The 72,089-nt window shown below is 46.1% G+C and overlaps 1 protein-coding gene and 1 long non-coding RNA gene across 8 annotated transcripts; one reads left to right on the forward strand and one right to left on the reverse strand.

The window, feature by feature from the left end:
• Positions 1-3,198: 3,198 nt before the first annotated feature.
• LOC144121801 (uncharacterized) lies at positions 3,199-48,605 on the reverse strand. 7 transcript variants are annotated; one of them, XR_013312708.1, is made up of 6 exons: positions 42,137-42,252; positions 33,428-33,558; positions 19,497-19,564; positions 17,926-18,579; positions 12,074-12,215; positions 3,199-6,106 (listed from the first exon to the last, which is right to left on the reverse strand). It is a non-coding gene; the product is annotated as an uncharacterized LOC144121801 (long non-coding RNA). The 7 variants fall into 7 exon arrangements; XR_013312707.1 differs by having other exon boundaries at positions 19,497-19,606; XR_013312706.1 differs by lacking the exons at positions 17,926-18,579; positions 42,137-42,252 and adding an exon at positions 48,236-48,605 and having other exon boundaries at positions 33,428-33,537.
• Positions 48,606-49,270: 665 nt separating this feature from the next.
• On the forward strand, positions 49,271-55,184 carry TAF1B (TATA box-binding protein-associated factor RNA polymerase I subunit B). The gene is made up of 2 exons (XM_077655199.1): positions 49,271-53,359; positions 54,337-55,184. Exon 1 carries the CDS (start codon positions 49,703-49,705, stop codon positions 51,722-51,724), a length of 2,022 nt encoding a protein of 673 aa, XP_077511325.1. The 5' UTR covers positions 49,271-49,702; the 3' UTR covers positions 51,725-53,359; positions 54,337-55,184.
• Positions 55,185-72,089: the final 16,905 nt, after the last annotated feature.

The raw sequence follows: 72,089 nt of genomic DNA on the forward strand, positions 1-72,089 counted from the left end.
GGAGAGGAAAGGGCAGCGGTGGATAGTGTTGAGGAGTTTTGGGGACTGCCGCTCAACTCTGTGGTAAGAGTCGCTGGTTGAGTCGGGGTTGTCTTGCTCAATGTCCACTGTCATCATGAGAAGCGTGAGTGGTTGGCTTGTAGCTGCTGGGCTGTTTGGTGCCCAGGTGACCTTGTGTACAGGTTTGGCATTGATGTCTCCAGACTGGCTTGGTTTTGCATCATGATATGTTGGAGCTGAGGCTTGACTGCGATTGCGGACTTGCTAGGGTCCTGCAGTTTGCTTCTGGTCTTTCTCCGGCTGCAACTTTGTTGTCTCGTGTAAGCAGGCTGAAGAAATTACTGGTTTGAAGGCTGGGCCAGGCATCAGGTGGACTGGGGGCAAAGTTGTTTAGCTCGGGGTAGAGATAGCTGATTAGTTGCCATTTATTTGCTTTGTGCCATACCGACTTGTCTCTGTCAGCTTTTATGACTGGGCATTTTCCGTTTGTTGAGGGATGCTCTCCATCACAGTATATATGCAATGGGGGGAACCATCATGTTTCGCGGCATTCCGGTCATTATCTAGAGCAGCGCAAAAAGGAGTTTCAGGTGTAGCAAACTTCCAAGCTCCAGAGGCAATGGATGCATTGTCTACAGTTGCGTTAATGGGATAGATTCGGACAACGCACACACACAGTCTTGTTTCCTATAGAAGCTTAGGGCCTTCGATGGTGACGAGAGCTGCTTCACTTTGAGTCTTCTGATGTTGAGGATTTCGACTGAACATGTCAACCTCATTAATGTATTTTGATGGCATTATGCACAATGCAAGAATTGGGTGCTACATGCTCGAGAAAGTCAGTGCAATCAGATTATAAATTATCTGCCTCCCCAGTTCCCAACGTGTGTTGGTCTCTAATTTTGACATGTCTGCCACATTGGAGAATATTTTCCGCTACTTGCATTTGGTCAAGAGTGTATAGTCATGGAGCTTCATGACCACTGTGTTTGCATTGTCCAGTCAAGGGCTTGATGGAAGGTAAATCCAAGTTAAAGTGCTTTTGCTTGTATCTATGTTGTTTCATGGTTTGGATTAATGGGGTTTTAACGTCCCAAAGCGACTTAGGTATGAGAGACGCCGTAGTGAAGAGCTCCGGAAATTTCGACCACCTGGGGTTCTTTAACGTGCACTGACATCGCACAGTACACGGGCCTCTACAGTTTCGCCTCCATCGAAATTCAACTGCCGCGGCCGGGATCGAACCCGCGTCTTTCGGGCCAGTAGCCGAGCGCCATAACCACTCAGCCACCGCGGCGGCTCCTATGTTGTTTCAGGTGTTATTTCAGGTGTTTGGTTTGTTTTCGGAGGTCATGCGGACCATCAGCGATCAAGCAACTCCAGAGGTACCAGACACAAGCAGCCGCAGCAGTGCAACGTTGGCTATCTAGATGCTTTTTCGGGAACCCCGCTTGAGGCAGCCGGTCGAGGTTTGTTGCAAGTGAGCCAGAGGTGAAAAATTCTCAAATGTGTTGTGGCACTCCACAGAAATCAAGCCTGCTTTATCTCGCACATGTGGCTGTCATCGCATAAAAGTGCACGTTTGATTAAAAGAAATTTGTCTGCAACAGCGCTATAATAAAGAGAATATTTCTGGCCCATGAAGCGATACCGTATTTATTCGAATCTAGGCCAATAGTTTTGTTTTTTTTTTCAAATAATCATTCCAAACTCTAGGGTCGGCTTAGATTCGAGGATTTTAAAAAACGCGTGCTGTTCATTGAAACTGCTAAATATGGTGCATAGCTAGCGCCATCTAGAAAAGTCAGTATCGCAGCCACTACTAGCCATGCCAGTAGCCAACCGTACACAAGCGAGGTCGCAGTTTTGACCTGTGTTGTGTCGGCCGTATTCGGTCATTCCAGCTCCTAAAGGTGGCGCAGCCGCAGTGCAACATGGCGGACAAGGTGGTGGTGGCGCCGATGCCATAGCATGCGTCTCTATAGAAGCAAAGCGGCTTCTTGATGTTGTGGCACCTCTCGTGTGGTTTTTAGAGTCTAGATAAGCAGCAGTAAAGTCCTCTTGGTTATTAATTAGATCCTATGCTTAAGTATGGCTGCATTACAGGCTCGAAAAAAGATTTATCGATATGAGCATGGAATTGCCAGTTCGTAAGTGTCGCAAAAACTCTGCTGAAACTTGTGAACTCAGCATAGTAAAGTGTGACATACACTTTGAACTGTGTCATGCTCATGCTCGACTTAAGCAACCGCTGATGCCCACGAACACTTAACTGCTTGGGCTTGATACAAAAACAAATCCAACAACAACTGTGTGATGTGCCTCGCTGAAAACAGCAACGAGAGCACATCCAAAGACACATGGTACACTGATTCGTCGATCGCAAAGACCACACTGTCAGCGAGTCACACTTGTTGAGGAAAACACTCAAGAAGAGTGCGTTTCTGCTTCCCCTTGATGCGTTAATAGGCCTATATGCCAAATTGCTCAACTTGCTCAAAGCTTGGAACGTGACAGCGTTAGAGACCCTGTTCAGCAGAGAAGCTGGCATTATAGATGGCGTGTCAAGGAAATCCGGACTGGTCGAGGGGGCCCCGACATCCACATGGAGCTACGGAATTAAAAAGTGATTAAATTTTAATTATAAAGTTGCAAAACAGCCATTCTTGCATATTTTTGGTAAGTATTTACAATTTAATTGTGTTAAGCACCCAAAAAGTGTTATACAGTAGAACCCCGCTGTTACGTTCCTCACTGCTGCGTTTTCCCGGCTGCTACGTCGTTTTCATCCAGTCCCGGCATAGCTTCCATAGGATCCAATGCATAAGGAACCCCGTTGTAACGTAGTAGCTTTGAAAACGTTCCCGCATGATACGTTGCAACTTAGCACCCCGAACACGCCTGGGCTGAAGTAGGCAACGCGCTGCAACTGCCATTTTGACTTTTGGCGAGTTTTGGCCGGGCTTGGCTATGGAACTGGCTGCAAGAAGCCGCACGCCAGTTCGAGAGGCCACCACTAGGTGGCCGTTCGTGAAAAATGCTCTCACTTTTACGGTCGCTGCATGGTTGTTGGACGGGCCGACTCCTCTTCTATCATGCTATCGTCATTGTGCATTAAGCCTCGTGAGCGTCGAACTTGTACATAGATGGCATCGCACAAGCGGAAGGTGCTTTCCTTGAGGAAAAGCTGGACGCATTAAACACAGTCGACAGGCAGCCAGCGTGGAAGAGAGTCGACATTGCCAAGGACCTTAGTCTCCCACCCTCGACGCTTAACAGCATCGTCTCGAAGCGTGCCGAGATAGAGGGGAATGCAGCGCTCTTCAGCCCGAAAGCAAAGCAGGCTCATGGCAGGAACGGCAAGCCACCATTCTGGACTTTTTTTATGTCCTAAGCGCACTCTGTGGAAATAAATTGTCTATAGTTGAAACTGCACTTTTTTCATTCATTTTCGGAGCTTTCCTCACTGTTGCGTTTTCCCGGCTGTTACGTTTTTTTTCCCCAGTCCGGTGAAAAACGCATGAACAGGGTTCCACTGTACAAAGGTGACATTGTACAGTTATCATTACTTCATGAGAATTTTTGTTGCTTCTGCATATACTGCAAGGACTGCATGATGCAGCACTACGCATATATAGTTTGGTACTACGCTCAAGCAAAATTAATGCTTTTGATGGAGACTATTTTTACACTGCTTGAGTGAGCAATGTAGTTTAGCAGTGGAGGGCAACCCTGTGACCACAGCTTTTAATAGACATAATGCAGGGAAGTGGAATGAAACGGGTTATGAAGCAGCATAGAAGCTGCCTTTCAGATCAATGCTCTCTATACGTTTGTCTATCACGTCGCTGCATTTAACACATGACCACAGAAGGTGCTTTAGAAGTGAAAACTTTGGCCTTAGTTTCATTTCATTTCTAGTCCAAACCTTTTCCTTATTTTCCAGGAGTGGTGCCTTATGTTTTATAAATCACAGCTTTTTCCTCATGTTGAAGCCTTTCTCCGGGGATGTAAACCGCGCTTAAGCAGTAACAATGTGATGCACCCAGAAATGTCACTGCAGACGCAAGCTTCATCTAATTTTATTCACGGGTAGTGAATATATGTAGAGAAAACAGAATGCATTCAAAACACAACTGATTATATCAGTTGTGAATATCCAGATAACAAAAAGCGCACTTCCCTCCTGGGAGAAAATTCATGTGGGCAACAGAAAAGCATACCAGCGTAACAGACCAGAAATATATTGTTGCCAGAAGCTGCATCAAACTATATGCACTGCAGAAATCCGACCACTGAGAAGGTTGGCTTCCAAAGAAAAAACAAAATGGCCTAGATGATGGAATGGAAACCAGCAAAAAATGAGAGCAAAGGTGATGTTGAGGAAATAAAACCTGCTATAACAACAAAAGCAAATGAAAAAAATATGAAGAACTACAGGCATAAGAGAATGCAGGGAAGGATTTGTTAAACTGCATTTCATTCCCAAACATTTACCCTAGTTTGCCAGTTTCCATTCAAGCAAGTGTTCCTGTTCATGTTCCTTGACACGGGCCTCCCGGTAGTCTGGCATCTGGGGTGCCTATGGTTTGACCCTGCCCCTGGCAACAATACATTTCATTTCTCTGATTACGTTGTTTTTTGTTGCCCATACAGCAAATTTTTTCTTGAGAAGGCAGTGTGCTTGTGATTATCCGAGCATATGCGACTTATATAAGTAGCTGTGATTTTGGCATTCTTTGTTCTTCCATCATACATTTCCTGTGGTACTGCTTCCCGCTGATAAACATTTGGAACCCTGCACTCATGGCCCTGTTTCCATGTGTTGTCGTTTACCCCTGCCTATTATGCAGTTTACCCCTTCAAGTAACCCGTAACCACATTCTACAAAGCCTTCATGTTTGGAAAGTTTATTACACTTCTTTGTGCAGGCCAACCACAGGGTGCATCTATGTCCCAACTTTACAAAGAAGACTATCCAGGCCATTGCTGCCGTAATTTGGGTGCAGCATGTGGCAAAATAAATACCACTGAATGTTTGTTTCACTGATTGTTCTATGAATCCTTTGTGCTCATTCTGCAACGGGACATGTGGCCTGAACAAAATATAGTTCAGCTCATCTCACCTGAAGCAGTCAATATAGATAATAACCTACTTCCGAGGCTTCAAACGGAGCACACAGCTCCAGGCAGCAAGGCACGTGGTTTGCTGCCCGTTTCAGTCTTGAGTGCGGTGAAGGTGACAGGTGTTCAGCCATGCTTTTATTTTCGTTGGTTTGGTTTTATGGGGTCTAATGTCCCAAAATCACACAGGCCATGAGGGACGCTGTACTGGAGCGCTCTGAATAATTCTGACCACCCGAGGTTCTTTAATGTGCACTGACATTACACAGTGCACGGGCCTGTAACATTTCGTCTCCATCGAAATGTGACCGCCGCGACCAGCACTGAGCCCACTTTTTTCAGGACAGCAGCTGAGCATTGTAATCACCGACTGCAGCGGCTTCTGTTTTCTTTGTTTCATTTACAATTGGTGGAAAGACCAAAGAATGTGGCATCATGTTTTGAAACAGCATTCTGTGTTTCTTTCACTCTTTTTTTGGGGGGGAGAGATTTACTGAGGCCTCTGTCAGGCATTCCAGCCTTTTGCCACAGCTGTCGCTATTAATGGAGAGATGAAAAAATTGGAATGGCATGGCGCACAGCTCAATGGACCAACTATGTTTAGATTTTGCTGTTACTGGCCAGTTACTGCCAACCAGGTGCTGCTACACCACAGCCCTGTGTTGCGCCCACTCTAAAAAAAAAACACCACTGTGAAGAAATCTCTGTAGCACCCACAAGTGACACGGACAATGAGTTCTTCAAAACTGACAGAGCACAACTACACGACACAACAAACAATTAAATTCACCACTGAACGAAGAGCAATGTCAGAGATTTTACGATTTTTAAGAGGTGCCCAAGACTGAAATAGCTTCTAATGTAGAACACTGGGTTGTCTTCATCTGCATCAGCACAGCGCCCATTCGGCATACATGGCCAAGGGCACGAGTTCTTCAAAGTGGAGAGAACTTCTGACGCCCACTTCGAAACTGAGTTGTTCCTGCAGTGCAATAAATTAAGAAATCTGAAATGCTTACAAGAGCTGTGACCAACGTACACCCGCCATCAAAAGTAAACGGAAGGCGATTGTGTCGAAAAAAATTAACTTCTCTGAATCTAAAGCATATCAATCGAGATTTATTGGCACAGCGTGTAATTCACAAAATCAGAATTTGGCTGAATACATTTATTTATTCATGCATAAAATGAGGCCAGTTAAATGAAAATTTTTGGCTAAGATTGCCTTCCATTTATTTTTGACGGCACCTGTACCTCTTTGTACTGCAATTACATAAACAAATGAGTATTTTCCTAAGTACATCGATTTTGGAGTGCCTCTAGCGTTATATTCAGAACCAAGATATGAATGTAACAAGTTTTTTTGTTTTTTTTCCACTGTTCAAGATAGCTACAGCAAACTTCATCATCAGACTCATAGCGAATGGGCGAAGCCAACTTCTTGACAGCTTTGGGGTCGTGCTGTGCATGCAGGCAAAGGGGAGGGTGGTTATGAACCTGGAAAGAAGGCAGCACGGGCCGTTGGAAAAGAGAAGGCATTGAAAGAGTTTAGTAGAGTAGGGAAAAAAATGAAAAGTGAATGGGTGCAGGTATGGGCAGCAGAAAACACGAGTCGGAGACTGGGGTCGTTGCTGTGTGGGACAGTGGATTTGTCAACACAAAGATATTGACATATGCGTTTGTTCCATATTGCATGCCATCTGCACTTTTTCCGAGCCCTCGGATGTAGTTGACTTCAACATGCTAAAATCACATTCTAATTAGAATATTTTTTTTCTTCTTTGTGAGCTCTTAGACTCTGCCCTTGTGTTATAACCGTGGTCGCTTTACATACGTGTAAATACGGTATGCATTAAGACTAGACAGTAATTTCAAACTTAATTGCAATACTTTTCAACATTAATTGTAATGTAATGCCATATTACTTTTTGTGAATAGTATAACTGGCAATCCAACTGAATTAGGAATTGCAAGCTGAGCTAGTTGGTTTGAAATTGCTTCGGATGTCCTTGTACTTTTTCGCACTGTTCACCACCCAATTTAATTATATATGTGCAATTTCATAGAAAGTAAATATTAACCTAAATTAACGATATTTCAAGCTTTTTGGCATGTATGACATATATGTACACACATGTACAGGTACACTACATCACAATACTAAACAGCTGAAATATTTTGCTAATTTAGTTTTCTTTTATTCAAACTACCCTGAAGACACTCTTTCAAGGATACTACATAAGGAGAGAGCAGTAAAAAATACAGCAATTGCAACCCAGCACACCAAAAACAAAATATTCTATTCAGTACTTAGAAGAACTTCAAACGTTAGAAATACAAGAATTATCAGAAGAGAAATAAATGACGACAAGAGGTAGATCATGTAATTTGAACAGCAATGCATGAAAATGAAATTCTGCAGGTGTATAATGAATCACTAATGGATCTCCAATCTGCTTAAAGAAAGAACCGCATCACAACTATACAGACTTTGTTACTTATTAATAAAACTGCAGATAAGGGCTTTAAAAATACATGCTCCCTGAAGATTTCATGAATGGGGGCTTTCATGCTCATTGAAAGAATAGACAAAGGAAGGCAACAGACTTCTGAAAAGAACTGCAGTGGCAAATGACACCACGTTTTCGCTTTTCTGTGAGTACGGTGCCCCGACTCAGTACCCAAGTGAAGTCAGCATGCTACATTCCTTCTCATCGTGATTGCCGGGGGGAACAATCTGGAGTGACAGGCTAAATGTGCAATAAGCTCTGCGCTCAGTTTACAAACTATGGAAATGAACATGTGACATGAGCGATCTCGCGGAGTTTACGCTAATGCTGAGAAGAAAAAATTTGGCAGAGACAAAGCGAAAACATTACTGTCCCTGGGTGCACTGACACCCATCCACTGGCGTTACCCACACACACATGCTCGCATATGACACCACCCCGAACTCTATAATTGATACGATAATTGGTTTTTGAGGGAAGTACATGATGCAGTAGCTGTCTCACATCTTGGTGGTACCTCAACCGCCCCTTAAGGGAAGAGGAGGAGTCTGGGCAGGCATACAACTGAAGATGCATATGCCGTAGGCTGCAATCCCTGTCGTAAGCTAGCCTCCAACTTGACTAGCACATGTAAGCTACGTGTAATGAGAAATCGTATGACACCACCCGGAACACTGCATGACAAACAGTTGCATCACAATTTTGTTGTGAATGTTGTCAGGCAAACTGCCACCACACTGCGGTCAACCAGTGGGGAGTATATCCTAGTGAGACCCTGCATACATAAAAATGTAGATTTGTCTTTTACGGAATTAAAAAAAACACATCACTGCCACAGCCTAAGTGCCATTGGAAGTTGGAGGGTACTCACTGGACTCCCATGTAGTCAGCTTTTCAAGTACTGCGTAACAATAGGGGTGCTCTGAGTAGCCTTCCAAGTGGGCTGATTTGTCTATACCAGATTTCTGCTCCAGCGGCCAAGCAGCTCCTGGCTCTCTCGTTCTTTTCCGTGAGAATTCTTGTAATTTTAAATTAAATGCTCATTCTGTCGTGCCTGTACTAAACTAAATATGCACCGTGGAACGTTGTTGCATGCACAGTCAAACTCGGATATGTCGAACCCGCATATTTCAAATTATTGGCTATATCAAACACAAAGATTATCCCATTGAAGATGCTATATAAAAGTATAGGACAGTTGCGTAGTACATTGAACTCCAGTTTCGCCTCGCCGGCCGTTCGATATTTCGAAAACTGTGCCAGGTCCCTGTAAAATGCGCTTTCCCCAAAGACACTTGCATCTCTGGTCGCAGAACGCGCGGCACGGAGGCGAGCGGCGAAGTTTGCAAGCCATGCCTCCTCGGGAAAGAGAGAAAACTGGTCGTGAGTGAGAAGAGAGAACTGGAAAGAGCCAGGCGGTGGTTGCACCCGCGACGCCCCACAACTGGCACAACTAGCACCAATGGCGCATTTCTGCTGAGTTTTCTCCCTGTCTCTCCTTCATCTCCCTTTGTGCCGTTGTCATTCTTAGGATGAGTCTGCTGACTCCTCGACTCGACCGACACCAGTCGACTCCATCAGCAAGTGCGGGGCTGTCGCATTTTTCTTGTGCGTGTCTTTGTTTCAACGCATCGATCGTAGTGTGCGTGATTTCTGCCATATAATGAGCTATGTCACCTACGGATGTAAAAAAGAGAAAGAATCTGGACTTCGCAACAAAGCTTGAGCTGATCCGGCGCGTCGAAAATGGCGAAAGAAGTCCTCCGTGCCACATGCGTTCAGTATTCCGCAGAGCACTCCAATTACACTGTTAAAAAACAAACAGGACATCACGCTTACAGCAGGTGACCAAATTTGCTCGGGAGCATGCCCTGTGCGCCCTGCTGCTTTCGATAAAGTGGAAAAGGTGCTGTATGTATGGTTTCTCAAAGTCCGAGCGAAAAACATCCCTGTGGATGGCCCCATGTTAATGGAGAAGGCCGAATGGTTTGCCACGGCTCTTGGCGAAGAGAACTTTTGCGTTGGCACTGGGTGGCTGCAGCGGTTTAAAAACTGCCATGGCATTGCGGGAAAAGCCATTTAAGGCGAAAATGGGGCTGCCAGCAGCCAGGAGATGCAGAAGTGGCCTTCAGAGGAGTGGCCATACTGCCGAATAAGATGCTCGATCTCCGTGGGAGCTCATGTCACGGCGGGAAAATGAGCAAAGTGCATGTGACAGTTCTGCTTGCGGCAAACATATATGGCTCGTGCAAGCTGCATCTGTTTGTTATCGGAAAGAGTACGTCGCCGCGCTGCTTCAAGAATTGCAAGCAGCTTCCTGTCTGCTATGGCTGTAATAGAAAGGCCTGGATGACATGCCAAGTTTTTCTTGAATGGCTGCAGGCTTGGGACGCCGAGTTGGGCAGGTCGGGCCACCGAGTATGCTTTCTGTTAAGACATCTGCTCGGCCCCTCAAACGACTTGAAGAACACTGAACTGAAGTTTCTGCCGCCGAACACCTCAGCAAGACTGCAGCCCATGGACCAGAGTATCATAAAGGTTTTCAAGGTAGGCTACAGAAAGCGACTTGTTCAGCGGCTCCTCCTAAACCTCCGCATGGGAACTGATCTCAAGATTGACCTACTCGACGCCATTCAGATGATTACCGGCGCTTGGAACGACATAAAACAGGCCACGGTATCCAATTGTTTCGGCAAGGCAGGCCTTGAAGTGGCTGGAGATGAATGTCCTGAAGCTTTGGATGATGACGACAGATGCTTGGAGGTCGCATGTCGTGACTTGTCCCATTTTCCCGGCATCGTCCCGTTGGAACTTACCATTGATGACTTCATCAACACTGACAGCGAAGTTCAGGCTGTAGCTGACCTCGCTTATGAGGACATTGGCTGGAATAGCTGGCGCCCAAGAAGAAGATTCCAGCGACGACGAGGCGCATCTCTTCTGTGTTTCAGAAGAGATGCGCCCATGCACAGCCGCTGAATTCTCATCAGCGTTCATCCTCATTCGGCGTTGTTGCGGCAAAATGAAAGGTATCGAGCTGTCACACCTGGACAGTATTGAGAACATCGAGATTAGCGTTTTCAACTTCATCACTCACAGCAAAAAGCAGTCAAATATTTTCGTTATATCGAACTATTTTCTGATCGACTTAGGAAAACAATACCCGTGTTCGACTGTATAAGTCGGCCCAGAGGCGCGTAACAAAGAGCATGGAGAAAACTCGTGAAGGCTGAAATGTTGGAACTTCGGCTGCAAACTTCTGTGGGTGCATACCACAAAGGCTTGAAATATTTATTGAGATTAACGCTGACAGGCTGAGCTTTTGCTCGAGTCTGACGAGGATATACAGATGAACGACATATGATTGTCTCAAACGGTGGCGCTCAGCTTCCTTTGTGTGTCAGGCACCGCTTGATGACATCACCCTATTTTTCTTGCCATCGCTGGGATTTTCTGTACCATATGTGAGTGCACACCGTAATACACGCGCGTCGCCACTTTTTCTTCTGATAGGACCAGTAATGCTTTCGCATTAAAAGACCCCTGAAGCCGAGGCGCAGAGTAATGCCACGATTACTATCCCTATTTCACTGCTTCAGTGATCACAATGACAACAGTGCTTTTGCAGCCTGAATACACTGAACAGCTTGCAAATGATGAGAAAAAATATGTGCAACGTTGCGACAAAACCCACACGATGCATTTGACCACTGTGCTAAAACTGCAGCAAAAAATCTGACTAGTACTCAATTATGTGCGCGGCAAATGGAAATCTCAGTGCACAGCCACCAGACAGAGAGAGACAGAAGCTCTTTAATTGAAAAAACAGGGAATTCAGTCAGTGTTTAAGTTTACTGACTGCTGCTCTGCGTGGAGAAGGGATTCGGGCAGAGAAAGACGAAATGAGAGAGGTGTAGGAATGGGATGGCAAAGTTCAGTGCACAGGGAATGTACAGTGAGAGTGCTGAACGGAGGGTTAGAGTTTGTCTAGAAGACCAATGTCACTGAAATAATCAAATAAAAAGTTCATAGCACGTCTCTGCTGCCTGTGGCAGCCTAAAGGTCCCAATACACAGTCGAGTGTTAGCGACACCTCGGTGAGTGATTCCATAAGATGTTCATAATGTGCATGCTCCTCATCATACGTTGGGCATTCTAACAAAACATGTTCCACTGTTTTCTACTAAGCCGCAGTTGTTGCAACACGGACTGTTTGCTTGACCTAAGCAGAACTGTAAGGGGTTTGTGTTTAGAAATCCAGCATTTAGATGAAGTCAATGATAAAGAGCTTCCAGAGGCCGAGAAAGCCTTGGTTACCGTCTTGATCTCAGTTGTGGGTCGATGGAGTGCACCATCAAGTGCATTGCATTTGGAAATAACCGCATATGCAAGGAGCTTTCTTTTCGTAATTCCAGCAGCAGACACTATAGTGTGCTCACCTAGGTGGTGAACCAGAACAAGTTGATCATCTGGCTCACGTCCTCCTCTTGTGGAGAGATGTTGAGAGGCATGAGGAGATGCGATTGCTTAGCATTCTGGCGAAGCATGTCAACATCCTGCATGTGCTGCACACAACGTGCCCTGTGGGAAAGAAAAAAAATTAAAGCGGCCCTCACTCAAAGCAGTAAGAGCTTCAGTGTTAGCTGATGCTATGACGATGCAATATGGTAAAGCAAGTGACACCATTGAAACTAATAACTTTGAGTAAACGTTGTTTCAAGTTTCATTTTGTTACTTTGGATACAAACATGAGAATGAAAATTAGGCGCTTACATACACTTTTTATGCATTGCATCATAACAAGGATGGCCTTGCGGCCCGAGAGGAGTTTCATGATGTCTGAAATTTTTCCGCGCAGCTGACATGAGAAGTCAACCTACGTGATGATTTGTATCACAACCATGTGACCAGCAGCTGCCCTTCTGGCAACATAATGATGATGTCATTTCCAGAGATGGGCATCCTCATGAGGGTTAGCCCTTCTGAGGGCATCCTCACCCTCACCTCATGAGGATTTCACTCAGTGAGGTGAGGGTCAGAAAGGATAGGCGCAAGAAAATTCGTGAGGACGAGGGTGAGGGAGAAAAGATATGGTTAAATGAGGGCGACAAAGAGAAGACATGATAGGGTGAGGGAAGGCAAGATGCACTGTCTGAGGGCGAGGGTGGTGGCCCGAACCGTATTTTGGACTAATGTATTTTGTCTGTGCAGACTGTTATGAACTCCCGTTTTAAAGCGCTCCTTCTTAAGGTGAAGATTCTCGGGGAAGACGTAGTTTCTGCAGTCTGGAGATAGACAAGGTGGACACGAAACACAGGTGCCGCATACCTTCTCCATCGCCGCGATGTACTAGACCGCTGACACTGCTGTGCCGAAAAAAGCGCTCTTCTAATTCGAAAAGCCTATATTTAAAAATTGTGTAAAGTCTTAGGTTAAACACCCTGTATAGTGCACTGACAAGGGGGCACTGGTTGGGCCGTGCGGGTGGCCGCCAGTCCAACAGGAACCGTGGTACCGCGGTCAACATTTTTATTATCAGCCCCGAGTCTGTCGGATGATCAGAGTGCAGAGTAAAACACGTAGAAATTATACCTAGCAAGGCTGTTGAATTCAAAAGATCTAAGCCTTCTTTCTTGAACAAAGTTTGATTTCAGCTCAGTGAGGTTTCAAAGAACTGGCTGCGGCGCAAAAAATGCTTCTACGAAATTCCACTGTCAAATCAAATCCTGTTGGCGGCGTTGATATCATTCACACTGTGAGTAGTTCATTAGAGTCGTATCTTCTTTATATTTTCTATTTTCGCTGGAATTGCGGTATAGGAAAGCGGTGCCGAAATGTGGTCGGCAAAGACAACCACTGTAGTCTTACCACGGAAATAAAGCAGCAGCTTAATCACCTTGGTTTGAATCATCGCTCGCTCTGCCCTGCATTGTACGATGTGCTAAAAAAGAAAAGTTGTACTGCTCTCCAAATGACAGGAACATTTCTTGGTTTATTTCTGTCCCTGGTGAGACATGTGACCAGGCAATTGCGTGCCTGATTTTATGAACCAAATTTCTTGCAGGCATAGTAGGGAATTTGACACTCAGCATTTGGTTTGGTTCGGTTTATGGGGGGTTTAACGTCCCAAAGTGACTCAGGCTATGAGGGACGCCGTAGTGAAGGGCTTGCACAGTACACGGGCCTCTAGAATTTCGCCTTCATAGAAATTTTGCTGCCACGATCGAACTCGCGTCTTTCGGGTCAGCAGCCGAGCGCCGTAACTACTGAGCCACCACGGCGGGTTCTCAGCATTTGGGTAATGCATAGACATGCAAGCAAAAAAAATCATGGGCGGTTTAGCTTTTGGGTTAACCACGGATTATTGTGCGCTAGTGCCATTAGCCCTGGTTTTGCATGGTTTATCTTGAGTTTCTATGCTTTTGCTTAACCTGAACTGGCTGACTTTGGTTGATACATCATCTGCTGTAATTTTGCATGATATTGCATCATTTTAGACTTGTACTGCAGAAGAATCGATCATTCTCTACATTCACAGATATCTCGGAGCTCTGAATCCGCTCCTGGCGCAGTAGTGCAGTGGTTAAGCTTTGCGCCACTACCCTGCGATGGCAGGTGCTGTCTTCGGCGGGGCTTGTGAGACCTATGTTGCTCCTGAGGAATCTCTCGCAACTAATAATTAACTGAACTGCCACGGTGGGCAGTTTGCTCACAATCCGGTGGACAGCTTGTGACGACGTCATAACGTCACGTGACCAAAGTGACCAACGTGCTAGAAGCAGGCTTCGGACAGACAGACAACCACTTTTCAGCGGATTGGAAGTGCTAGAGCATTTAAATGGCAACTGCAGGAATCACTCACTCCAGACTCGGGTAGTTAGTGATTACCATTATTAAGCCCAAATGCTGCATTTTAGAAAGCCATTTGATTTTCAAGTGGCCTGAATAATGTTTTATTTTGAGCGACAGCATAAGAGCCTCACTGCAGCAAAAAGCGGCATCACAATTGGGGGGAAGACACTAAAGAAATTAAAAAAATCTATAGTTGCAGGAGCGGGATCTGACCCCGCGCCGGCAGTTCCTCTGGCCATTGCTTCAGACCACTCACAGCCTTTTTAAAGCATGTTATTTATTACATTGAAAATGTATTCTATTTACAGCAGCTGAATTATTTACAAAGGTTTTAGGGAGCGCCACGAAATACATCGGAAAAAGAAAGCAACAGAGCACTAGACGCAAGGTAAGGCTGAGCACATCACCAAGAGGGAGTGCCACTTCGGTTTGAAGTCGTTCCGTTCATACACTTTCCTCAGATGAACAATCAGTTGTGAGAAATCTTAACATCCTGCCTGTACGAAATGCCAAGCTCTCGAGCTGTGCTTGCAATTTTGTTGTCTTCGTCACGTAGCCACGTTCACGCATGTTAAACTGCCAGTCTCTCACGCTGTAGTTTGAAAGCGTGGTCTTTGTCATCTTCTTGCCGTGCGCATGGAAGCATCATCACACGAGCATGCAACAAACCGCACAAAATGGCGGGAGAATAGAAGCATTGAAATTAAGAAGACCCAGTGCAATGTCATCGGGTAATGGTAATTAAGCGACCTACAAACTTTCCTTGTTCTGAGTCTATTCTGTGCTTAGCACTTATTGTAAATGTCATAGAAAACACAACTGAACTGTTTTCTAAATATTCTTGGTGTACATTAGTTTTGGTACAGAGACACAACAACGCGCTGATTCATTTTAGCAGTCCATATAGATAAGAATGCAATGTTATAAGTGCATGGCACATGTATGTATGCAGTGCATGGCAGAAGTAAACGCAGAGTAACATTTTAGGGCTCAACTCATAACTGTCTCAGCTTTGTCTCACGTATTAACTCAAACAAATGACACACACGTACCCGCACACACACAACAGTATAAGCATCTAGCTGCTCATCCAATAGTACCTTGAGGGCTTGTCTTGTACGTTTATTACTCAGTAATATCGCCAGTAGTTGCCGAGTAGAAAATATAACTCGAGTTTTAAAACGACTGTTAGTGAGGGCGAGGGAGGGCCAGCAAATTTTTCGAAGTGAGGGTGAGGGAGGAAAAGTAAAAAAGAGGGCATTTGCCTACCTCTGGTCATTTCATGCGAGTGACACAGCCCTTGTACAACAATACATCAACAATGGACACTGCAAAACGAAGGCAGCTGCTCCAAGAGGTGGAAATTAATTTCATGTGCATTGCCAGCCCCCCAAGGGCCACGTAGCAATGAATGCAATAAAGACGCGAATCAGTCACAAACTGCTATAAGGGGGATGCGTGTTGTATACAGGATAACAACACAATACACTGAAGTAACCAGATATCGAAAAAACTTAAGTCGAACACCTGCGTGATGAACGCTGCTACACAGGAAGTTCCACTGCAATGAAGAAGTATTTCCGGTTCCTCCTTAAGCTAACCGTATAATGCAACACAATTCCATGCCACAGCGAACAACTTTCAGAGCCGTTTTTAGTGAAGCCACAGGATGGTTGCAAGCTGCCCAATTTTACAGTCTTGCGACCCCAGTCGCAAACCACAAAACCAATCAGAGGCGCTACTTCCATCACCCTTGTATTTTTGATGAGGGTCATCAGCATGCTTTTCGATACTGTATAGTACTTTTTGTTGTCTTATTTCGATAACAGCCCGGAGTCGACTGTACGCAGAATTTCAGGCGTTCTGTGAAGAATTTTGGTGCGGAGCAAACATCGTCATGGATGGATGGAAAGCGTGGTGATGAACAGCACTGCTGGCGCCACCTATAACTTAACAAGAAGCTAATAAAGCAAGCTACTGAAGCCTTTGAGGTCACCACAGACAAGCAACAGTTAGTTGCAAGTCTCAGAGGTCACACAGATAGATGCCACCCCAACTGCTCTAACCTTACACCTGCAGCACATCTCCTCCGAAGAGGTGGCGCAGCCTCGAGGGTGCCTTGCTCGGTTTTCAATGTGCCCCAGTCCGCTGCGGCATGTAGTTCGAATTATTGGTGGTGGAAACAATTTGCATTCGATTTAATGGGCAGCTTTATGCGTAGATGTCAATGAAGCGTGGAGAAACCAGGTCATGCAGTTCAAATTATCTAAAAATTTGAATTACTGAAGTTTGATTTCACAAGCTTTTATTGTATTACATTTCGCCCTGATATTTGCTGCTGAGAGTTTGCGCCACGCCTCAACACCATCAGCCTAATGCGAGCGCTTCTGTAGCATGTTTAACTATTAAACAACATTGTGACTTCAATGCTCTGGCATGGTGTTGATGCACTGAGAGGTCCCACACTATGCTAACAAGGAATGAAATCCGCAAACTTAACTTGTCTCACGGGGCCCCTTCGAGAAGACATGGAACACGTTTCTTTGACACATTTTTTGGATTTGATCAAACTCCACCAGAGAACCCAATCAACAATGCTATCTGCATGACCTTAACCCCACAGTCTTACTGTAATACGTGATGACAAGGTCAGTGCAATGGAGCAGCGTGAAAACTGCACTATGGTGCTGATGTCAAAGCGGCACAAGCCGATCGGTTTCTGGAAATAAATGTTCATCCGCAATCTAGTTCAACCTGATTTCACAACAATGGACAGACTTCTTGGAAGCAGCGTCAGAGTTGACGATTACCATCGCACACAGCAAGCCATGCATCAATTTTTGTTTTTACTCTGAGTCTTTATGTTCACTGTGAAAAATGCAAACATGACGTATGCCTCGATGACTAGTGTGTTGAATATTTTGCAACACTTTATGCCCTACCTATTGTTTGACGTACCTGTATACATGTGTTTTATTTCTCGCATGCATTACTTCGCATTAGTATGGTACTTTTGTTGCTTATTATTGACTTTGTATCATGCAACTGCAAGTATGAGGCACACAAGAGGGGATGTGGCACATTTACTACCTTTTGTTGCCCCCCCGAAGGCATTTCTATAAGAAAATATTCTAAATAAAATAAAGAAAGAAAAATAAAGATATGCTTTGAGAAGTCCTACAGGTGGGTGTGTGCCACCTTGTGTTCATTTCTAAGTCACTGTCACGTATCTCCCCGGAGAACACTTGGACTGAAAGAATGGACTAGACGACAGGTGTACCCACACAGACGCACATTTGTTACACCCTACGTGACACACACACTGCCACACAAAACTAACAAAACTAACACAAAGACTATAAATACACACAACCCAGGAACACTGCTACCAGCATCTACTACTAGCGTTCTACTGTTAGTGGTCGGCGTTAGTGCTCACGGTTGGTTCGGTGCGGCTGCGGCGTTGCATGGGTCCAGTAGCCGGCGTCGAGATGGAGTTTGACGTGCTGCGGCTGGCGTTGCTGGCGGCGTCGCTGGCTGCGTCGCACAAGCTCCCGGTTCAAGCGCCAGTGGAGGTGATGCCGGTGTTGTTGGCGTTGGGGGCACCACCCGGATGGGTGGCAACAGCGCTGGAGACACCCCTGGCCATAGCAGGTGGTAGCGTCCTCCGTTGACTCCCCGAAACGGGCTCAGGAACGGCAGGAAGTCCACGATGCGAAGCCGTAGAACGCGAGCTCACTGCAGCAGTAGCCAGCGCCGCTCTCTTCCAGCCGAAGCGTCGCTGACCCGCCGGAGCCTCCGATTCTCTGTTCTTCCCCCCCTTGTCTCGCTCTCCCTCGCTCTTTTATAGCTTTAATGTTAGTCCACGTAAGCCTTGTCGTCGTCCTCTTCTTCTTCTTCTCTCCACCAATCATCTCTCTCCATGTCACCGAATGCTTCTTCTTAATCTTCTTTAGTCTTCGGTTAATCCACGTCATCCTTATCGCCAACCTCTTCATCTTCTTCACATCTTTCTTTCATAATTTTATTTTAGACTCCCTATTGTACGTGACACTCACTGAATCTCCTGGAATTTGCAGCCCATTGGTTGAAACTGCAAATGCATAGTTTTACCTATTCCACTACCTGCAGCAAAGTTGTTAACACAAAAAGAACTTTTTCAGAACTGTACCTACTAAGCAGCCCTAGCAGGATGCAGCAATCTGAATGCAATCTTGAGGCCCTTCTCTCACCTTTCTTGCTGTGAAAGTCACCTATGCTCATTGAAGCGTGAATAGAATTGTGAACCCTGACAGTAGTTGAGGGTACAATTTTATTAAAATTGTTCTTAAGGTGTGTTTTTCTTCTTCTGCATTAGCAAAAGACAAAGCTGTCTCTTAGATACTGAGGCCTGAAATGATATTACTGTGCCTCTGGCCTTGTCCAGCACAAAAGGTGACCCTATCCTGAATCAAAGTTATCCATCAATGTCACCAACAGGCTGCACTTGAACTGTTGTTCTTCCACACTAAGGACAACGAAAACATGGATAGAGGTGAGCAAGCACTAGCAGAAGAGGACATCACCCCATCAATAAGTTAGGCTTAATGCCATCAAAAGCTAACTGATGTTTTCTAGGAATCAGCAGAGCAGATCAATGCCTTGATACTTTAATCTCAAGTTGCATTTTAAAAAATCTGAGCAACTGTAGCTTCTATTTTTTCCCATCTGCAACATGTTTCTCTGCCCTTTATTTCAATGGCACATCAAAGACATTGTATTCTAGTAGTAGGTACAACTCGCACTACACCATGGGCAGCAAAGGACCCAGGGCCTGCAGTTATGTTATCACTCATCAGCACTGCCATCCAGTTTTTAGTTTGCTTGCCTGCCCACAAGTGGCATGACAATCCGTAAACTTGCAAACCTTAGTGCAAGCGCTGCGCCAATAGTATCAGAAGTATGACACTGCAGGGATTCACATGACTAGCACAACGAAAATGCTCTCCAGCCATTAGGAAAGGCTCTCACCTCCAGGTCCACATGCAGCATGTTCCTGGTCCACTCGTCTGGCAGTGTCAGGAAGTCTCGGCAGAATGCTATCAAAGGGGGCACAGGCAGCTGAACATGAGGCATTTACCCTGCAACATCATATCGACAAGCGGTGGAATAAAGACTGGCAATCCATGTTCACAACCTCACATGTAACAAATCACGGCGATAGCACGTATGGTTCACTGTAACCTCTTTGTGATCCATAAGAAATTTTTACCCATTCTTACCATCAACAAATATACCATGTCCACATCGTACTAGGCATAATAATATACTTGTTTCTTTTTAAACAGACTGCTGCACCACAAGTTAGGTGACTCACACAGACATATGATTTGAAAACAGCAAAAGCTAGAACCTGTGCATTAGACAGGTAGAAAGCAGTTGACAGAAAAAAAGCATGCACCAAGAACATGCAGTGGGGATGGCTAAGTACTTGTGATGAGTTAAAGAAATGTAAAAGCAAGAAATGAACAAAAGGGTTACAAAGGAGGAGGCCATGCGGTGGAAGACAGTTTTGACAGTGTGCCGACCCTTGCTTATGCCCCTATGTACGAAAAGTGACGTGGGCATGTTTTCTTTCTTCAACCTTACCTCTGTCACCAGCACCTTCTAGTTTCAGCACTGCAAGAACCTCTACACAACACATAACAACAGGGCTAGTTCCCAAACATTGAGCTACATCGATGCACCAATCATATATTAAAATGAGCAGCTCAACAACACAACTGAGGGGTCCTTAAAATCCACACTCACAAAGTGTGAAAAGACATCATACTACTTTGCACTTAGTGTAGTAGTGCCTTGTGTGTGGTGGCATCCTCAATGAAAATTTGCCCATGTAAGCAACAAGAGGTAAAAAATAAGGTTCCAGCAAAGAAATTTTGCCACTTCCCTAAGATGACTGATATTCTTCTCCTTTACCTTTCATGCATAACCAAAGGTATGCTCCGCCTACCAAAGCCCTGTCTGGTCACTGGTGTCAATACCACAGCTCTCCCCACTCTCTTGAGGGGAGACAACAGCATAGCATAAAAATTATGGTCAATTTGCATACTAGTTAGGCCAAATAAGAATTAGGTGTGCTAGCACTTAGGTTTTCACTTCGGTTCTGGTGTTCGGATCCACTTTTCACAGATGGAAGTTGTTTCTTTAGCGATAATCGATTAACGATCATATATGCGGAAATGGTCATTTTCTATCCATCGGTATCACCAGCTCCAGCTTTTTGTTGCTGTAAAAGGCACGGGAATTGTGGTAGCATGCGGCAGCATGGTAGTTCACTGTAGCTGTGGCTTTCCTGTGCTGCCACCAGCATTGCAATTTTAGCACAATGGGCAAGCACCTTAATAGCTACATGGCTGGGAGTTTGCTCTTGAACACGGCAAGTGTGCAGCGAGCAGGAAATTCGACGTGGCCGAGAAGTGCGTCCGACGAAGGTGCTAACCAGCCAACCAAAAGGATGCATCGAGGAACACAAGCTGCAAAAAGCGCGCTTTCCAACTTTCTGAGGCAAGCCGTGAAAGTTTTCCAAACTGTAAGAACAGCTCCTCTGCTACGTGATGGAAGCGCGAAGCAATGGCTATGTGTTGACAACGGACGTGCTGCGCGACTTCTTGTGGGCTGAGCATGCAGCAGAGCACAGCACCAGCTCGGAGTGGGAAGACTCCACGAGTGACGACTGAACATAGAATAAATGCCACTCATTCCCTAAATGGCGTGTTTTTACTTTAAAAATTTTTTTTCGCACATCACGTGCATAGACTGCACCCGAAAAATTGGCCCTCAAATCTGGAGAAAAAGTTCGGCCCTTACATGTATATATATGGTAAGTGCACAAGCACTTCAGTTCCAGTGTTCAGATCCACTGTTCATGGACGGAAGTTGTTTGGATAGTGATAATGGTTAATGCTCATATATGGGGAATTGGTCACTTTCTGCTTTACATCCACAGATCCCTGGCGTGAAGTTCGCTGAACTTTCCGTGCTGCCATTCAGTCTCTTGGTCGCAAGGAATGCTGCGTTTGTGGAGCCACTTAGCCTCAGAGGGATGCCCGACGGAGACTCGGCGGCGACTGTATTGTGGTCTGCGCGTCGCCAACAAGGGGACCCGTCCTGTCCCGCTCTCCCCTTCTTGCAGGGGATGTCTTTGTGTTCCTCGCGCCGTCAAGGGCATAACCCATCTTGAAGAAGCTTAGGCAGGTAGGGCAGTCGACGTGTGCTGTGCCAAGGGGTTGCCGAGGCTTCGGGCATGCAGGAAAGGCACCTCAGTAGAATCAAGTGACCATGCAATGCTTTTTTTTTTTTTTTTCTGTAGAGAACCGAACATCTTGAGTGATCCTTCCATCGGCATATGTTTGTCTCGCATGCTCGCGGGAGAAAGAGAAAACAAATGTCAAAGTTAGGAATGTACGACGACGTAGTAACTTCTAGGGGTGGGGAATGGATGGGTTGTTTGTGCTGTTTGTGTGTTTGGTTGCAACCTCTCCTTTATAAAATGTTTGGCGGGTCGAGGTAATTGCACAGTTTTGGTTTCCTTTTCCCCAACAATTGTTTAGTTGATATTCTTTCCACAATCTGTGATTAGTTGGCGGAAACCTTATTTTCCTTTCCCTAACCATTGATTGGTGCGGAGGGTCACTTGTTACCTTATTGGTTGCTGTTTCCGCTAAGGGCGGAGACAGAGGGTCTAAAAGTAAGCGCTCTGGGTTGAACCAGGGCTGAATTCGTCTGATCAATGGTTTAGTCATGTTGTAAATAATTTTCTTCTTGCTTGTTTATTCTAATTTGATTTATGTTGTAAATAAATAGTTAACTTCTCCTTTCCTCGAGTAACGTGAATGTCTGAGAGTTAGAACCACCGAGACAGCAAGAATCCCCGATGTCATCATCAACAAGCTGTTTCCTCTCATTGCCATGTGAAGGGGAAATTCCAACTGGCACAGTCAGGATCACAACTGGAGCAGTCGAGGCAGGATCACAATGCCTTTCTACTCAAGGCATTGGACGGAAGGTGAGAAGAATAAGTCGGTGGACAAGCTAAAAAGCAGTTTGTCCTAAAGGAAAAAATGCGAAGCTGCGTCAAAAGACTGATGTCGAGAGCTTCAGGATCGCCGCTTGAGTTCGAGAGGACATCGGGGCTCAAGTCAGCGAGGAGCTGAAGGAGCCGGGCAATGACAAGCCGTTGAGGGTTCAAGTCAGCGAGCTGCTGACAAGAACCAAGCGTCCACATCGCAAAAGGTTGAGAAAAAGAACCAGGCGACCAAGTCAACCGAGTCAAACGAGGTAGAAATCAGCACACTGCTAAGGCTCATGTCAGCGAGCTGCTGAGAGATCCAGGGCTCAAGTGGTCCACATCGAGCAGCCTGCCGTCATCAAAGAGGACGATGAGATCACCGTGGCAGAGAGCAACCAATAAGGTAGGAGACCTTTTTGCGTTCTCCAAATTCACCACGTCGATGTAACGTTTACGTGCTAGAAATGATAGCGTGGAAAAGGGAGATGGCTGCCGTACGGTATGATCGGGAGGGCATGATACGATGTGTTAAGCAGGAGGAGGCAGAAAAGTTGAGTGAAATTGAGAATTTGAAACTCCAAATTGAGCTTGAAAAAACAAAGCTTGCACAGATGCAGTTGAAATTAAAGCAGGGGACGAAAGTTGACAGAGAGATCCTATTTGCTGCAGTTCAACGTTTCGACTGCATAAAATTTGGGCATTCGATTATTGACTGTCGGAATTCAAAGAAAGAACAAGATGTTCCCGCGGTGAGGAGAGACATGTGCACACTAGGAGCTCATGTGGAGATGCCGGTGCCTGATAAGCTAGGTTCCCAACTGGAGATGATTGTTGAGAAGGTCATTCAAGCAGATAGGACAGGTGATCCTGCATGCGGCAATTTGCATGCCGAAGGTCAACGTACTGAAGCCTCTGTGGATTCAGGGTCCGAAATAACGCTAACAGGAGAACCGATTCATTCATCTTCGAGGCGCAAATGCTCCGATGAAACAAAACAGGAAGGTGTGGTTCTCCAGGTAGCAGACTGTGATGTAAAGCCTGTGCCGATGACAACAGCGTTGAAAGCTGCAACGTTTAGGCAGCAGGTCGTAACGTTGTGCGCCGTGCCAGAACAGATCGCTGAAGGCATAGAGGCGCAAGTCACACTTGTGAATCACGCGCTGTCACTGCGAGAAGATATAGAGCAGACCGAGGAGGTACAAGAGTATACTGTTCGCGAACAAGATTTCAGCACCTTGCAAGAGCAGGTTGAGACAGCAGAAGAGGAAGAGCAGGTTCTGATAGCGGGAACACTCTTTGCAGGCGATGGCAAGCTAGTTTCCAGAGATGAGGCGGTCAGCAATGTGCGTAGTGACAGCAGGTCCAGGTGAATATGTAGGAAAGTCGGCAGCACCTGAAACGCATTCACTGCTAGTGCAGCCAGAAAGAGAGCGACTACGTGAAGAAACTGTGAGAGCTAATTTCGAAGAGCATTTCAAAATTCTCCACGAACCTTTTCCAGGCAAACCTGAGGCCCCGGTCCTGGGAATCCTCGCACCACTCCCTGTGCAGTGGTTACTGGTTAAGCAGTGGTGCAGTGGTTAAGCAATGCGCCACTGCCCTCTGATGGCAGGTGCTGCGATCGGCGGGGCATGAGACGTCCAGGCTGCTCTACCCGAGCAACCTCTCGCGACCTCCGCAGTGCGCAGTTTGCTCACAATCCGGCAGGTATGTTGTTAAAGATATATATACCAGCTCATAAAGACCAGACCGGGGACCGCACAAACTGACTGACAGAGAATGGCTTTTCAGTTGAGTGGAAGCCTCAGTGCTAGCACACTAAAAACATTGCAACCAGTCTGGTTTGTTTAGCTGACTAAAGTGCCCAACTTGTGTACATTTGGGCACTATTTTCGCGGAGCTTTGAATAAAGACTGTCTCAGTCGGGACTTCATACAATGCTAGATCTTACACTGCTCCTCTGCGGCTGATTATTAACCCCACTACAGGTAGGCAAAGCAGCCTGCTGTGTAAAACAAACCATGGTTTGTGCTGCACTACCATTGCTGGGGTGATGTAGTTTATCCACTGCATGACTCAAATGAATGCTCAACGGTTGTTCAGAGGCCCCATAAAAGACTGAGATTCACATCAGTCTTTAGGCAAGCTTTGAGAGAAGCTGTGTGCATTTCGCAGTGGACTTAACATTACTATACGTATCACACAAAGACAGCAGTTCACAGTGTATTTCGTATGAAAAAAAAAAATTGAGGATTTCTTCATTACTATCACATGAATTCATTGTATATGTGTGTGGGATTTAACGTCCCAAAGTGACACATGGACTATGAGAACACAGTAGTAGAGGGCTCCGGACTGATTTCGACCATCTGGGGTTCCTTAAAATGCACTGTCATTGCACAGCACGCAGGCACCTTGCATTTAGCCTCACTAGACATGCGGATGCCACAGGTGGGATCGAACCCACATCCCTGGGCTGTGCTTCTGAGTGGCCTAACCAATGAGTCACTGAGGTGTGTCCCGAGTGCAAGCGCACTTTGGATAAGACCACTGCATGAATGCATGCAATCTTCCTATCCTCACAACCTCTTGCTCCTTGCAGTGCTAAAAGCCATGGTGCTCAAGTGTCTAACACATCTGGCATGCCTTTCCTCTTCTTTCTGCTGATGATGTTCACTTTTCGCTGGGCTTCATAAGACTATGGCAATGACAAAATTTTCTGATTAGTTATGTATACAAAACAGGACCAAGTTCAGCCCACTGGAATAGCAGTATCAGCTGATAAGATGGTAAAATGAGCAACCATGCCACTCATGCATATCTGTTCTGCATTTGTGGCATGAAGCAACTAGAGGCACCAACAGTGAGAACAGTGCAGATATTCTATTCATGCCACATTCACACATAATTACTGCTGGGGTTACTACTCCTTGCATTACACATGCCAACCCAGCATGTAGTAGCATGAGCATGAAGACAGCAGCAGCAATCAACTTGAAACAAAGCTCGCCAAGGCATTGAGGTGGCAGCTCTTTCCGAGTCGGTTTTCCCATGCACATTTCATTAGGCGGACAGAGTCCAATGAGTTCCCATGACGGTGTGCATTTCCACCGACCACCCATCCTGGAACCCTTGGGTAAAAGCTGGCTACTATGCAACCCTTTTCAGCTAGATGCACAACCAGACACCTTTGGCTCTAACTAGGGAAGTGAACTACACTGCCACCCGCCAGAGTGCAGGTCAGGGTTTCAGAGGAAAGCCTTAGAAGGCTGCCATCCAGTAGATGCTAACCATAAATCATTTCCTTGAAATGGATCCACTGCACATCTGGGTGCACCCTTCCCGTGTACAAACTGAGCTGACCTTGCGGATTCGCACCAAAGCACTGAGCTGCTCTTCCTTTAACGCAGTGTTTCCACCCACAAACTTCAGCTGCTCCATCACAGCTCCAAGAGTGAGAAAAAGGAGTGCATCTCAACGTCAAAAAAAGATCACAGGTATTCCTCCGCCAGAAGGGCCATGGCCAGCTGGTCGGTGAGGCCTGCTCATGTCAACCGCACCCGCCCATGGGAAGGAGGGAGTTTAGTGTAATGGGGGGGATAGTAGAACGACGAGGCAGGAGAAAATGATGTGCTCCACATTTGCACAGAAAGAGGAGCTATTGGGACAGGAGGAATCAGAACAGTAACGGCAGAGGTGCAGACGCACTGGAGTGATGAAGGTGTTCAGCTCGATGCGGAAGGTGTGCACCTGTACAGTGGCTATAGAAGGGTGAGATGGGGAAAGTGTCTGTAATGGGTGTCGGAGGTGCTTTCCGTATGCAGTTATGCGCCATGGGTGCAAAGGCCGAGGGATCACCGGAGCCTTGCTAGTTATTTCAGGGCAAGCTGGTCAACCGGCCGATTGTCGCTGATCGCTGCGTGACCCACACTACAGTTTCCTAGTTAACATTCAGCACGGACAAGGACGTAAGAAAAGGACAAAACACGAACACTGTTTTTCACAAATGGCTTCTTTGTTGCGCAGGCAACAAAATACGTAGCTTGACAGAACATATAGCTACAGATATACAAAGCTTGAAAGAATATGAAAAAGTTTGGGTACAAACAGATGTGTAATAAGGTCAGAAAAAAAAAAAACTAACATGCACAAAAAAATAACAAAAAATGCTTCCAGGATAGATTATTTCATCACCGTTTCAAGGTATTATTCGAGCTCTTTTTTGGTCAAAGTAACAGAGGTATCACTCATGTAGCTGTTACCACCTTTAGTAATGAAGTAAGCTTCTATATTTCCCTTGTGCACTGGTTACGTCCCTTGCCAAGCATAGCAGTTTCGCGGAAGAACAGTTGACATTTTCACTTTGCACGGTGTTTAAGTAAATGAGGAAGTGCTGTCAGCAATAAAGAATTTCTAAGTTCAAATAAACAGACATCGAGGCGACGGTCAATTCGGCCAACATATAGTATTTTCCACAAGAAAGTGACGCAAGAGTGCCACTGTCTTTTCTCTCTAGGCCCAACAATGCAACTATTACTTAAATTGGGTAAGAAGCTGCTATTACGGAGGATGTTGAAGGCAATCCATTCGGCATGCCTTAATATTCTCTCGTTACTTGCTGAAGCCAATCTCGCTATTTGTGCTCAGTACAGTAAAACCTCATTATTACATGTTTAAAAAAAAGTTTCAAAATAAAACATACCATCCAGGAAGACGTATGATCTAAACCGCCTAATTTGAAAAATGTAACCGCTGAATGAGGTACACAGACATTTATTGGCAGTCTAACTCCATAGAAATGTCCATTAGCGTTTCTTGGCACTTGATCTGAACAGATTCTGCTCTAGTGCTCGGAGATTTCAGTCCTCATTTTCAGCGTCTTAAGCATGGAAAGACCTTCGCTACTCATCCGGTCCGTCGACGGCAACGGCGAAAGTAACCAGAATCTCTATCTCACCATTTTCAGATGCTTCGCCCCTTTGCATCGCAGTATTGCAGGGAAGCCATCGCGGCGTCTGACTGTCAAAGCGTTTCTGCTTTTTATGCTGCATTCACCACACCTGGCTGCTCGTATGGGGGTGCATCGCTGTAGTTCATAGGTGCTTCGCCCCACTGCCCATACGCAGCGTGGTGAAGAAACCTCAGCGTTTCTCCTCTTCATGTCGCGTCCCCGCAAAAACCGGTCTCTCGAAAGCTAGTGCACCATTTTTATTTTTTCTGTTGGCAGTGCTTCGTGTCTTTACACGCGGGCATTGCAAAGAAGCAACCACAACGGGAATGTGCCATTGCATTCCAGCTCTTCGCTTCGCCTACCCCATTTTCAGCCCACGTATATGTTTGCACATGTGCAGTTAGCCAATGAACATATTATACGACTACAATATGTCACAACTTTAAATGACATAGGCGGGAAATCGTGTTATTTGGGAAAGATTAACCACGAAAAATATAGTGTAACTCTATGGGACACATTTAATGGCCATTATTTTGAGCTTACGAACCGGGAACATATCAACGAGGTTTTACTGTATTTGTTTCTCCCTCATTTCAACAAAAAATTAGGATTTAGTGGTCCTTTTCTCAAAATAACCACGTTAAGCAAGCAATCAGGTTTTCATCGGTTATGTTATTTGCAAGAAGTCTTAGGACTTGAAATGGGTGTGATGATTGTAAGTGCTAAGGTGCTCCAATGTCTGAATTACGTAATGCATGCACCTCACCTCATACCTGCACACAACAAGCATGCCACAGAGCAACATTAGCGCAGCTGACCAACCACCCCACGGTTTCCAAAGGACAGCAAAACATGCGATGGAGAGGAACATGATAGTGGTAACACTGACAGGCAAAGCAACATGGATTACAGCAACAGTTCGCTATCTTTACAGTCATGGGGAACCCGAATGGCTTTCAAAGGTGCCGAGAAGCACTGTGTGCGTCAAGGCTTCCGTTCCATTCTGCCTGACATGCGTTCAAAAAACAGAGCTGATGCATGGGCCCAAGGTTCAGTTAACAATGAAAGGCTGTATGCTTAAACAGCCTCTTATGAACAATTACAGCACAATTATTCCCAACAGAGTGGCTACAGGAAGGGTGGGAGCTTAAGGCATGCATGCATTCAGGTACTCAAGGAACCCAGAAAGCACTCCAAGGAATCCAAGGGTGCCCTACAGCACAGTTTGAGCACCCCTAGATTAGAGAACAAACTAGAGTGAACGATAACATAGGAAAAATGAGATTAGCAAGTTCACTGGGACAGAGTGGCTGCAGCTGGCACAACACAAGGATGATTGGAGATGCCATTGCCCAGCAGTGGACGCAGTTTTGCTGGTGATGACAATGATGATATGTCCATTTACTCTGCGCTTTGGGAAATATTAATTTTAAAAAATTCTGCATGAGATAAGTTGAATAAGCCTTTTAGGCATCGTGTTCTCACTTGTGGATGCCACTTGAACACTATCAAATTCTTTGTGTACCAGGCATAATGTTGTCCTCCAATGCGGATGCAACATGATGTGTCGAGATGTGAAAAATCGTGTGAAGCTAGGTGTGTGAAATTAATGAAGCAGATCATTTCTAAAATGCAACTCCTTGCTTACATTGGCTCTGGTAAGGCTCCAGTGAGTGTGCATATTCATTTGCTTTTTTTGCTAGCGTAAGTGCTCTAAGGTGCCTAAATATGCCAATTTGCTTTCATGGCGACTTCATATGACATGACTCAGCCAAAGAAAAGACATATAACTGAGAGCTTGAAAGCAGTGCTAAGTCACGTCGTGGACATCATATAAAGACCTGAAAGAATTTGCATAATTATTCACAGGAGGATGTGGGAATTTTTATGTCGATACTTCGCATGCTCTGTACAAAAATCAGAAAGTTTCAAATTTTTTCCTCCACTGGGTAAAAATTAGTGCATGACGGAAATACAATAGACCACAGCTACAGCTTTAAAAGAACATGTACAGGATCAAAGGACCAATTTAGAAATTTAGCCTTATTTACAATGAAAAACACACTGAAAGAGTGCCACAACTAATACAAAAAAAAGCTTTTTTTTTTATTGGTGGCAGTCAAAATGAGCCTTTTTTAGTGGGTTAACATGTGGCAGCAATGCAAGGCAATGTGGATTCATCACCAGGGAATGTCTCAATTTTCTAATCTCATGCTAATTTATGCACCAATTTAAGGGTAGAATATTCAGGCTACTGCTCTGCTTGGTTCTATTGGTAATGGCAACCTGTGGTGGAGAATGTCAGATGGACAGTGAAGGCATATGCCACACAATCCGCAACTACATATACAATCACTGAACAGGGATTTTGTTTCGTGTGTTGACTGCATTTACACAGACCAAAAAATCAATCTTCAGGAAGCTTGTACACCATTACGAATGCAATCCGCTGTGGCAGTTTGCATTTAAAATAGCAAGTTTTCTGTTCTGGCACAAGTTAAATGGTACTAAGCAGTCAACTGACTCAGCCATGCCTTGTAGCTGGTATTTTATGTAATGGCAAGTCGTCGACACCAAGGAAGACATCACAACTGGGTGCTCAGATCTAGTGCACACTTTCAGATACAAGATGAAGACAGCAAGCATTCTTCAAAATGCTTTGATCTAGGACAAGAACATCAAATGCTTATTAGGCCTGTTAGTCTTAATTAGGCCAGTGCAACTCTCAATCACTGTGGACACCCACACAGGTTAGAGGCTGACATGATGAACTGCACGCCACTCAATTCCTTTCAGCTGCCACTCTGGACAAATGGTCTTTCTGTAATCATTGTGCTTTCTCTAAACTGCAACTCAGCTTCTAATGTATACCAGCAAATGGCAATCTGTTCAAAGCCAGTTAAGAACTCCACAATTCAAATGAAGCGCTCATAATCATGGGATAATTCCTACTAGGGGTATGTGAATATTGAAATTTTCGAATATGAATCGAATACGAATATGAAGTAAAAATGGCTTCGAATATCGAATCGAATATCGAATATCTGGTCAGCACAAAAAATAAATTCAGGAAAGATAAACAAGCAAACATTGTTGCTCATTTTTTTTTTTTTTTGAAACAATGTATGGCCTTTGCAACTGAAATAAACAAAACTAGACTGTCTGAGCACCATATAAAAAAAAAAAACATGATATGCGCAGAAATGTATACTACTAAACAGTATCCAATCTGTAATGTGGTCACGCAAAATAAAATCCATCACATGACAAGGCTGGAACCAAAAATAGCATGATGGCTAGTAAAACCTCATCAATTCGGAGTTCAAGGAACTGACAGAAATGCCCAGGTTATTCGAAGGTCGATTTATAAAATGCCCCGCGGCCCCGAAAAAAAAAAACTACCGAAAATGCGGTAGTCTTATGAGACGCCTTTATCGTGCAAACACCTGTAATCCTGTGACGAGCACCGAGTTTCGGCGTGCTGGAAGACATCGCGAACGTAAGCGAGGTGAGAACGCACATTGACGTCAGAATGGCGAGGCTACTTCTAAAAGGGAAAAAAAATGGCCAGCGACGCGTCAGTCAGTGTCTGAAAGCGGCACGGGGACTACTGGCGAATGCGCGGGCCGACAGTTTCCATTGCCACGGGCCAGGGGCGAAGCTCAAACCAAAACTACGCGGCCAGGTTTTTTTTTTTTGACCTAGTGACAGGGGCCCTCCGAACGTTGTCACGCCTGCCGTTACGCCCACTTAAGAGGTGCATGGGTTACAGTGCACCATGCAAAAGGCGGGATTTTTACAGTATCGCTTGCCCTGTTGTGGCACCTCGACTCGCCCCTTCGGGAGACTCACGCAAAATTCCACAAGTAGGCTTTCCCACATAGCGTAGTTGACCAAAACAAGATGGCGGTGGTCACGCTCAGAGAGTTAAGGTGACAGAGCGAATGCAATGGGTGTGGGCATTAATTAGATAACATATTACGGAAGGATTGATGGATAAGAAAGTAAACGCGCTTTCGCATTACAATTGTTAGAAGTGGGTCGTCCCCCATCTTGTTTGCAGCACGTGTGGTATGTGAGAAAGCCCACTTGCGGAATTGCGCACAAGGTCAAGCCTAGCGGCATCGGAATGCGATTGATCAATGCGATAAACAATGGAAAAGAAAGAGAACAGTGCCTTTACATTGTTTTCCTGGAACTTTAAACTCTATATTCAGATAATTTGCTCAGATATTGTGCTTTTGCCACAATCAAATTTACGAAAGGTACACGGTATACGATCGCTGCTGAGTATTTGGGAATTTTCGAATATTCGGAAATTCACGAATATCATTTCACGAATACGAATATGAACTGAATATGAAACATATTTGATTCGCATTCGAAATTTCGAATATTCTCGCACCCCTAATTCCTACATATCAATACAAATGAATTTTGTGCATGTTTAAAAAAGAATATTTATTTCGAACAGCAAGAGAGCAACATAAATTTGAATACCTGGCAGCATAGACTTTCCAGCAACCTCACACGCACATTGCTCATGCTTATGGAGGCTCATGTATTCCGGGGTTTCAATATTTCACTATCCTTGAATAAAGAATAATAAACCACCCCTATCTCTTCTAAATGGGTCATGGCTCATGCCATTCGGGAGTGTAATAAGACATGCCATTTGGAAGTATATTAAGACAAATTTTCTTTGTATTACTGCTATGTTTCTGTACTTAAATGCACTGTAAAGATGCATATCAAGTCAACGCAAGAAGTAAAGCTCTTTCAATTCTTCTGTATGACTGCTGAGGCCACAAGGATAAACAGCTTTACTGAAAAAGACAGACCTTTTTGCAGACAACATAAAACTCTGTTAGGAAAAGCCTAATTATTCAGTTAAGGCTGAGAAAGCATTACGAGACTGACACTTCCTCTAGCTTGAAAAGTAAAAGGCATACTTAAGAACTTACTTACCCAACATAAACATGGGTATTTATATATGTCAAATTTCCATAAATATCATGTGAAAATATCGCATGAAAAAGGTATTCTTATCATTTTGCCTTTGCTTCCCAAGCGCAAAGCTGCTAAGCCTTGAAGGACTACAGGCACTTAAGTTTTGCTTGCGTGTTTACTTCTTTCAAGCAATACATTAGACGTTAATATAACATGGATCACCCCGTGATATTCGTCCATGGCTGTTAATAATTTATAATTGAATTCCTTCTTCTTGCTGTTTCGGTTTCATCAACCAAATGATGGTTGTGACCTGCAGGTGGTCTCTAGGTAATGTGAGACACGAAAAAAACTGCATATACCCACTAATATGTCATTTGCTGTCACTCCAGGTCTCAAGCAGGCTGGTTTAAGTGCTGTAGTGAATTAAAACTACGTATCAGTATTTATATTAGTATCTTTTCGTGTCTCACCTGACAAAAAGGCTGACTACACGTCATGACCATCGTTCGGTTGAGGAACCCAAACAGTATGGGACAAAAAATTCAATTATAAATCAGGTATTTAGTGGTCGTAGGCATATACCATGTGGTGACCCATATATTCTAATGTCAAACGAATCATTTGAAAGAAGAAAACGCAACTAAAATTAGGTGTCTATGGTCCTTTAAAGGGTCACTGAAGAACTGAAGGAGGCCTATATGGACTGATTACCATGTTCAAACGACAAAGATCCTATTTTCACTGACTACAGAGCTTTTATGAGCCAAGAAAGGCCTAGAAACAACGCAATAGACTATCATATCAGTTCTGCATAAAACCAACTGATAACACACCTTGATCGAAAGTACAATTAAGCATATTTCAGCGGAAAGCCAAGATTCCTACTTGGAAGAATACGGCTCCACCACTGCGAGAAATCAACTCTTTAGCTCCAAAATGTTGAGCCTGAACAGTTCAAAGAGGCCAGTGTTCAGCCCAGCTTACCTTGGCGGTGCTCTGGCAGCCGATCTCTGCGTCCTCATCCATCAGGCCCATCACCTGTTACCCCAGATGGTGGATGCGACTGCGAAGGTCCCCGGGCTTCTGCTTCCCAGCTGCAGATGGCACAAGAGCCACTGAGCACAAAATGAAAGCAGTGGCGTCAATGAACTCTACCAGCCAGGAACTCCAAAAATTACCCATACAGATAGGAGCAGCTCTGGAGGCTGCCCACTCCTTGAAAAAATGGCACTAGGCAAAGGGTTCATAGTGATTAGCCTGTGCTATTCACTGGGGGGCATGAAACAAATAGAGACACAGCATGCAAAACTCATCAACTAGTGCTTAGTTCATGTCATTCATGCATTGTATCCCTGTTTACTCTGCATCACACAATCAATATGACCATTTACTAACCAGCCCGAACTAGACTTCCAACAGACCTCCGTCACCCCGCGACGTAACCAAGATGCGGTGGCGCTGATGTTAGCAGCGACTTTCGCATGGTAGGCAAAACAGGTTCCGCTGGCCCGTGCCTACCGCAGTTACCAGCGGCTGCTTCAAGCCTGTGCACTGCAGAAGCAGCATGTATTGACCAGCTGCGTCACTGCTGGATCCGCGTAGTAGCATAAAAAAAATTTAAATTAGCCTCGATAGGTTTCTCGCACATAAATGCCCCATTCGGAAACTGGCTAACAGGCATTGGGCCACGGTAGTAAAGTGCGAAGTCTGGGAGTCGATAGGCACTGCCACTCAATGCACTTAATAGCATGCAAGTTACTGCGTTCATTCACCTGAACATCAGGATAGCAGGCTGATAATTTCTCAAGGAAAAAAAAAAGACATATGTAGCTGCACACGTACTTATCACCTTGAGCCGGAGTGCATGGGGCGCCGGCAGGTTCACTCGCCCCCAAGGAATGCGTTCTTTTGTAAATAGCACAGCATGTTTTAATGGCGCGTTTTACGGCATTTGATATTTACTTGAAACTGTTTCTTTATATGGACGACGTAATTATTTGATTCGAGTAGAAAGAAGTCTGGTAAGTTGTGCCAATTTTGTGTGGTCGCATTGGTGTGCTTAGAATAGCGTACCTTAAGCGTGCTAAACACCATAAGCTTTTTCATTGCATCATGCATGTGTCATGTTTCATGAGGCAGTACATGATCGCGAAGCTTGTTTGGAAAGAACCGCAGCCACAGGCGTGCTACTAAGACACGTGACAAGGGGACGCGTCAATGAAAAGTGTTTTCGTTATTTATGCATGCGATATGTAACTAAACTTGGTGCAAGTATGAAATTCTTACGCTAGTGTTGTAATTGTTTGGTTTGTGCTGACCAGCGGAGGCAGCCGCACGCCCCCCTATTGGCCTGAGTTCCTATCGTTCATGCTTCTCTCCCTCTTCTGTAACCCTCTCAGTACGAGAGGGTATATAATCGCGGTTCTGGGCAATAAACGTGGTTGTTCACTGCCGACCATTGTTCGAGATGCTGCGCGGTTCGCGCTGACTTTACTACAGTGGCGACGAGTGCGGAAACTACCCATGCGGTAAAAGTTGAAGCCGACAGCCTGTCGCAACTTAAAGCACCGACGAGAACTATGACCAGCCTGCAGCTCCCGACCTTCGACGACACGTCAGATAAGTGGAAAGCGTACCTTATAAGGGCAGAAGCATATTTTGAAGCCAATGCTATTACTGACTCAAAGCAGCAGCGAGCCTTGCTTGTGGCAGCACTCAGCACGCAGACGGTGCAAGTGTTAGCGGGACGGATTGCACCCCGGACACCGAATTCCCTCACCTATGATGAAGCAGTCGCAGCTTTAAACAGCTACTACGACCCGAAGCGTCACGCGGACTTTGTATCATTAACACACATCGCGGACTTTTTCGTTACAACAGACTCCCGTTTGGTATAGCTTCTGCCCCAGCTATATTTCAAAGGAAGATGGACGCTGTACTCGGCGGGCTACCAGGCGTCCAAGCTTACCTTGACGACGTGTTAGTGTCAGAAGGCAAAGGGGACAAGGAAGCGCGGCTCAAGAAAGTGTTGGAACGATTCCGAGAGCATGGTGTCAAGCTTAGGGCCGACAAATGCAAGTTCCGGCAGCCTTCAGTGACTTACCTCGGGCATCGTATCGATCGGCAAGGCCTACACCCTATGGAAAAGAACGTAGACGCCATCATGCAAGCCCCGCGCCCGAGTAACGTGAGCGAGCTACGTTCGTTCCTTGGTATGCTCACGTACTACGCACGGTTTCTGCCGAATATGTCGACTGTGCTCAGCCCGTTATATCGGCTCATGGAAAAAGGAAGCCGTTGGGAGTGGCTACAGCCGCAGCAGTTGGCGTTCAAGCGAGCTAAACAAAGCCTCAAAAATGCACAAATTCTCGTGCATTTTGATCCTAACAAGGAGCTGAAACTAGAGTGTGACGCATCTCCGTATGGTGTGGGCGCAGTGCTGTTTCATTCGATAGGAAATGAGCACAGGCCAATTGGGTTCCGTTCCAGAACACTTACAAAAGCAGAACAAAACTACTCGCAGCTGGAGCGAGAAGCACTAGCCCTCATCTTTGGCGTTTCTCGCTTTCGTGACTATCTTCTAGGTCGGCAGTTTACCCTGGTGACCGACCATCAACCACTGCTGGGACTGCTCAGACCTGACCGCCAGACGCCACCGATGGCTGCCGCGCGAATTCAACGGTGGGCGCTATTCTTGGGTGGCTACCAGTACAAGCTACAGTACGTGCCAGGGAAACAGCTGCTGACAGCAGATGCCCTCAGCAGGCTACCAGCGCCGACTATGGAACCGGGGACCGATGGTGAACCGCCGGAATATGTCCTTTCATTGGAATCCCTGGAAGAAGGTATAGTGACGACGCACGAATTGCAGGAGCTGACGGCCAAGGACCCGATGTTAGCCAGTGTCACGCACTTCATTTTGCATGGATGGCCTCAAACCACTAAAGGAATGGCGCCAGACTTGTTGCCGTTTTTTGATCGTAAGCTGGAGCTATCGTTGGCTCACCGTCTGATCTACTGGGGCAACAGAGTGGTGATACCGCGGAAAGCACGGGAACGGATGCTGCAGCTGCTACATGAAACGCATCAGGGCTCCTCGTCAATGAAATCAGTCGCGCGGTCATTATTTTGGTGGCCAGGCCTGGACAGGGACATTCAAAACTTGTCTGCGCAGTGCCGCAACTGCGTGCAAAGCCTGCCAATGCCTACGGCAGCCCCACCAGTGAGTTGGCCAAAGACAGCGGTCCGGTGGTCTCGTATACACATCGATTCTGCAGGCCCGTTAGCAGGCAAGATGATACTAATAGTGGTTGATGCCCACACGAAGTGGATTGAAGCAGTACCCTTGCAGCACGCAAATACAGCTAGTACAATCCGATGCTTAAGGAGCATGTTTTGCCGGTTTGGCGTGCCACGCACAATCGTGTCCGATAATGGCACACAATTCACAAGTCAAGAATTCGCCACTTTCATATCGAAAAACAATATCGTGCACCTGCGCACTGCGCCTTTCCATCCCCAATCTAACGGAGCAGCAGAAAGAGCGGTTCGGACCGTGAAGGACGGGTTGCGGAAAATGGGAGACGGACAGCTGGAAGATAACCTCATGCGGTTGTTATTCAATTACAGGCGGACCGCCCAAAGAGAAGGAAGGTCACCTTCCGAGATGCTTCTCGGCTATCAGCTGCGTTCCCGACTAGACACATGTCTCCCACCCAGAGCTGTGGACTCGTCGTCGGACGCTCACGACTGGACCATCTCGCCAGGCAGCAGCGTATACGTGCGAAATTACGGCACCGGCAAAAGATGGGTGCCTGGGAGGGTACAGACCACTTCGGGGGCGAGAATGGTAACAGTGAACACGCCAACCGGAGCAGTGCAGCGCCACGTCGACCAAGTCCGCCGTCGTCAAGAGTTTACGCCAGGGACTGCGTCTGTAGAGGCCACTGCAAGAGCGCAGTTAGAAGGCGGTCCTGACCAGGTGACCAGTGCGGATCTGTCACCTGTGCATACGCCCAGTACCACTGGGTCGGAACAAGAACAAAGCCCTCAGCCGCTAGCAGCCGACCAGTGTGAAGTACCATCTCCAGCAATCACGGAGCGTCCAGTGGTTCCGGCGGGATTGACTGACCCCCTGCAGCCCACGCTCAGACGATCGACCAGAATAAGAAAACCGGTACAGCGGTTTCACTTTTAAGGGAGGAGAAATGTTGTAATTGTTTGGTTTGTGCTGACCAGCGGAGGCAGCCGCACGCCCCCCTATTGGCCTGAGTTCCTATCGTTCATGCTTCTCTCCCTCTTCTGTAACCCTCTCAGTATGAGAGGGTATATAATCGCGGTTCTGGGCAATAAACGTGGTTGTTCACTGCCGACCATTGTTCGAGATGCTGCGCGGTTCGCGCTGACTTTACTACAGCTAGTTTCAGTAATTCATTTTATTTATAGCTATACTGGTGCAGTTCTGGGTAATTATAATTAACACCGTCGTCAAGTCAACCCAAGGTCTTAAATAATTGAGTAGATATTGCACAGTTTTTTTTATGCCAGCATGTACACAAAGCCCTGTTCTGTATGATGACGCGATTAGTTCTTTTTTAGATGATCAGTACTTATGCATGCATAGTTACATGAAAACGTTTCTTACAAAAAATAACTAACACAGTACTGCACGTGTAGGAAAAAAAATCAAGATTTATTACGTTCCTCAATGTCTCAAGAATAGTTTGCAACAAATGTAATATTTGATTTTCATGCGAGTTACGAAGGTGAGTGATCCAGTCGCAGAAAATGTGAGGTCAGAAAATGAACCTTAAAAAAATTTATTCCCTCGTTTATGGCCTCTTCGCTTTCGCTTTGGTCAAAGAAATGCGGCACTGAAATCAAAGATATTACCTCACAATTTTTGTTGACCACACATCTAAAAAGCGTAATTTATATATTTGTACTCAATATTTTGCTATAATTTTTCATCACAAAACAAGACTCCAGGGCTAGGCAAGAAAATAATTCTAGAAATAAAAAATTTTCACCAAATCCACCAGCTTAACAAGAGGACAAGTCAGCCTGGCTGGTGCGTGGTCATGCGGCTAAAAACAGCGCTAAGTGAGACAGAAGAGATCCGGAACACGACGCTGTCCCCACTTTCCGCACAGCGCGACACGTATGCCAACAGACGATGAGCGCACGTCTGCTCCGACGAAGCAACGCCAGCACTTCCCCTCACTATTGTCCCGAAGTAAAATCATTCCGGCTAGTGCAGAGTGTCAAATTATATTTCAATGCCTACCATATAAATCAACGGCAGGAACGCTTTCTACATGTTTACTACTAACCATATATACAATGCACAGTGGCAAACTATTTCTCTGAATACGCCGCACGTGGCAGACGCGAGCTCGTGTACATCGACAAATTACTAAGTTGGAAGCATTAGCCATTGCTATGACTCGCAGAAACTAGAAACGCACCTACAACCCTTGAAAACCCGCGCTCAACACCTATCCGCAACGCCACTCCCCGACCTTTTGCCTACCACGAGCCCGCTAGCGACTGCAGCGCCACCTCGTTTGTTTACAAGCATGCAGGAGGTCTATAGCTTCCTCAAGAGCCCAGTTTGCTAATAATAGTTGCAGTTATTGGTGAAGTCAGCATTAGAACAGGCATGATAAATTCACATGCCAGACCAAAACAAGTGCACGCAGCATCATGAAGGCTTGTTATTCAAGCAGAAAACGCATCTGAGCTGCAGTGATGATGACAATAATTTCGTTTTTAATTTCACACGGGTAGATTGCCCAGACAATACCATAACTATCATGTCTTTGGTCTGCACAAGGTGGCTAGTGATTCGTTTTTTTGTCAACCAAATTGTACATTATTGTAAATTGTGCGGTTCAACACGCCGAAGCTGAGCATAACCTATGAAGGGTGCCATTAGTACGGAGGCTCCAGGTTAATTTCGACCCCCTGAGGTTCCTTAACGTGCGCCGACATCGCACAGCACAAGGGTGTTTTGTGCGAGGTACACTGGGCTAGCAGTCGAGCATTTCGCAGTGGCTGGGAGAGGCCAGTTGTGTGCATGCGCCGTTACCACGGCAACCGGAGAGGGGCAGCAGGTGCGGCGCCCGCTCCACCGCTGGAGCCACGCGTGACATCATGCGGATGAGCAGTTGTGCACATGCGCCAGTACCATGATAACCAGAGAGACCACACAGGTGCGCCGCGCGCTTCGTCGCCGTCTCGCCGCTCTATCACCCGAACTGTGCATCGCATGTGCAGCATTCATATAAAAGGTGGAGATGTAATGTAACAACGTTTGACATGGATGCAGAGAAGGAGAGTCCAGGAGCTGCTAAACTGCGGTATAGACAAGAGAAGATTAACTCTTCCGATCCTGAGGTTGTTGCCTGGCACTTGGCTACTCAACACAGAGAGAATGAGTGTAAGAAGGCGGAGAGAGCAGTGAAGACACCCGAAAAGAGAGAGGAACGGCTTGCCAAACAGAGATGCCAGACTGCCGAGCGTAATAGATGGCGCATGGCTGCCGAGATGGAGCCCAATGTCTCTCATTGCTAAACATACAGTGACAACAACAAGCTCAGGCAGGGAAGCGAACCTCTCGCTACGTATATCCTGGCATAGCTGAGCTAAGCCACTACCAATTTTTGCATAACGCTTCCACAGAAATGCAGCCACAGCGGCCAGGATTCGATCCCGCGACCTTGAGGTCAGCAGATGAAAGCCAAATCCACTGAGCCACCCCGGTGGGTACTTTTCACAAGCAAGCAACAGGCCGGGAGAAAGCTTGCACCTACTAGGAAACTAGTGCATACCTGATGGGACCAGGGATAACGGTCTTATGACTGCCATTTGAAAGCACGTGTTACTGCCTATTGGAGGCAAGATTCTGCAGGTTGCAAAAGTCTGAAAGTAGTGGCCTGGCTAGGGGACGACAGCTACACAGAACAAGCTATCACATGTCTGTTCCAAGAAAACAGAGCATGAAACTACAGCATTAGTGCCTAACAAAATGGCCCCCTGATGCTGTTAGCTTATCTGGAACAGCTGCCTTGCCAGCTGTTTTATCTGGCACTCACCCTACAGCCCAAATAAAGTTAGCACCTCAAGAAAACTATACAGAATGACCTCCGTAACAGCCGTAACTCCATTTTACAACAATTGAACTTACCTTTGAACTCCTGGTAATAAGATAACATGCACTTTTCCACCTGATGCTAATGCAATAAGCAAATTGCTATCAGCCCTATTTTTACGATCTCTAGTTTCTGCCTAAATATGCTGAGCAGAACCACGGTTCTTGGTTACAACAGTATCCCGAAGGACATGAAGTACTTCTAGAACTGGCAAGCCTCCTTTTTCGAATGCAGTATGACACAGAGAAAAATCTTAAAAGTCATAACAACTGGTCTGGTTTAGTTTGGTTTATAGGGGGTTTAACATCGCACAGCGACTCAGGCTATGAGAGACGCCATGAGAGGGCTCCGGAAATTTCAACCACTTGGGGTTCTTCAACATGCACTGACATCGCACAGTACACGGGCCTCTAGTCATAATAATGAATGTTTTAAAAGAAACTACATCTAGTCAATGTAATTAAGCCACAAATTGTGACTCATTGAAAAATCAATAAAGGTTGAAGGCAAGTTTACAAGAATCAACAAACATTTTCTAGGACACATCAAACGTTTGCAGGTCACTTCAAGAGGCCAGTGTGTCACGACTTGGGAGGCCCTTCAGTGATGAAAATGAGAGTGAATTTAATTAACCAAACGTTTGCGTGGAAGACAGATAGAAACCAGCACATTACAAACAAATTTAAATAGATGCTAACTCTCTGGCTTGGACTACTGGGTGGAGATAAAGCTGAAGCTAAAGCCAATTTTTTTCGACACCATACCAACTAGCTCAAGTGTCTATTCTTGTGGAAGAAGAAAATGCATCAACATGACTTGGTAAATAGAAGAAACAATATCCGATTCCTAATTTAAGATAAACAAGATCGCCAACCAAAAATGAAACATAACATTCCAGAACCCACTCGATTTCTTCATCAGGTCGGCTGATTATAATCATCATCAGCCTGACTACGCTCACTGCAGGGCAAAGGCCTCTCCCATGCGGTTTAAAAAGGCGAACTCACCCACAGTTACACTACATGAAGGAACCGAGTAGGTTCTGAAACGTCGTGTTATTTCTGGTTGGCGTTCTTGTTTCATGTAAATTAAATTTCTTTCCTCACCAGACAGGCCTCTGTCGAGTGTTTTCTTTAGAATATTCTATTTCGACTGAACAAGAAGAAAGTGGAATTCTCCAGTACTCCTAAGCATGACAAAACTGCGCTGTATTAACACTGCCTGCACACACCCAAAATTTGGGCCTTCAAGAATCCAGAGCGCTGAAGAGAGGAATTCGATCACATGGCCTGGCTGCGATAGTTTGATGTTTAACAGGTGTTCGACTACACCGGCTGACTGAGAAAAAAAGAAATGAGCTGAAAAAGTTTAACTGGCGCAGGCCAGCAGGGTACTGCAACGAGGGTACATCTTCATACCAACTTCCCCATCACCAAGTGCCTCCAAGAACCACACAGCAAACGAGCGCAAACGTTTACGCTGCTTCACGTCACTGCAGTTGGTGGTCGATCAAGCTTAAAAAAACGGGGTGAGTACGCACAACACACAACCGCAGGTGAAGACTGCTGCCTCATGCGCTCAAGAGCTGCCTCGACGCCTCGACGTTTTGAATTCAGTACACATTTCGGCAGACTACGCAAAGTATCAAGTGATAAAGACCTCCTACATGTTTGCAAACAAACGAGGTGGCGCTGCAGTCGCTAGCGGGCTCGCGGTAGGCAAAAGACCAGGGAGTGGCGTCGCAAAGAAGTGTTGAGCGCGCGTTTTCAAGGCTTGTAGGCGCGTTTACAGTTCCTGTGAATCACAGCAATGGTTGATGCCATAGAGGAAAGAAGTTCCTTCATGGTTGATGCTTTCAACTTATGGTGTCTTCGGCTGAGCCGCACTGCCTCCGTGCCGGTGCTTAGGAAGTGACGTCAAATACTGCACGAGTGGCACGTCCACTTGCACCTCAACCGAACGTGCAAAACATTCTCGCCATTCTCATCGTGCTGTTGCGCCCCGCCGCGGTGGCTCAGTGGTTAGGGCGCTCGACTACTGATCCGGAGTTCCCGGGTTCGAACCCGACCGCGGCGGCTGCGTTTTTATGGAGGAAAAACGCTAAGGCGCCCGTGTGCTGTGCGATGTCAGTGCACGTTAAAGATCCCCAGGTGGTCGAAATTATTCCGGAGCCCTCCACTACGGCACCTATTCTTCCTTTCTTCTTTCACTCCCTCCTTTATCCCTTCCCTTACGGCGCGGTTCAGGTGTCCAAAGATATATGAGACAGATACTGCGCCATTTCCTTTCCCCAAAAAACCAATTATTATTATTATTGCTGTTGCTCTTTCTGCCCTCTGTTCACGATGGCCTCCGAGACTCTCAAAAATCTCAGACGCCATTCTTACGAGCAGCCGACGCCAACGACTGCAGTCAGCAATTTGTAGAGCTAGCAACAACCTCTTCAGTAACAGTGCGCAGGACCGGCGTTCATAGCGACGGTGGGCAATGCGGGAACCACGACCATGCTCATGAAATACTGTGACTGTGCAGGTTTGTCAGACACACCACGGCGTTATGCTTGCCGGTTTAGATGCATACGCTTTAGAGCAGCTAGAGGGACTTCCGAAAATATCTGCCGACGATTCTCAATCCAATCTTAGCTCCCCACATTGTCACTGTAGTGATATATCTTTTATCCTATGCTCACGTTGACAAAAAGTATGTCATAAAGTGCAGGCGTGCCAGATGAACCGCATTTGCCGTCCGCCGCACTAAAAATATTGACGAATCTTTTATTTTTTCAAATGGTCAAGGCACAGCGCTCACCGGCCGGTGGCTGCATGATTGCAGCGCGAATAAATGCATTGCAGCCGCTACAATATTCAACATTTCTTTAAAGTATGCCCACTTGTTGTTGTTGTTGTTGTTGTTGACCTCACACAATGGCACATACCCACAAGGGGGATTGGCCATAACCAGGCGGTGACTATTTAAATGACCACTTTGCATGTGGCAAGCATGGGATGACCTACCAAAATTTGGATTGCACAGTTTTCGTAGCCGAGGTGGTTGCAGGAGGTTAGGGGGGTCATACAAACTAAAATTTAGGCAAAGAAGGGGTAGGGATTACTCTAAGTGGTTGTAAAAACCGAAATGCAGAAGCTGATAATGGGATGGGCAGGACGAAAGCTCATGAAGGTAGACGTTTTGATTCTAGTAGATAGTTTTGTACTGCAGAGCAAACATTCCCATTGGTATGGCCATGCATAGAAGCGCCAAGAGACAGAACAACCGCAGAAGACATGCGCAAACTGAGATTCTGTATTGGAACTTCTAATAGTCGCCTCCTAATCGATGAGTAGCGACGGCAAAAAAGAAGAAAGTGCTCTATTGTTTCCGGCTCCGCACAATACGGACACAATGGGGAGATCGCCAGACCAGGCCTGTATAGGTAAAAATTTAGTTGCGGCACTCGGCAACGAAGCCTCGTGAAGGAAACTTAAAGATTGCGCGATCGCCAGACTGAGCTTCTCCATGGGAACAGTAGGTGCTGAAAGTCGTCCAAGGAAGTAAGCGCTGATGCGCCCAATTCGTTCATTACAGTGTACCGTCGAAAGCGTGCCGCCGTGATGTAAGCAGTTTTTGGAAGCGGGTGAACAATCGGTCCACTCAGGGCTGCCTTCGCTAAAGCATCAGCTGATTCATTTAATAGAAGACCCCTGTGCCCAGGAACCCAAAGAAATCGAATTGATGTGATGTGTGGAGGGATCAGGAATTTGAGAATCCGAAAGAGCTGCGAATCCGTGGACGCCGAGAGGGAAGTGCATAAAGATAACGAGTCTGTAATTATTATTACTGCTGATAAAAAAAATGGTACCTTGCGCAGAGCGAGAACCACTGCTAGAAACTCAGCCAGACAGATAGGAGTGAAATCTTGGAGACGGAGAGAAAAAGACCAGTCAAGGGACTGGGAGTAAATACCTACACCTGCCTTTTCTGCACACACCGAGCCATCAGTCGCATTTGCAGCATGTGAGCTGAAGGTCGACAAATAATCCTGCAACATACCATTTAACCATAAGAAAGGCAGTAATTTTGCATTACGTGGATAAATGTCATCGTAGATGATAGACACATTTGCAGGGATGGACCGCACCGGAACAATTTCAGGTGTTCTCACGTTGAGTGGGCCCAGCAAAAATTCAACGAAACAGATTTGGGGAGATTGAAGGCGAGACCATCCGACACCCAAGAACTCCGCTCGCTGCCCTAGGAAGATCAACTCGGATACATGCTGCTCCGAGTCGCAAAACTTTAAAAACGTTTGTACTGTCAAAAGGCGAAACCTTGCAGTAAGAGACGGCACCCGCGCTTCCAGATACAAAACATTGTTTGCCACGTATTTAGGGAGACCCAAACACAGGCGCAGAGCTTCTCGCTCTAAGAGCAGAAGTGGGCGCAGTTTGTATGCAGCTGCTCCAGAAAACAAAACGCAACCGAATTCCAAGATTGGCCGGATATACATTTTATAAATCAGCAGCAGAGCATGTCTGCGCATACCGCAGCGAGGGCTACTCATCCTTCGCAGAAGGCCTACCGCCCGAATCCCTTTCGCAGCAACCTGATCTATGTGTGACCGCCAAGAGAGAGAGGAGTCATAAGTTACCCCGAGATACTTTAGGGAACATACCTGAGGAATGACATGATGACGATAAGACAATGAAATGTGTACCTGTTGAGTAACCGGAAAAGGTAACAAAGCGCACTTGTTTACATTAAGACTTAAGTGCAATTCAGATAACCATCGGTCAAGGGAATTTAAATATGACTGTAAAACCATATACACAGAATGTAAATCACTCGCAGCAGCAAAGAAAGTTATATCGTCTGCGTACACGTACGTAGTCACGTCAGGGGAAGTCGGAATCGAACTGATTAAGAGGTTGAATAGAACAGGGGAGAGAACTGCACCTTGAGGCACACCTCTAGATTGATGAAATTTCCTTGTAGAAACTCCGCGTTGACAACAATAAAATTCTCTGTCAGCCAGGAAAGCTGACACATATTCCACAAAATAACTTGGCAAGCCCAGAGCACGTAGTCTGTACATCAGAGGCCCATGTTCGACACTGTCATATGCTTTCGAGATGTCTAGAGTTACCAGCGCAGCATACTGTCGACGCCGGCGCGCTAGTCGGACACGGCTTTCGAGGTCAGTATGCGCACACCATATAGAGCACCCAGGCTTGAAACCAATCTGACAGGGGTTAAGTAGTCCCTTTTCAGTAATAATGGCCATGATTCGTCCATACAGCACGCGTTCAACCAATTTCACCATATTCGATGTCAATGAAATTGGTCGAATGTTGTCTAAGACCAACCCTTCGCCTGGCTTTTTAAGCACCGGGATAATTTTGGAAACACGCCATACATCCGGGATCCATGGGGTTCTAATAGAGTAATTTACCAGCTCCAATATAGCATTGGGGGATTCGTCGAACAGTATTTTAATCATCGCAGAGGTGACACGGTCAGGACCAGGAGCTGCAGAAGGTAACCGATTTATCACCTGGGAGAGCTCAGAAACCGAGACATTAAGGAAATCATCATAGTGATTCCCAAGCAGTTGTGGGCGAGAGAGCGCAGCCGAAAACGGTGTTCCAAGCCTTTGCCAATTTCTTCTAATGACCTGGCAAGCTCTACTGGAGTCAGCACATTAGAGGGAATGTTGTTAGGCGGTGGCAGCCTGTTCCTTGACCTCAGAAAGCGAAACAAGGCTTGTCTGTTATTAGATTTTGATAGATGGTCATAATTCTCTTCATCATATTTTTCTTTTGCCCTAGCGACTGTGCGCTTGAAGGTAGCTGCAAAAAACTTATAATCGATCCAATTCCGGGGACATTGATTATGGATAAGTTTCTTCCAGGCTGCCTTGCGCCGCCTATAATCCTTTGAACATTCTGCATTCCACCAAGGGCTCTGAGAAGTGCCTATGCTATCGCACACTGTAAACTCTGATTGCCTCCGTACCCGATCTAAAATAGAGCATAAGCCTAACACCCTGCTCTCCTGAGACAAATTCGACAAAGAGTGTAATTCTGAACTGAGTGAACTTTTGAACTTGTTGTAATCGACTAGGGTGCAACTGAATCCGCCGATAGAAGTCATCGGACACACAATGTCAAAAGTGAGTGGGAAATGGTCACTGTTTGTTGCAGAGTCAACCGGAGTCCAGGAGGAAACTGCTGCCCCTGGGGTTGAAAACGTTAAATCCAATGCTGATCGGGAGTGCCCACGGAGAAAGGTCGGAAAACCCGAGTTATGACAGTTTAGGTTATTCACACAAGCCCAATCCCATAAACGCAAACCGCACTGGTCTGTTCGATAACCCCAAGTCAAGTGATGCGAATTGAAATCCCCAACAAGCAACAAATGTGATCTGCTGACAGAGAGTAAGGAATCTAATGGCCGTGTGTCATGAACCCCAGATGGAAAATATACATTTGCGACAGTAATGGGATGGAAACCAGGAACTGAAAGATCCACTGCCTGAATTTCGCAATGAGCGTCCACCCGCTGAAACACCAATCGTGCCTTGTGACAGAATCTGGATGAAACCAGCAAAAGCAAACCGCCCCCCCCCCCCTTGATGGGCGGTCCATTCTAAAAATTCGATAATGTTCCATTTGAAATGAAAACTCTTTCGACAACCAGGTTTCTTGAAGCGCAATGACATGAGGAGAAAATCGATTTGAAAGAGTTACTAAATCAGTGAAGGCTGATTGAATGGAACGGCAGTTCCACTGCAGCACTCTCAGAGACCCTATTCTGCCGAGAGATCTGCAGCAGCAACTGCCTTTTCCAAAATGCTGTGGTGACCAGTTTTTCCTGAATTACTCTTTTTTGTTTTGGATTGAGGGGAGCTAGACGGACCAGCAACGGCCAAAGGAGACCGGCTACGTTTCTGAGCTCGAGCATCGAGCTCCATCAGCTCAACACACCCATCAATTGCTCCGGTCGTGACTTCAGGTACATGATTTAAGAGCGTACGTTGTTGGGCTAGTCGGTCAATCATAGTAAATACAAGGAGGGGGGTACTGCGCACAAAAAGACAAGGACAAGAAGATAACACAACAGGCGCAGACTCTCCTTGTATTTACCAGGTACATGAGTTGGAGGCGTGCGCTCTTTTTGCGGCTGCATTGAAACAAGGGAAGGCGTCTCCTCACTGAATTCAGTAGGTACTGCAGGATCCACGGATGACTTCAACGCAGCATTGGAGGTCATTATTGAAGAGGTCATTTGCGCCACCATGACTTGCGATATGCACTCTGTTACTGAATTCACTAGCCGATCCATGACCTTGGCCATTGCCTTTTCAAACGCTGTAGCAATCGCATCTGACAGGCTTGAATCCACGACCGTAGTTGTCTGCCGTGCTGCCACACCTGAGTACCCGTACGTCCTTTCCTTAACAATAGCCATAGCCTCGCGCCTTGAGCACCGGCGCTTTTCTAACACTTCCAGCACCTTAACCTCCTCAGCCCTTGCAGGACAATTAGAATATGTGGCGGAGTGACTACCGCTGCACAAGCAACACATCTCATCTTTTGAACACCTTCCTACACGGTCATGATTACCACCACACACACTGCACCTTGAGCTCGACTTGCAGGCGTTCGCGCTGTGGCCAAACCTCCAGCAATTGCGGCATTGAAGTGGCCTTCGTGTTTTTTCCTCTTCGTCGATGCTTCCTATCGGCCACTGTGTAGTGATATTGTCTGCGCCAACAGCGTCGTCTGCCCGCGACGTCTTCTAGCGCGAGCTGCACGACGGGATTGCACCGCGCTCCACCGTCGCTCTCCACGGTGGCGCAGTGGCGCGCACTCGTGTCATGCTCGTCCCAGCCGAACGTACGGCACTGCACGAGTGGCATCCAGCCGAACGTGGGGAACCGCACGAGTGCGCGGAAAACTCCACGAGTGCCGTCAGCCGAAGACACCATTAGTTATTTCTCGAAGTACACGAGCTCGCGTTGGCCACGTGCGGCGTATTCAAAGAAATAGTTCGCCACTGTGTATTACAAATATGGTTGTGGTAAACAGAAAGCGTTTCTGCCGTTGATTTCTACGCTATGCATTAAATAAAATAGCAACTTTTTAACACTTGGCACTTGCCGGAATGATTTTACTTCGGGACAGTAGTGAGGGGAAGTGCTGGCGTTGTTTCGGTGGAGCAGACGTGCGCTCACAGTCTGTTGACACACGTGTCGCGCAGTGCGAACCCCAATGCCTTGAGTAAGTCAGCCCCGCTGCCTTCCACTGTAGGGTGAAGCCCTTTACAGAAATGTATCAAGTGTTCAGCCGTTTCCTCCTCCTCTCCGCACGCAATGCACAAAGTGTCTATCTCCTGGTACCTGACTATATAAAAGTCGCTGCTGACATCAGCGCCACCGCATCTTCGTGACGTCGCGGGGTGAAGAAAGTCTATACGTCACATAACATTGCTGTTTTGGTTTGGATTCAGCTCGTTTTTGTATAAAAGCAAACATACTGATCATCAAGCAAGTTGTGCTTATTTTTAATTGCTTACCTTAACGTTTTCAAAGAAAAATATTTCTATTTTATTATAAGGTGTAAATATGAAAACATTGTGCAAGTCTAGTGGAAGAGGAATCTGGTCGAATCAATCCGTAGCCTGCCGCATAGCGCATTTCGCGCGCTTGATACTGCATGTTCGTGCTAGTGTCTGAGCCGCGGCCGTTTCATCAAGCTGTTTTTTAGGAAAAGTACGTGTTACGTTCTGCGTTCTGTAGATATGCCAAGCCTACTGTGTTTCGGTGGAGTGCATGGAGCACGTTTGCCTTTGCGCTGTGCGCAATCCACAAGATCTGCGCTGTGGAATCAAGGCGCGTGCACATGCATTTCCGACGCATGGCCCAACAAGGTGTGTTGTGTTGACATCGAGCAATTTGCGACTACGTGAAACGTATGATGTGGAAACATCTCTGTGCTGCCTGCTTAACACCGGTAGAGGCGTGTTCTTGTAATGGCACGTGCAGTTGCCGACAGGTGTGCGACTACAATGCGTGCTGTGGTGTGACCCCGTCGTCAGGAGTATCGCGATGGTGGTGTGCGCGTCGTGCGGTGGTGAGGACTTCGAGGAGGTCTCGGGCCTCTACTACTGCTCCGAATGCAACACGCAAAGCCAAGAGGTGCGCCTCGAACAGCTCGACGACGAAGGCCTGCCACCACCAGTGCACGTGGGCCGTTCGTCGCCGCGACAGGCGCGCAAGGAGCTGGGCGACACGCCGCAGGACAGTAAGCGTTACTACACGACCAACGAGCTGTTCAACATTATCCTTGCGCGCCAAGTGGACGCGCTAGTATCGCTGGGCGCCTCACCCGAACTTCGTGGTGTCGTGTGCCGCCTCTGGATGGACTACCTGGTCAGGTTGGAGGCCGTCAGCCGCGTGGAGGGTGAAGAAAGGCCGCCACACATCGGCGCCGTGAACCGCTGGAGCGACCTCCGAACGATCGAGGAGCTCCTCACGTCGGCCGAATCGGGAGAGCGCAAGCGAAAGCAGGCGCAGAGGGCGCTCTTTGGTTCGGGCGTGCGGACGCGCCTGACGCCCAGGTCCGCTCGCCGCCGCAAGCAGCTAAAAAACCGCCGCACTAGCGTCACTACGCCCAACCTGGACTCGGAATGCGAAGACGTCTTCAGAGAAGAGGCCGCAGCTTGGTCGGCGGGAGAGGCCTCCGAGGACGAGTGGGGAGACCTGAGGACGAGAGTGGCCAGGGAGTATCTCGAACGTCAGGGAAGGTGCGGCGTCGACCTGCACGACAGGAAAGTGAGCCGCGAAAGCGAGGTCACAGTAGTCACTCTGCAGCGACTTTTGTGCATTCTCTACTTGGGCGTTTTAATTCTCGGTGACCCCATCCTGTTGACTGACATCTTGAGGTGGGCTCGGGACGGCCACCTGCCGTACCTGCACGTGATGAAGCTGCTGCCCAGTGATGCCAAAATGTGGGGACATCAGTGGCGCACATTTGTACGCCTAGTCATGCCCACTATCGATGAGCTCGCGTTGCAGGCAGCACATTTGGCTCACTTCCTTAACGTTCGCGGTGAGCTCCAGCAGCCACCACTTCTTCCCATTGTCATGCGCCTTGTAACGGATCTCAACCTTCCTTTAGAGCTCATGAATGTTTGTCAGGAGGTTCTATGCATCTATCCTGGCATGGAGGCCCGTTGGGACGAACCTCCCAAGCGAGCAGCATACACAGTGCCGTTGTTTTCTCCTATTTGTGAAATGAGAGGTGCAGCTTTGTTGCTTCTAGTCTTGAAACTGACTTTTGGGCTGGACGGCACGAGGGAAAAGCAGCTGTCACGTGCTGTCGATGAGGTCACGAAACGTCACCCCGGTTCAAACCTGTTCTGCTGGAGTCAATGGGAGAAGCATACGCGAAGCAGGGTCCTCTTGTTGCGTTCAAGCTGCTACATGTTCGAGCCAGACGATCCCGACGACATACGAGACGTGGGCGTGCTCTTCCGACATCCCGACAGCGTTCCGGGTGACCGGTGCATGGTCATTAAGGCGCTGAGGGAGGGGCTGCAGAAGTCGTTTCGAGAGATGCACAACAGAGATCTTGTCTGGCAAAACGTGCCCGCAACTAGCTTCGCCATCTCGACTGCAGTCCAGTTCTTCCTGGAAAAGACGGCCGTGTCTTTGGGGCTGAAGTTGGTGCTACAAAAATCGTTTTTGTACCAGGATGTCACCTATCTCACCAGAGCGGGTGACGGTGTGACTTCTCTTGGAGGGTGGCCGAGACTGTGCCAAGAGGAGCATGAATTTGTGGAAGTGGTGCGAGAGGGATGTGAGCGATACTGGACGGTCGCTTTGGGTAAGGTGTACGACTTGAAGTACTCCACACTGGTGCAGCCCTCTCTGCCCAAGGTTTTCTTGTTCCTCTTGGAGTTGCTAGCTGCAATGACTCATTGTTCCCCGAGGGAATTGTACAGGGACCTTTTGCGTGTGGAAGGAATATTTATTAGGAGGCAGAAATGTGGAGCTCGTTCGTCGGGCTTGGTGTCTCGTTCCTTAGCACTGTGCTTCGAAGAAGCATCGCTACATTCACAAGTATGACAAAAAGGACTGTGATTTTGAGGTCTGTAGTTTGTGCCATGCTGGAAAATCATTCAACCCGGGATTTATGTGCACCTTAGCTTGCACGCGGCAACATGGGCACCGTGATGGAGCACCGGACCACAGTGCAGGCTGCAGCAGGGGCTGATAGACAAGTTATATGAACCAAAAGATCTTTGCCTTGCTACTAGTCTGCAGAGTGCCGACTACTGTGACATCGATGCAAGCTGTCTGTATACTGGTGCCGTGCATTCAAGGTTTTTTTGTGTTGCTCTGTCTTGCATGAAAAACAGAAGTAATTATTAATGTTACATGGTGAAGGGTACTACTGTAGTCCGGGATATCTTTGATAGAGTGCTTGGAGTGGATTTTGGAACCACTAAGTGAGAGAGAAATGTTAAGAACAGATTGGCATAATTTGCACTGATCCCTTTCAAACTTGAGCATCGCAAATGTGCATTGGCACTGGAATTTGCATAAGCGACCATGCTACAATAACACTGAGCATGGCTGTACTTATTTCCTTTGTGTATCGCAGTTTCATCATCATCACCATCGTACCTAGCCTTAAGATTTATGTTGGCAATCTGCACGCATTACTAATTGTGCTGGCTTAGTGGCTTTGGTGTTTTGCTGCATAGCATAGCATAGCTTTGCCACAGACTCAAATGTTGTGATGTGCAGAATGCAAAAGTGGCCTCATGCCAAATTAATGGCAAGTTTAAAAAATGCAAGGCCATCAGCGAAAGATTTACAGGCAACTCCTGGAGGGGACAGATGTTGTGGGTGAGGAGTAACCTTAAACTGACTTGTCAAATTTTTTGATATAAAAAAATTAGATGGACGTTTCCATGAAAAATTTTTTTAAAACAAGGGGTTAAATCTTCCCTTTGGAGATGGTCAAAAATATCCTGTAGCCCATGGCATACTCAACATGCGTAAGGAGCACTGGTCCATTTTGCACCAAACAGCAATGCATGAAGTCTGCTATGTGTTGCGACAACTGAAAGGATTTCATGAGATTTCACCACTTTTTACACTGGGCTAGACATAGGCATCTACATCCAGTGTTGCCGAATCGTAGGAAATTTCCCATATCTTGGGAAAATCAAGCCACTGAGGGAAAAAGGGATTTTTTTTTCATAACCCATTGAAAACATGGGATATTTTGGTTTCGCTAAAGACCGGTGTCCTAAATGTGCTTTCTCGAGAAAATGCAGAGATGAAGGGAAAATGCTGTTATCATGGCGACTTGACTAGTGTCGCGAGAAGAAATTTTGCTTGATGTTTCCCTTTAATTTGCTGCCTAGCCTTGGATACAGAGCCCTGGCCCATTCAAGTTCATTCAGGTGTCAAGTGCTGCGTCCTTGGATTTCTTCCAGCTCTAGGTGGTATGCCACTGGCGCACCGCTGCGGTGCGCCGCCGCCGGCTGCCATGTTTGAGGTGCATGTAGCAGACGAACTCCTGCTCCGCAAGGATATTTTCTTCACGTGTCGCATTCAGACTGCCGTTCGGAATTTGCGTGCATCGGAGATTCGGCCGGCAGTCGCTCGGCGCGATAGCCGCACGTAACTACGTCGTAAATGAACGCCACTTTGACTGGGCAGCTGAGCTTGTTGGCGCTGCTCGAGCCTGTCGAGGAAACAGGCGCAGCGACGAAAGGTGGTCGCGGGTTTGGTTCCCCTCGATTCTGGGATAGAAGCTCGGACAGCGTTCATTGACAGCAGTGCTTCCGTGCAACCGGAGAACCGCATGTGATTCAGGCACGTTCCCGGGGAAGTGATCGGTGACCCGGCGCCACTCGATAGCTGCGGCACGTCTGCGGTGCTCCATGCATAACTATGGACTGTGTATATGTGCACAGAGATTTTGATTTCCGAGCTGTACTACATATCTGACCTTGATATGATGCTTCAGATTTTAATCTTGGATTGACCTGCGAAATTTTTGTACGAAGTGCATCCTAAACAAGCACAGTACGGCCGTCAAAGTTTGCTTAAATGCTGAACGAAAGAATGTGACCTCGGGCCGTCTTTGATCTTGAGGTGAATTCTTGGAGCATGCGCTTCGTTTTTCGGTGCAGTCGTGGCCACCCAGGTGGCGTCTTTATATCGTGGGCGATGTGAACGCTGCGCTTGCAGCTAATTTTTGCACCACGCGTTGTGTTGTCAGATGCCGGATCGAAGAAGAGACACGACACTGACGAAGCGCGGACTATCAAGGGTCAACTAGCAGGTACTCTCGCGTCGAATTTTGTCAACACGGCGCACACAGTGCAAAAGTGAACAACTGCGTGGCCCAGTTTGCTGCCTTATGAGCGGCAGTCGTGACAGTCTATGGCCACCTTTGTGCAAAACAAAGACTGCTCCAGAGTGGTAACAAGGCTTCCCAAGTACATTCATGAGTGTGCGGTCTTGGCAGAGGACTCCCACACAATACATAATCGGCGCCTTCTGTCAGATATTTACCTGGTGTGCTCACGTACCGCAGACGCCGTAACGAGAGGCCGGGTCACCGATCACTTCCCCGAGATTGTGCCTGAATTACATGTGGTTCTCCAGTTGCACGGAAGCATTGCTGTCAATGGCCGCTATCCAAGCTTCTATCCCAGAATCGAGGGGAACCAAACCCGCGACCACTTTTCGTCACTGCGCCTGTTTCTTCGGCAGGCTTGAGCAGTGCTAACAAGCGCAGCTGCCCACTCGAAGTGGCGTTCATTTATGACGTAGTTATGTGCAGCTATCGCGCCCAGTGACTGCCGGCCTAATCTCTGATGCGTGTGGATTATGAACGGCAGTCTGAATGCTACACGCGAAGAAAACATGCTTGCGGAGCTGGAGTTCTTCTGCTACGGGCACCTCAAACATGGCGGCCCGCGGCGGAGCACCGTAGCGCCGTGGCGCGGCTCTGCGCCAGTGCATACCAGCTATAGTGGCAGTGACCCTTCCATTAGCTGCTTCCCAACTCTGTAGTCACACAATCCCTTATGTACGCATGTTGTTGTAAAGGAATTCCCGAAAATTTCTATGGTCTATACAGGAAAGGCTAGAAGGGAAATGGAAGTAGCCGAGCTGGTCCCCATCCCAACACAAAATTAAAAACGAAGTGGTGATTGACGATGATGTGATCAAGAACAATCCAGCCCTGATTTTCATTATTAATGGGCTTTGTATTTATTTTATTTCACTCATTCTTATATTTATTACCTTGGCTGTATTCAGTCTAAAATTACTATGTTCTGAAAAAAATATATTTGTGGGAAAAAATAGGAAATTTTTAGCTGGCAGCTGGAAAAATCAACTGGCCAATGTGGCAACACTGCCTACATCTAGCCTACATGTAGGCACCTTTTGATTGGCTAAATGCGAAATGCATTTGCTAATTCTTTCACTTGCGTGCACGTTAGGTGCAGTAGTCTTTGATACCAGGGCATTAGTGATGCACCCTAATATAGGATATAAAAAAGGTGGTATGATTAATGTGGATTAGCTCAGCCAGTATATAGAGAGCGAAAGATGTCAGCGTTCACTGTGTTCATTGGCGTTGGTGTTGACAATGTTCTAGACGACGATGGCTTTGAGCAAAGGAAGGGCGCATAACTGGCCCCCTGGATATGCGGACGCCTCATTGGTGCTTTGATACATGTGGCGGTGGTGAGAGAGAGAGATGTGGCCTGAATGCATTAGCGCTGACACCGTTGTGGCTGACATGCCTGCAGCAATAGCTAGGCCGCAGCGTTAATTTGGTGATCAGTCTCTCGAGATCAACCATTAACTGCATGCCACCTTCCAGGGTGGCAGGGAGGGCGCACTGCCTATCCAATGTGCGGAACACAATCAAAGCAGGTTTTTGCAGCTGGACACCAATGCCACGCCACCATGCCACATATATGAAAGGGAGATTGAGGTCTCCACTGACCCACGAAGCTGGTTGTGAGCCTTTCCTTTCGTGAAAATGAACAGCCTTTGCAAAGTTATGAACGCCCTCTGTTTGGTTTTTGAGGAAAGGAAATGGCACACTAACTGCCTAGCATATCTCGGAGGACATCTGAACCTGGCCATAAAGGAAGGGATAAAGGAGGGAGGGAAAGAAGAAAGAGAAAACTGAATATTGAAAGTTGGATTTTGAGGAAAGGCGTGGCGCCCCTGTGTGGCAGGACACCTGTGACTCAGTGCTACTAGTGGCACATGTGCAGTATAGTGACCAGGGGGCGAGAGAGAGAGAGAAACGGGCGACAGAGTCAGGCCCTGCTGGCTCCTGAATCGTGGTGTTGACTAGTGTAGAGAAGCTTTTCTTCAAAGCTGCTGGAGACACTGGCTGCCTCAATAGACCTCTCTGGGCCTACATCAGGTTCGAAGGAGGGGCGAAGGGCGTGGCTTGGAGTGGTTGATAAATCATTGCGCTGCTGGCGGCGTGGTGCAGTGGATTTGGCCTCGTGTACTGACAGTTTGCTATGTTTTTCTCAATGCCATTGAGTTTTTGCGTGGTGAAATGCTCTGATCAATTGAAGAAGACCAGCCGCATATATTCCTTCCGGTTTTCAAATAGCGAAAACCGGCAAAAAATGGGTTTTGGAACAGTGCAAAAGTGACCGACGTCAAGCGCTGTTAGGATCTGCGGTGAGCATATGATTGTAAGCAGATTTAATTGGTTACTCGCGCACCCATGTATTTCTGTGTGAACGAGCGAGCACAGTTTAATTGAGTATCGCCCCGAACGAATTGTACTGAAATCATAACCGATTGAGCACTCAAAGGCCCAGATGGCATGTGACCGCTGCAAGTACTCCAAGAACATCTGGATAAGCATTTGTAGTTTATTCCAGTGTGGCAGATCGTGTTCAACAAAGGCTTCTGCCACAAGACTGCTTGCAGGGTCATGCCAGCACCTTTGCCGTTAAGTACAGCCGCATTTCAACCAGGAATCATAACATACCTCGCTCGATCAAGCACTGTTGTGTCCAAGTCGAAAAGGGGTTTCGCTTGCGTCATTTTAGTGTGCAGTGCTGTTTTGAATATTAGTGCGCTCTGCATGAATGTTATGCAGTGTTGTGAAAAACTCGCTTAATTACCCCGCAAATTTGCGCGCAACTGGTTATGGTGATGCATATCGCATTGCTTCCGCACTGCACTTTGCCTAGATGGTATACGTTCTAGCAGTGTTATATCTTATGTTCGTCAGTCAAAATGCAGTCTAAACGATACAAATTCGAAACTTCCATAGTTGAGAGAAAAATCGGCCGGCCAAGCACAGTGCTCGTGCGTACGCTGTGCTCTTCGCTCCTGAGCACCCACCTGCGCTTCGTATACAGCTCTGCAGTCGCTTCTGTGAAGGGCGTTTGAAATGCAGTGTCAAAGTCTGAAATAACCTCCTCGTGAACATCTCCTTCCATTGCGAGGTCATGTATACTTTTCAGTTGGTTGGTAGGTTTTCAGTGTCTGCATACTGCAAGGATCAGGATTGTTATAACTTGGCGCACATAAATCTCTCTGAAGTGCATTTTTGCCGCACACTTCAAACATTTTTACACTTATCAGTCGCTAATAGCTCCTGGTACTGAAGTGTTGCATAGTTAGGCCTTATTTAAATATTGGTAATGCACAATTTCAGGCAGAAATTGCACGTCGTCAGACAGCTCGAGACGCTCCGCAAGGCACGCAGACCGGGCCGGAAAGGCTGCTTTGTCAACCAAGCCTCTTTTCTTTCGGTGCGCCCCCTTGTCACGTGATCCCTTGACGTCACATTGTTTGCAAACAGAGAGGTCTATTTCCAGGGCTTCGCATTCTTGCTCATGTGTGTACATACGCACTAAAATACCTTGGAGCAGGTATTTACACTCTAGACAACACTTATAGTGCCCTCCACAAATGTGCATTTATGCCCTTACTCATATCTCCTTTTTCCCTGCCTGGGTTTTGTGTAATTGAAATTTGTTTGTTTTTTGTCAGCAGCACCAGACATTTTATACATTCCCAAGGCCACTGCGCATTCTTTCTGCCAATTTCCTGTTGTGAGATAGTGAAAAAGAATGTAGCTCTTGCTGGCGACCAAATGTAGTCTATCATCTCTCAGCATAGCTTCCTGCAGCAAAACACCTTACGTATAGGGTGCTGCTTCTCCTGAAATCTCATGCTCCAGAAGTTTAAAAAGTTGAGGAAGCTCATTCGAGCATTTTTCCTTTATTGCTATGAATACAACTGTACACAATATATATGGCACATCACATCTACCAGAACATCGTCTTCGCTGACTAGTGTTCATGTGTATGCTCCCGATATGCAGGAGCACTATTTCTGACCACTGACGAGCGGCAGCATGTGGAAAGAGCCCTCGCTGACTATACGCCTGGTACGGCAGCAACGCATAGATAGCGTTTTATGCTGTGAAGTCAGATTTTTGTACCAAGTAATTGGGAGTTGCTCTTTAAAATCTCACAGTCAGCATAGCTGCCCACTAAACTGGCTGCAAGGCGTTATCTGTCCGTCTTTTTTAGGCTAAGAGCCATGCATTTGTGCTGGTTTGGAAGGACAAGAAACGTTAACAACACATAAGTGTCAACCCACTCGGCATCCGTCCCGTAAGGTTCACACCTAACTCGGGTAGCCTTGTAGTGAGCTCGAAGTTCCTGCGAGACAGGGCAATGCTGGGCTTGCATGTTTGTTTTTTCCTGTTTTCTGTCGCATATATGTAACGGCTATCGTTCTCGCGTTGTGCGCAGAATATTTTTGGCACTTATGTACATTCAGAATGGAAATCGTGGCCTCGTGGTGCGTTCCCGCACGTGGGTTTCCGGTGCCTGCATTTCTGTTGCAGCCAAGCGCCATGTCCAGAGACTTTCGCTCTATCTAATTTTAACTGCTGCGTCGATCTCATTCGTGCTAGGCCAGTGTTCATTGTAAATGGGCACAGCTGCATGGAGTTGCGGCATTTGCACTTCAGTATTTGTTTGAGTTGTACAACATGGTTACCCCGGTGCTCTGCCATTTTTTTTTAAATGAAGCTCTATTTATCGTACAGGGTTAGTGCAACCTTTGTGCACGCTACAGGCAGAAATGTCGACGATGAATCAGCCAGCAGAGGGGCTGATCAAAACTGGCCTGGTTCACAAGAATAAGGAGGTGACTGAGTTTGATTAATTACTCCTGAATGAGGTTAGCACCTGCGTGCAAGAAAGCTTGACTGAACTGGCTGACATACATGAAAAGCCTGACAGGTTTTAATGTAGAGGAGATTTAATAAAGCTTTCTAAGCTTTGGAAAGAAAAGGAAGAGCCACACATCACATTTGAGCTACTCTGTTCAAGAGTGTGTGCAATATATGGGCTGTTCAACTAAACATTTCATGTCATATCTCGCAAATTTCTTCTCGTACTGTGTAAAGCTTAGAAAACTTGGAATTGAAGACCTCAAGACTTCTCAGATGTGACTCAGTGCTAATATGAGCAATATTTACATCACACTCAAACTTTTCTAGTGTTGTTTGCCAACCTATTAGATCTAAAAACTGAAAGCTACATGTCCAGAGTGCTTCTAAACCAATGTTTTATTGCTGCAAATTGCTCCACATTCAAAATTTTTGTGTTCCAGACTGCTCCTAAATCGACATTCCTCTGCTCCAAGGTGTTCCAAATAGGAAATTTTAGTGCTTCGAAATTTGCTCCAAATTACATTTTACAGTAGCCTCACTGATCATCACCAGCCTGGCTACGCCCACTGCAGGGCAAAGGCCTCTCCCATACCTCTCCAATTAACCCTGTCCTATGCCAGCTGCGGCCATCGTATCCCCACAAGCTTCTTTATCTGATCTGCCCACCTAACTTTCTGCCGCCCCCTGCTACACTTGCCTTCTCTAGATATCCAGTCCATTACCCTTAATGACTATCGGTTATTTTTCCTTCGCATTGCATGCCTAGCCCATTTCTTCCTCTTGACTTCGACCAGCATGTCATTAACCCACATTTGTTCTCTCACCCACTCTGGCCTCTTGCTGTCTCTTAAAGTTACACTTATTATTTTCCTTTCCATGGCTCGCTGTATTGTCCTTAACTTAAGCGGAATCCTTTTCGTAAGCCTCCACAAGATACCGCAATTATACACTTTTCTCAAGGGGTATTGGTAGACTGCCATTCACGATCTGAGAGAACTGGCCAGATGCGTTCCACCCCATTCTTATTCACTGATGGGCCTTCAAAAATGCCTAAATCCAGTTAATAATGACTAGCGGTAGAATGAAACAGTCTTCTGTAAATAACTACAGCATGATTAGTCTCAAAATAAAGTGTGTACATGGCTGGACTGGAAGAGAGCAGTGCATTCTCTCTTTGCAGCCTTTGCGTTTGCCTGGCAAGCAAGGGAAATTTTAATGCAATAGCATTAGCAGGGCGGTGAAGGCGAAAACTGTCTGGCGGCAGCGATGTATGCGTGAGGCCTGCACCTGGGAATCATGGCAGGTGGTGTTTAGGGTGAGTTAGTTTCCTATCCACCTGCAAATGTCCCGCTCTTCGCTTGTAGGGAGGGGAATCAGTTTTTTCTCTGCATGCCATTCTGCTGCGCATAGCACCGGTAACATGTAGAGGTGACGAGTTTTCAGGCTGTTCATGCATTTACTGTGCAATTTTGACTGAGCATGCTTTCGAGATCTGTTTGCGACATAAAAAATTCAGGGAGGCCCTTTGTTGACCTAAAGTGCGGTGAAGCGAAAGCCTTAAGCGTGGTGTTGCTGCTTGTGTCACTGATGTGTGGTTAAGATGTTGATTAAGTACACAATTGTGAATCTTAAATTCTGGAGACGCTGGAGACCATTTTGGAGGCATCCGTCTGATTCGACGCCTTTCCGCAAACACACTCCAGTGTCCTTACACTAGACGGCGGCTACGCTGCTCTACCCATGAATGAGTGCTTAAGGGGGGTATGGTAGAGTAACCCCCCCCCCCCCTAAAAAATTGCTTATGGCCTAGCTCTGTTAGGCCAGGACATACGTAGCGAAAGAGCGGCGACTTCTGGTCCAAAAGAGTTAATATATGAAACCTGTGCATTCACTAGATGCGCCTTTGTTCTTGATGAAACCCTGAACCATCGTGGCGGAGTGGTAGGGTCTCCGTCTCAAACGCCTAAGGCCCTGGTTCGATTCCCAGCTTCGACACAGGTTTTTTTTTTATTCAGTGAGTATGCGGGTATTTCAGTGGCTCCCATAGATAGCGCTACCGAATACGTTGGCTAGCGGTTAAGCGCGTAAGGGCGGGTAAGGGAAAGGGTGGCGAGGTGCACGGTGTGATGTGACGATTCGTGCACATGCACCGGTGCCACGGCGAGCCGGTCAGTGACTTTTCCTGGAGACGGTTGGCCGCGCCGTCCTGGCGTCGGGTCGCAGCGGAGAGACATGACCATATTTGGTTGTGGCGGAGAAACATGACCATATACGGTAACCGTCGACGGCCCTGTCGAACGACGCTTGAGTGTCCCCGTCATTATGCACCCCTCGAGAGCCACGGGGGAGTGGACAAAGGCGCGGCCACGGCTGAAGAAAGAAGCAAAGGCTTTAAAAGCGGAAGCCGACGGGAGGAAGAGGAGAGAGTGATCGGGGCGAGTGGACGAGAGGGCCGGAGACGGAGCGAGGCAGAAAACTGGGGCTGCGCATTGACCTGAGCCCGGGGTCTAGCCGTCGCTAACGTTCGACCTTCGCCAACGCGCCTCCACGCCTGGCAGCTCATCCAACGACCAGCCGAGAACGAGGGCAGCACAGCCACGAGGAACTCCCAGCCCGGCCGCTGCAGACAACCAGCCATTCATCGAGCCCGTGCCACACCACGCTGACTCAGCCCCGGCGACGACGAGCCCAGCTTCTGTCCCGTAAGCGGCATCGAGCCAGATGCTTTAATTAAATCACTCAAAAATCATTTTGGAGTCGGTGCATCAATCTCCTCATGCCCAGTGTGGACCTAGGGCCATTTTAAGAAACTGGTTCATCACAGTGACTTCATGCTAGATGGCGCGGCATGGCGTCTGCCAGCTGCAGCCATTGCTTGGCAACGGCTCTGAGGCTTCTCCTCAGGAGTGCCACAACGAAATCGCAAGTTTGTGGCCAATGTAGCTTTTGTTACAAAAATCGAATTTGGAATTCTGGCACAGAAAAATCGACTGCACTATGCGGAACAAACCTGTGGAAGCACGGCCTCGAGCGCCCACTCAAAGCGGTTGAAATGTCCCGCCGAAGTGTGCCACGCCCTGGTGTTTAAAAATGGCGGGCGGAGTTCAGAGGCTGGTTTGTTTATTGTTGTCTTTCCTGGTTTTCTTCATTGTGGTGTGGTTTTGTAGTGATAGCTGCATTACAGTAGCATTTCGAGCCTTCAGCATGGCGGCGCTGCCACCCCGTGGCTGCGTCGTCACACTGTCACATGGTCGGTCACATAGTGCGGGGCAGCTGCTGGCGGCACGCCGCGATGGCTGATCACGTGGTTCGTCACGTGGTTGGTCACATGACCAAGCTCCACTCGGCTAGTCACTCCAGCTTTAACCAGAGCTAAACCACCGCCACTTTTTTTTAGAAGGAAAGCTTTACTGGCCACAGGCTGAGCAGTTTCATGGGATTCCATGCTCAAGGACACTCCTCCCAGTGTGTGCATTTCTCTCTCTCACTCCCTAGTCACTACTGTGCATGAGCCACTAGTAGCAGCAAGCCACAGGTGTTCCGCACTGCGCTGGGCCTTTCCTCAAAATGCAACTTTAAATTTTCAGTTTTCTCTTTTCTCTTTCTCTCCCTCCTTTATCCCTTCATTTAGGGGGTTGGTTCGGGTGTCCACCCAGATATGTGAGAGGTTAGTGCCATTTCCTTTCCTCAAAAACAAAAAAAAAAACAAGTGAGCTGACTACAGTTCTTTGGGGTTGACAACTTTGCAAAGACCATTCATTTTCACGAAAGGAAAGGCGCACAACCGGCTCAGTGAACTAGTGGAGACCTAAATCTCGCTTCCACTTTGTATATCCTGGATTAGCTGGGCTAATCCACATTCATTTTTTTTCGCTTTTGTATGTGTATGGCAAGTAAATGGTGCGTACTAAAATATATTGTTGGAAATATTTAGTTGTATAACAGATATGCCGCTAGTGGTGCTATTGTAGTGGTTTCGTCTGTTATTGTTTCGTGTTGCAAACGTAGTACTTGCCCAGAGGATGGCACGATCAAAAACGGCAGATGGCAAATGGAGCATAAAGAGAACATTAAAAAATAATCACTTCACTAGCAAGAAGGGCAGATAAACCGGCACGATGAAACGCAAGCTTCACGAAACCTGGTGAGAGGATCGGTGGTGAATCCTTCGATGTAGGCAGCTCAGGTACGACTGGCTACCATCTAATCGACTTCGCTCTTCTCTGCAGCTTCTTGCAAGATGTTGCTTTGAATAAATAGTGCAACAAGGGAGGAATAATTTTGGAAGAAGCTTTGGACAGGCGAGGCGGTTTGGCATCCTCTATAAATGTCACCTACAACGAGAGCGATGCTCTTAATGCGCTCGAGACATCCAGGTGTACTGCTGGACGTCTTTGAAGTGAATGAAAAGTTTGTTTATGCATTTCGTACTTGCGGAAAAGGAGTTCCATCTGGTCGCATCATATGTGCATCATGTGTGTTTTGTAATATTGCCCTCTACAGAATGTAAAAAGAGAGTGTGAGACAGGACAGAATTCTCTCTGTCGAGAGCAAGGAAGACTTTGAATAAAAAGAACACCTAGAAGGATTTTGGAGACACCTACAAGAAAGTCAGTAGTATGCGAACATAAAACTTAAGTTTCCTCAAGTTATGTTTTTTATGAATTGCTCAAATTCAATGTACCTTTTCTCAGAAAGAATTCATTCGATTCTAGTGAAACTTTGCACACATGTACTACATCCAGTCGTAAATATTCTGAACTAAAAAAATATCACTGATGATATGCATGATAACACTGGCAAAAAGATACACTGAAAGACTCCCCGCTGTGGCTGTGTGTATGCAGTGATATTATTTTATGCAGCACAAACTTCAACTACAATATGATACATCTTTAGTTCTGATTTAACCTATGGGTATTTATAATAACATTACCTAATATCATCTCATTCCTCTGTGGCTGCAGAGAAAAGGTACATTGAATAATTAAACACACCTGAAATTTTGGGAGTTAGCCACAGGAAAGGTAAACCATCTAGACATAAACAGAGTGTCTCATTCTGTACCAAGGGGCATCTTTTGTGAGCACATGTAATTTAATGCAAATATCGGCAGACATTTCCCAAATATTACGTTAGAACTAATATGAATTATTTACCCTACCACACCTCCTTAAGAGCTGTGCTCTAAAAGGGCAGTTGAGAGGCTGTGGGCCCCTGTTCACTTTCATATTCCACATCATTCAGCACTAAACCTTGCATAAATCCATGACCTCATCGTCTGTCATCACAGTATATATGTGGACGCCGAGCAAGATAGAAGATTTTTCAGTGCCTCATCAATTTTTCTAATATTTGAGTTTATGGGGCAAATGACAGTGCTACAACTGTTTTCACAGCATCTCGATAAACTGGTTCACTGTTGTACTTCATTTAAGCAAAGAATCAGAGGAGCTGTAAGCAACACAGCCTGTTACACTCATGTCTTTGATATTTTGTCCTTCTTTCTGCAGTGTGCATACCTTAAAGCTGGGCATTGCACCAGCATGATAAGATAGGGTCATGCACAAAAAAGTGCATGTAATCTGGCCATTTTACTCATGATTAGGTTAGTTTGGCCTGTATAATATCTGGAATTTGATATACCATAAAGTTCCAAGGGAACACCCACCCAAACTGCAGAGATATCAAGAAAAAAAGTATGCACTGGTCAGACTTTCGTGTCAAATGCCAAAAAATGCAAAGAAGTGGCCAGAAGTCCATGAGCTCTTCATCAAGTTCTTTGCTGAAGGCTGGCCATTCAATGTTCATGGCTGTCTTGAATTTGTTTTTGCCATGGCAATCTTTTGCAGTTTTTGTGACTTCTCCATTCCTCTTGTGCCACTGAACACCTCCCATCCTCCTCTGAATAATGCAGCTATTTCTCATATTCAACACTGGAAGCGAGCATTGATGAACACTTGTATGGCAGGCAGAGGAATGACTATCTACTGGTTGTTCATGGGCTGTTTCCATTCTCTCTCTCTCTCTCTTTTTTTTGGACCCGGATGAAACTCCGCTCTTATCTTCCCCTTATCTCTATGCTATTCTGCTCTTCCCATCCACTAACCCTCCTGCCTTGTCCCTCGCCAGTAACGATTTATTGAAGCAAGCATCACCCTCCACCCCCCCATCTTAGCACTGAAATTGAACAAGTAGTGAGGGTTGTGGTATCATGTCTTTTGTTTGACTTGAGTCACTGGCGGCCTTCGCAGATGGGTTGTCTGGGGCCATTGGACGCTTTCGTGGAGGGAGCTTCTCAGGCTTTTGAAGATTTCGAAGCTAGTGCAATTTTTAGGGGGTGGGCGATGTTTGGGATCTTTTGGTAGACTTTCCCCCAAATGCGGGTGGGCGGTATATTTCAGGTGGGGACATTCTCTCGCAACTTTGCAGCAATAGACCTTGACTGTGTTGTGTCTGTTTACCTTTAGCTTCAAATCAAGCCCTAAAATTTCGCATTGCTACCTATGAAGCCAGATTCCTGAGCACAATTTCTGTCTTAGTGCTCAGCTTTTCTTGGGTTGAAAGTTTGCAAAAAATGTGTCTTTGACTCTGCCTCGAGATGTCCAAATATGTTAGACTTGGTACTGTTTGGGCAAAGCTGTGTAATGAAGAAGTGTGCAGTAAAACCAAGCGCTGAGTTTTGCTGCCACAGTGAGATGACAATGCTGCAAAATGGCAGCAACCTGTGATGTATTGTTTTTGCTTGTGTGTGATTCTCAGCGCTTCAGCTTCATTTAACATTCCAGCGGTTGCAAGGACCGCGGAACAGGCGGGGCAAGGGGTGCAGTCCCCTTCTGACATTTCTCCAAAGAGGGCAATGCTCCCCTCCTCTCCCATTTTCCAGCTGCTTGCACCCAGATCAGATTCCTAGCGCTTCAATTCTAGGACATTGTTAGTCCAAAGCACAATGGGGCAGAGCTAGTTGGCTTTGTAGCCAGTCGTACAGCATTTCATTTCAGTAACCTAAACCAGTCATGTCCGAACACAAGTTGATTGTCTGGCCACTTTTCGTGAGCATGATTAGCAGAATTGAAGCAGACTATGCGCAAACTTTTTCAATGCAGCCAATCACTCCTCGTTTATACATTTTTCTAAGGCTACCCATTTCGATAAAAATTTTATATGCATTAACAAACACACCTTTGAACAGTGTCAAAATTAGAAAAAATATATAAGCAAGAAATATAAAAAATCAGTAAGGAAATAAAACACGGAATGAATAAATAAATAAATTACGAAGCAAACTCGAAGCCTTGGCCCCCCCTGCCACACTCAGAAAAAAAGTTCCGGAGTCCCTGAGTGGTTGGTTTTATTTATTATGCCACAAGCCATTTTAGATTGCTAAAAGGCATTGTTTTATGTTGTTTTTTGTTATGTTCCTGAATGCTGTTTTTGTCCTTCTAAGTCTTTTTTTATGGTTCTTCTAGTTTTACTCTGGTTTTGGTATCATTTAGCCCTAGTTGTGTGGGCAAAGCTGGTGCTAATGCTTCTAGCTTGTAAGTCATCAACTTGCTTGACTTTGCAGTGTTATGTTGCAATTGTTTGCCTTGTGTGCTACATTTAGAGACACCACATTGGCAAATATTAACATGTACGGAGGTTAACCTTAGAAGTAATCAAGCTAAAGTGTCCTAAATTTATCAGCCTATCTAGACAGACAATGTTCTTTTGATATTTGACGCCAGTTGTACTTTGGTTATGAACATTTCATTTCATTTTATTTCTTTAAAGGCCTATGACTGGGGTTTTACATAAGGGGTGGGAACCAATAATAAAAAATGCATTCTTACAATTGTACACAATTTTTTACATTTTCATTGAACTTGGACCAACAGGTGATGGTGGCAATGTCGCCTGGAAGACCGTTCCAGTCTGCAGCTGTGCGGGGAAAAAAAGAATTGGCAAAGGTGCCAGTGCACGAGAGTGGACGGGCCACATGAAAATGGTGGCTGGTGTGGAGTGATATGCGTGCTGAGGGAGGAAGAACATATGGAGCGGTGCGCATGGGGCTATTGAAGATTTTGTGAAATAAAGATAAGCTGGAAGTGCGACGACGGAGTGATAAGGGCGGTAAACCGGATGCCGTTTTTAAGGTGGGAACGCTAATGTCATAAGCGTAGGGTGCGTGAATAAACCTAGCTGCTCGATTTTGAACGGACTCAAGAGAATTAATGAGATAAGCTTGATGAGGATTCCAAACTGGCGATGCGAATTCCAACTTTGACCTAACGAACGATTTATAGGCTAGTAACTTAAAGGGACCCAAAAAGGGGGTCTCAATAAAGGTGCGATATGTCTGCGATGTTAAAAGACGACGGTTCATAATTATCCCCCCGCAAGAATTATTTTAATGCGTTTTTTGGAGGCTGAGTTATATGCAAACAAAATTTGAACTTCTGCTTCTTCGTGCCTTTCCCTCTCCTCTCGCACGCCAAAACGGCGACACTCCCCCGCCGGCCCCACTCACTGGGCCCCTCCCCTACCTCTGCCAGCTGCGGCGCGCTCGGAGTGGCTGCGTCCACGGTAGCGCGTGACGTCTGAAAGAGTTTGGTGCCGTGAATCAATGATAACTCCCCGGATGCTGACGTCATTTGCACGATGTGACGTCATATGCCAGGTTTTCACGTGAAAGCCTGGCACCACGCATCGCCGCGAGGTGCGAAAGCGGCACTTTTTAAAAATGTATGGTAAATTTCCCACTCGCCTTTGAGGTCTCGTACGCGGCATGGACACTTGGTGGCCTGTACTCTACATAGTGCAAGCATTTTAAAGGCAAGCTCAAACATGCCTTTCTGTGGCCCTTTAAAGTGTTGAGGAGCGTGATGTAGGTGACGTTTTAGGAATCCTAACGTTCTGTTAGCTGATGATATTGTGTTAGTGACATGCAAACTCCAGGAAAGATCACTAGAAAGTGTTACATCACATACTTGTAGGACTGAACCGGTACTATGGACACATCAGAGATTATGTAGGAATGAATAAGAGGCTTACGGCCACGGTGGACGGATAAAAGCTTGAACTTATGAGGGTTGAGTTTCATTAGCCATTGGTTACACCAGTTCTGGACAGCATTAAGATCACTTTGAAGAAATGCTTGGTTAGAGGGTTTAGTAACTGCACAATAAATTATACAGTTGTCAGCAAACATGCGTATATTAGAGGTGACTTGTGATGGCAAATCATTAATGTATATAAGGAAAAGTAGCGGGCTGAGTATAGATCCCTGAGGAACACCCGACATTACCGGAAGAGAGTTAGAGTTCTTATTGTTAACAGAAACAAATTGAGAGCAATTAGATATGAAGCCTTCAATCCATTTTAGGGGTGCAAATTTAATCTGGAAAGTTTTGTCAGTAAGCGTTTATGGAGTAATTTATTGAAGGCTTTAGCGAAATCTAAAAATATGACGTCGGTCTGTTGATTGGAATTAAGGTTGATGTCCACATCATGAAAGAAAGTTGCCAGTTGGGTCTCGCAGGAATAGCCCTGCGAAATCTATGCTGTGCCGGGTGAAAAAGTTGTTAAAGTCAAGGAAGGCCATGATATGGGTATAGATGACGTACTGCATAATTTTGCAGGGTACGCTGGTTAGGGAAATGGAGCGGTAATTTAAAGGCAAATTTTTGTCACCTGATTTGTAGACTGGAACGACCTTCCCATGTTTCCAATCCTTGGGCAGTCGGCCAGTGAGGAGTTACTGTGTGAATAACAACGACAAGAAAGACGCACATGTATCTTGTGTTTTTTAGTATTTTAGTGTTGATATTGTCGATGCCGGCGGAGGATGACAGCTTCATTTTTTCTATTAATGATGGAATGAAGCTAGCATGTCACTTCCTTCAGAACTATCTATTATGGAACCTATGCCTCCAGTAATATTCTATCCAACAGGAATCGTAATTAAGATTCAAGTTAAGTTGTATGTTCAACAAGGTTGATTCAGTTGTAAATGATTATCTGTTACACCTCTTGTATTTCATGCAAAATCCATGTGCAAGCATTTGATGAATATACATTTTGCAAAACTTTTCATGTTGAGGCACGAATCATGCTAAATACCCTGCTGAGCATGGAAATGAGGAAAATTGTGTTCTGTTTAAAGGCCATGTTCCTGTTTGATTCCAACCTGAATGTACTGTTCAGTTCTGGTGAATTAACAAGCTGTTAATTTTTGCCAGCCTACCACATTTTTAGTGCATTTTGATGTGTCATTATATTATGTGATTATTCATATCTTTGTTTTTGTTTTTGTGATGCAATGATTCAACCAGGACAAAACCTAGTGGTCAAGTTAGTGGTCAAATGTCAATAGCTAAGAGGGCATGAGAACTGTAAATGCTGCATGCTGTGATTTTGATTAAATGTGTTTTGTAACATGATATGATGTACAGGCCTGATTACTTAGCAATTTTATCACATTAATTGATTGAATTTACGAAAGCAGAACAAAATTTTATGCATGCAGATTTTTTAATTAATGTCAGTTTCGTGCTAAAAAAGGAATTGGCACTAAAGGTATGTTTTGCCCTCCTCATTTTTGTGTAATACACTAGGTTCAAGTTGCAAAAACTGAGTTCACATTCTTATGCCTCCTGTTGGTGAAGGGTTGGAAGTATCGAGTGCATAGTGGTTTGTACTAACATTTTGAACATGTATGTTGTGGTGGCAAGTGGCTGTGATATGTAGAAAAGAAGCATACTGTCTTTAAAACCATGTAAACTGCATGGGAGTCTTGCGACATATTTCCTCGCTGCGTGTTATCTTTTTTTTCGCCTTTCAGTCCAATAACCTGCCATCTGAAAAGTTAGTTACTTTTTTCTCTAAAAAACAAAGAAAATTAGCATCATTCTTTAATGGAATGTTAATAATTCTCTCCCTGAGTAGAAGGTTTTCATAGAAAGACAATTGGTACGAGTATCAAGTGCCCACTATCTTCCATAGTCCTGTATGCTCATTGCTTCATGACAGTAGCTGTTACTGCAGCACATAATCTAGAGGTTAATGACATTAGATGCAGTTTTGGTTACTGGCATCATCTTATTTCCCTGTGCTCAGAGTGAACAACGTGATAACCAAGGAACGTGAAATTAGTTCTGCCGTGTCACAAGATATGGGCCGAGAAGATGAAAGGCATACAAATTCAAACAGAACTTCAGTGTATTCGAATACCCTTCGCCTTCTGCACATGTCTCTTGTAGCACCATTCAGTTAAATTTTTTTTTACTTCCTCAAAGGTCCCCTATTTCAGGTGGTATTGCATGGGATGTATTACATACTGTTTTGTAGCCTATGTTATGGATATATGTTATGTATTTGACATTATGGCAGTAAATATTGCCGTTTATTTACTATCGTCATATAAGTGTCAGTTGTACTCAAAACGGAACAAAAAGGCAAAAAATATCATTTCAGTAGTGATGTCTCAGTTGGCCCCTTTCTTCTATGGATGCATTATGGGACATGTGTTTTGCAACGGTATTGTATTCGCACCACTTGTATCATCTGGCGTGACAAGGAGAAATGCTCAAACATCATCATTAGCCTGACTACGCCCACTGCAGGGCAAAGGCCTATCCAATGTCTCTCTATTTAACTCTGTCCTTTGCCAGCTGTATCCACCATAGACCCGCAAACTTCTTAAATCTCATCCACCCACCTGACTTTCTGCCGTCCCCTGTTACATTTGCCTTCTAGGGTTGTTTACATTGCTTGAATCCAGGCAACTTGAAATTTACAGTGGAAATCATAGTACAGTGTGTCTGTCACACTTTGACAAACTTTAACATTATTTGCCAAATAAATATATCCCTTTGACCATTTTTGCAACTTAAGCATGTATATTTAATTAAGTTTAAAACAATATAGCATGTTTTTCAGGGAAGCCCACCACTAATTTTTGAAATAGGGTTTTTGAGGTAGAGATAAGCTTTTTGCTGCATAGTAATACCAGTGTTGGCGGAGTGGGAAAACAGGCAGATCATGTTAACTGTAGTCAGATACAAGTTAAGTCTGCATTTATTAAGCACCACCCATATTCGGACCACTGCACAGAATTCCTCTACGAAAAAAAGGTAGTCTGTTTTTGAAACTTTTCTTCTTACCTAAACAAGAAATAAGCGAATTCTTGCTCTATTGCTCTATTTGAAAACCACGCGCCTCCTGAGAGCACAAAGCAACTTTAAGCTCCGTGACGCACGTGCCACGTGACAATCTCTCCCCCCTCCCCTGCACTCTCTAGCAGCGAAGTGGCGGGGAGCACCGCAGCACGAGCGGGGCAGTGAATGTCACGTTGCCACACGTACTGCGGCGGCAGCTTGCTCCCACTGCTACATCACGGAGATTTCATCAGAGTTTGGCAGAGCATTGAGGAAGCAGGGGGAGGGGGGGGGGGGGGGTCAAAGCAAAAGCGGAGAGTTGTGCGGATACACGCTCCTACCGGGTTTGCACAGAGAATCGCCAGCATTGTCGCAGGAACCGACAGCACCTCATGAAAACAACTGAAGTCTTTGAGCCTGACTTCAACCTTGCTGGTGGCGTGAACTGACCACTATATTTAACTCTACCTCGTATATAGTATATGCAAGCTAATCAGCAGGCACGGGCTGGCTCTCCGGAACCACCTATAGCCACTCAAGAGGAAGTCCCGTGCGAGAGGTGACGAAAACTGCAACCATTTTTCAAGGCCGCGAAAGGCTCGAAGCCAACGGACTTACAATGGTTACTTTGTGCAGCAAGTGTAATGCATTTAAACTGTTCTCTGGGAAAGGAAGATGCACGGCTAGGGGGTCTGCCGTCCAAGGTAAGCAGGTGGTAACTCTGGGGCGGGGCCTTTTAAAAGGCTAGGCAAAATAAAATTCACCTTTTTTGTGTTAGGGACCTATCTCGTGGGGGATAGATCCTTCGGCCTAGTCTGGGCGTTTCGGAGAGCTCCTTGTAGGTGATGGGGGGGTCTTTGTCTCCGGCTAGCGGGGTCTCTACGGCCGCTCAGGTGTATACATCTCAAGCGAGGCGATGGGCAGCCTCATTGCCTCGTAGAACCTCATGAGCTCGAACCCAGATGACAGACCTCCCGGTTTAGCGGGTGCTTCCTCAGTAGACTGGCTGCCTGCTTGGAAATTAGGCCTTTACCGAAGTTCCTAACAGCTGCCTTATTGTCTGAGAGAATAGTTTTGGCTC

This window comes from Amblyomma americanum, chromosome 2, assembly GCF_052857255.1.
Source record: "Amblyomma americanum isolate KBUSLIRL-KWMA chromosome 2, ASM5285725v1, whole genome shotgun sequence".
In the NCBI taxonomy this organism is placed as follows: Eukaryota; Metazoa; Arthropoda; class Arachnida; order Ixodida; family Ixodidae; genus Amblyomma; species Amblyomma americanum.

Excerpts from the sequence above, each read along its gene's own strand:
- TAF1B (XM_077655199.1), top strand. The coding sequence starts at position 49,703 with ATGGTGGTGTGCGCGTCGTGCGGTGGTGAGGACTTCGAGGAGGTCTCG.